The sequence below is a fragment of the Cornus florida genome, unplaced genomic scaffold, assembly GCF_030987335.1.
Source record: "Cornus florida cultivar Cherokee Brave unplaced genomic scaffold, ASM3098733v1 CherokeeBrave_3.0.0_Hap2_Chr08, whole genome shotgun sequence".
Classification (NCBI taxonomy): Eukaryota; Viridiplantae; Streptophyta; class Magnoliopsida; order Cornales; family Cornaceae; genus Cornus; species Cornus florida.
The window spans coordinates 4421704-4489527 of NW_026775578.1; the positions used below are offsets into that span (position 1 = coordinate 4421704).

General features: G+C 33.3%; 3 protein-coding genes and 1 pseudogene across 3 annotated transcripts; 2 read left to right on the forward strand and 2 right to left on the reverse strand.

Moving 5' to 3' along the window:
- Nucleotides 1-9284: 9284 nt before the first annotated feature.
- On the forward strand, nt 9285-12048 carry LOC132268999 (auxin-responsive protein IAA14-like). Its single transcript, XM_059769969.1, has 5 exons — nt 9285-9718; nt 10675-10898; nt 11054-11189; nt 11295-11356; nt 11715-12048. The coding sequence occupies exons 1-5, from the start codon at nt 9414-9416 to the stop codon at nt 11750-11752; spliced, it is 765 nt and encodes a 254-aa protein (XP_059625952.1). The 5' UTR covers nt 9285-9413; the 3' UTR covers nt 11753-12048.
- Nucleotides 12049-13389: 1341 nt separating this feature from the next.
- LOC132269000 (probable L-cysteine desulfhydrase, chloroplastic) lies at nt 13390-17707 on the forward strand (annotated as a pseudogene).
- A 2845-nt stretch (nt 17708-20552) lies between these two features.
- On the reverse strand, nt 20553-41142 carry LOC132269001 (putative uridine kinase C227.14). Its single transcript, XM_059769970.1, has 12 exons — nt 41009-41142; nt 40282-40412; nt 40115-40158; nt 37487-37564; nt 36447-36639; nt 35716-35746; nt 35578-35636; nt 35306-35379; nt 32657-32743; nt 21225-21286; nt 21088-21116; nt 20553-20948 (listed from the first exon to the last, which is right to left on the reverse strand). The coding sequence occupies exons 1-12, from the start codon at nt 41061-41063 to the stop codon at nt 20862-20864; spliced, it is 930 nt and encodes a 309-aa protein (XP_059625953.1). The 5' UTR covers nt 41064-41142; the 3' UTR covers nt 20553-20861.
- Nucleotides 41143-46484: 5342 nt separating this feature from the next.
- Nucleotides 46485-51829, reverse strand: LOC132269002 (F-box/LRR-repeat protein 17). Its single transcript, XM_059769971.1, has 11 exons — nt 51081-51829; nt 50468-50569; nt 49576-49720; nt 49283-49467; nt 48931-49035; nt 48604-48701; nt 48233-48453; nt 48079-48145; nt 47886-47971; nt 47350-47448; nt 46485-46792 (listed from the first exon to the last, which is right to left on the reverse strand). The coding sequence occupies exons 1-11, from the start codon at nt 51680-51682 to the stop codon at nt 46727-46729; spliced, it is 1776 nt and encodes a 591-aa protein (XP_059625954.1). The 5' UTR covers nt 51683-51829; the 3' UTR covers nt 46485-46726.
- Between the last annotated feature and the right edge of the window lie 15995 nt (nt 51830-67824).

Genomic DNA, 67824 nt, shown 5'->3' on the forward strand with positions numbered 1-67824 from the left:
TGTGTTAGTTGTGAGTTCATTTCCACATAAATTAACTCACAATGATCGTTACACATATTCGAGTTTCATTCACAAATTGAAGTGTTGGCCGTGACGTTAATTGACTAATGACTCGTCAGGAGCCTCTCAAGTCGGCACCACATGTGTGTGTCACTGTGTTGGCAAGTATATGAACTGTATGATCCCAATATTTGGTTTGGGCTAGTTGGGTTTTTTCGTGGGCTCTTTTGGGTTGCCTTCGGGGCTTGTAAGGTCTCCACAGGGACATCTAGAAATTCATAAGGAGAATTTATATAGATGGTTTTTTTATAATTTTAGTGAGAATAATTTCAAAATTTTATGAATATAAATGTAAAAAAATATAAATTTAGAGATGTAAGATGCAATAATAAAAAATTGTCTGTGCCTGGGTCTCCGCATACCCCCACCTTGTATAGTTTTTCTCCTTTTATATATTTTGATTTATCGAGAAAATATATATATATATATATAATATGATACCAATAGTCTATATATACACATATACTTTTTAGATCAGTGATACTCACACTGAATACTTACAGTAAATTGTCTAATCAAATAATTTTTTTAGTATCCCACTCCCCTGTTGCATAAATGACCAATTAAAAACAATAGATGTAAAAGGCGAAAGAATAGTTCTTTTATATATATGTGTGTGTGTGTGTGTGTGTGTGTGTGTGTGTGTGTATATATGGAACTTTAAAATGCATGAGGCTGCCAGGAGCAGTGCTATGTGATGGCCATGGGCGCGAATTTACTCCTGAGGGTCCCTTCATCCCACCATTTTCTTCAATTCATTTATCATGATTAAGATATCTCACTGTGTTGGATTTGAAGCCGCACGTATATCATCAATGTGATCAATATATATATATATATATATAACCAGTAATTTAACCACGTACGTTGGATGTTTCAGATATTACTTCAATCTAGCTAGACTTGCATGTAACACCTCTTGGACTTGAAATATCATAGTTCATAACTTCATGTACAAACTGCGTTATATACCCTTTAACTCTTGTATGCATACGCGCGTACCAACCCCAAGCAATATAAATATATTATGATTGAACTACATATACATACACACGTACACGATATACATATATATATGTGTATATATATATGCGCCCATGCAATTGATGGGAACTGGAATATTTACGTACACACAGAGACGTACGTATGTGCATGTGTATTTATTTACCTTGAGATGCATACATATTTTTTTTTTTTTGAAAAATAGAGATGCATACATATTGCACGTACATAGCGAGACATGACAAGTTGAGTGAGATTAACTAATATGTGAGACACAAGAAGTTGAGTGAGATCGATCACGTCATAAAATCGTGTCTACTACGTACTTCTACCCTCAGTTCTAGGTTGATTAAAACTTAGATTTAGTAATTCATTGTTGGAAATTAATTTCATGTTAATTGTTTCCAATGGACCTCCCGCAATTATTTCTGCCATGCAGTACCAATGAAGACGGCAGTCATTCCGGTCCACTGAATTTCGCATGCCAACTTGGCGCTAAGGGCGGATCCAGAGGGGGGGGGGGGGGGGGGGCTAAGGGGGCTTCAGCCCCCACCCAAAAAATTAAAAATTAAAAAACCCAAAAAATTAAAAATTAAAAATAATAGTATTAGTGGGATATATTAACCCCCAAAATATTTTTTTTGGAGGGCAGCTTTGTTTGTATATGCTCGTAAATCCAAAGGGGGCTAAGGAAGCCCCCACCCAAAAAATTAAAAATTAAAAATAATAGTATTAGTGGGATATATTAACCCCAAAATATATTTTTTCGAGGGCAGCTTTGTTTGTATATGCTCGTAAATCCAACATATATATATATACACACACAGAGATAGATAGATTAGCTGTGTTATCCCAGAACATGTGTATGACTGTATGTACACACAAGTACATCACGCCAATGAACAACTCATACATTGTGTAAAGCACAAATCAAAGAATTGAAGAGAAGTGGACAAACCAAGAAGTGTCACTTTATACACCATTTTTGTAATTAATAAATCTGCAAGTATTCTTTTGTACGTGATCAATGCATGACAAGTTGACAACTGATCGATCACTTATTTGCAAGGACCACAGACACAAGGGTCCAACCCCATCACCTTCCACGAAAGATTGGATCTGTGCTTTGAATTTTTGTAGTGTTTCTCCTTTCAAACCCCACTCCATAAACGTTGTAGACCCTATATTGTATTTTTCAAGATAATCGTCCATCTTTATCACCACTTTTTTTTTGGCATGCTAGAAATTATTCTTAATTTTTCCTAAAATTGATTTTTTATAAATAAGTTGACAGCCTCAATTTGAAAATAGGTTTAAATTGTTGGTCTAACTTTATTGATTTTGAGTTTTAACTCCAAAGCCTAGGTTAAGGTTTTGAGGACAGATAGAAAAGAAAAAAATGTTTAAATATTTTATATAATTTTATAATTCCCACACTGCAACGAACACGGAAATTAGTGATAAAAATAGAAGAATTGGAATAGATTTGACAACTATTTTTTCTTTTCGAACAGTATAGACTCGACAACTTTGTATGATAGTAAATGGTAGGGCAACTCTAGGGTTGGGGAATATTAGAGCATCATATAAAAGGTTCACACGTGCAACGTATTAATGTTGATGGTGAGATGTGGGCCTCCAGTCACACGTGAGATGAAGCTTAGACTTTGGACTTTGGAATTGCAATTGGGCCAGGACCAGAAGTGATATGTGAAAATTCAAATGCAAACTCCCCTACGTTACTTTCCTTCTTGTTTCCCTGTCTACCAGCCGTGTTGGTTGGCTCGGGCCATGCCATGCCCATAAGTCAGATCATTTCAGATTAACATATATGTATATATATTATACACACACACACACACACACACACACACACACACATACACTTACTATTATTTTGTATTTATCGTCAATTCGTCACTCATAATGTGGGTTGGTGAAATTGGGCCCCAGTGAAATAACGAGTACTGTTCTAGAACCTTATGGGCCCTTGATAGGTCCACCATCGTCCTTATCCCTTTGAAGAAGTTTAACCTTTGAAATTCAAATATTTGACAACATATCGTCAAGTTCACAAGAGCTTTGGGTCCACGGAACCTTTATTGAACGGAGTATAGATCTGGGCCTCAATAGACTAAATTTAGCCCAAGCTATACACTGAAAGGTCATGTATTTTGTGTGGGCCGTATGTGGTAGCCTGGTAGGGTAAGGCCCGAATTGCCTTTTTCCTTTTCTTTTTTTCTTTTTTTTTGGCAAAGACTATACAATACTCTGTTTGGTAGTATAAAATTCATCATATAGAATTGATGTTGTATATCATTTTAGTTCAAAATGTAAATTAATTTTACTCCGATTCTAATTCGAAATTAAGCATGAATTTTGTGCTTTCAAAAACAGCATTGAATATGCTTAAACAGAATGACTTTCTTTTTCATGTTGTGTACAAATAATATTTTAAATAGAAACATCAGATATAAAAATAGAAAAATGTAAAAATATAGAAAGGGATTAAAGCTAGAAAACGGGAATTGACAATTTTGCCCACCAAGCTGATGAGGAAAATGAACCAATTTACTAGGGATGGCAAAATACCCAGCCCGTCGTGTATCCACCCTGTTTAAAATGATTAAGGGAGTTGTTAAATACTTTCTTTTTTTTTTTTGGGGAGGGGGGGGGGGGGGGGGGGAATGTCACCTCGCCCTGTTCCATTTATAGTGCTGCTCCATTTATAGTGTAATTTTATATTTTTATTTTATTTTATATTCAATAATAATATGTATATACATATTAAGCAAATCCTAATTTATTCTATTCCAATCAATAAATATCATTTTGTATTATTCTTATATGACAATTTATATATATTATTTTGATGTTCTTAAATAATATTAAGTCTCAAGTTCTAATTGAGAAATTAAATCTTATTTATATCCGTATAAAAGAAAAGAATTTTTACCATAGTTAAAAATTTGTTTCATTATTTGCCTTTGTTAGATTCGTAATATAGTTACGAAAATATTTTACAAAATTCGTATCAACCTTTTGGACAGAGAAGGGGTAACTATACTAAATAGGGACAGGGATGGCGTTTCCAGCCATAATCACTCCCTTTTGGATCCCGACGTCCCCGTTAGTCACACTTTCGGTTAAGTCGCGCTCTGTTCGGTTAAGTCGCGCTCTGATACCATTCGTAACAACTCTCACCCTACCCAAATACAATATTGTACAACCATCTATAAACAAAATAGTAGTCTATCAACAATTAATTAAATATAATCATTTGTTTAAATCTAAATTATTGTTTATCTATGCATATAAGATATGTTGCACCCTTAGAATGAATAGTTACATATAAAAAGTTGCACTAGTTGATGGAACTAACATATTTCTTCATGTATGAACTGAAACGGTGGTCCAAACCCTCACTATATATATGCGTAAAACGGTAAGAGGCTTGGAGTCCATATATCATCTGGTTTGGCAAAGATATGAGAGGGTTGAAAAATGTTTCCGCTGTTATTCTCTCTAAGCTAACTTTCCATATCTGGATATGTCTTTTATTAGATTTATGCATTGGATCCGTGAATTATTTTTATGTTATAAATTGCTTAGACGCACCCCTTAGCTAGACTAGACACAATATTGTTCATTTTTTACACAATATTGTTTGTTTTTTGCTCTCCAGACCAAAGAATTCTCATGAGGTCACCCATTCTGGTACTACTTCAAAGTAAGCACGCTTAACTTTGAAATCCTGATGGGTTCACAACTATCATGGCTTTAAAACGCGTTATGTCATAGAAGGGTGTTGAACTTTATATATAGCACTTCCTCTTTCCACACCCAGATAATGTGTGATTGTGCACATGTAACTCGCCTAGTGTGGTATCCTGTATTTATAAAATTATCACTACTTTTATTTTTTGATAATAAAACTTTAACTTGTTTGTAAAAATTCTTTCACTGTTACAAAGTTATCACATTATCCTAATTCGGTCAGTGATCTGTTAAAAGCTTGTTTAATGACTAAATTACGCTTCTAATATACCCAAACCTGCAACTCCTACACCCATTAGCGCCTAGTGTAACAACCACCAACCACAGTCGCAAATCCTCCATTACCACCACCTAAAACCCAACACCATCACCCCCACCCAAAACCTTCAATACCACTACCCATACACCACCAACAACCCCACCCAAAACCTCTATTATCACCACCAATTAAACACAATCCAACCTCTGCAACTCATCACAAAGCCAACCTCCTAGCAAAAAAAAAAAAAATCAAATCAATTCAAAAACAAAACCGGAGGGCCATGACAGTCCCAAAACCCCTCACCACCACCCACCCATCAAAAACCTCCATCACCACCACCCACCATCACTGCCTATTATAAAAATAAAAAATAAAAATAAAATCCCAAAACCTCCATCACCACCACCTATTCACCACTATCGGAAATTGCTTATGAATCCGATATAAAAAAAGGCAATTTTTGTTGTCGCCACGGCATTGTTGTTTGTAGCTTTAGCCACCCCTTCCATGAATCTCTCTGGTTTTAATTGGTGAACATCTTTGCCCCTTATTTCAGGGTTATGGTGAAGTGCCATAATCGAAATAAAAATGTTGATATTAGCTGGAAGTTTGAGGTTCCCCAATTTGACTTCTCTCTGAACTTTCCTTGTCATGGTAAGCACTGGAGGATATGGTCTTAGAGAGTGATTTGCTAAATTGGTCAGAGACTGATTTGCTTACAGTTCTTAGTCTTGCGATGCCATCTGAAGTAGGATTCTTTGTTCCCAACAACTCAAGCACCTCCTTCCTTGCTTTCTCTTGCCAATCTGTATGGATTGCTCGAAGAAGAATACTCCAAGCAAGCAAATTTGTTGTCGTTAGATGTCCAGCACCATAAATTGCCTTGATCTCATCAATCATTTGTTCCAGCATAATCCTCTTGTTCATATCGGATTCATGAGCAATTTTTACAAGTTGTTTATATCGGTTCAGCTCTCTTTGATCGTCATTCAGTCCTTCGCACTCGTCGGCGTCGTTCATTGTCGACGTTCTCCAAGCGTACTCCCAAGCTTCACCGTCGATTTGAACCCAGCAGTTGGCACATGTTTTTACAGGGATAATTTTGTCAATGCAAGTGAGAACCACGCGTTAGTTTAACTGCACCAAACTAACAGAATTTGGGCAAAATGATAACTTTGTAATAATATAATATTTAAACATTATGTATATTGAGGGTTTTCAGGAAAATAATCATATTACCTAAGAAAGCTTTCAAAGTGAAAATGCATGTTTTTAGCACATTACTTTAACTTGTACTTTAAAAAATAAGAAATTATGTAAATAGTTAATAAACCTCTAATCTTTATGCCACTAAAATTTGGACAAAATTATATGTGCACAAAAATATTACATTCATAGGAAGGAAAATTTGATTAATTGAGATATTTTTTTATCAAGTGTAACAAAGGCAAAAAAATAAAAAATAAAAACTGCAACAACAAGAGTGAGTAGTTATGTGATTTGCATTGGAAAATAGTGGTCAGCAAAAGGACTAAAAGTACCATTGGCATCTAGTGGTATTAAATCTACCTTCTTAAGTAGATGGTAAGAATTTAGGTCTCCGAAAGGGTCAAGTGGATGTGTGAGTGGTGTGTGAGAAATAATAAATGATAAAAATATAAAATTGAAGTAATTAATTAATGATGGAGAATAACCAAAAAAAATCATTTAAGCAAGTTCAGTAATTAACTAATTAAACATATGTAGTGGGACAAGAAGTAGGCACCAGAATACAATACCACATTTTGTTTTATTTTTTGTGTTTAGAAGGCAACAAGTTAGGAACCATGTTGATGATCAATCGTGTTATGTGTTTAGTAAGATTCTACTGGAAACCACCGTCCAATAAATAAAAAGCAACAATAATTCTGAGCAGTGAATATGATTGGACTATATAGATCAGTAAGATTTTAGTACCTACTATAAAGAGAATATCTCCAACCGACCACTAATGAGGAAAGACATTTTTTTTATTTAGTTTTTAATTAAGTAAAATTTAGGACGAGTATGACGAGTGTCTGCTAGCTTTTAGAGAGAGAGACAGAGACTGGTGGTAATAAATGGAGGAGGAGGAGGAGAAGACGAGTGAGAGTGGGATGCCCTGCAACGGCGCACATGGAATGGGGTTGGATGGTAGACTACACAAACCAGCAACTTCACATGGCCGCTTCTTGGGCCCCCACTTCCCCCCACGAGTTCACATGCTACTACCCTTACTCTTGGGTCCCCCTTCCTCGTTTCTTTAATTTCAACCACCCGCCCACAAATATATATATATATATAATGAAATTAAAAGAAGAGGGAGATATTACAAAAAAATAAAATTTGTACAATGACGACAAGCTCTCAAGCCCATGTGAAATTAGTATTACAATTCAATAATAATAGAGGTAGGAGCTCTCATCAAAAGTGCTCTTAATAATAATATAAAATAAAAAAAAGTATTGTACAAATGTGGAGTGTCAATACAACAACTCTAAGAGGTATATGTGATTTTTATGTCAAATTTAAGATAAATTTATATTAATAATAAAATTTAGCAGAGGGCCTATAACTTGATATTCTATTAATATGGAGAATTAAAAGGTGTGAATGAGTTGGGTACATAACTCAATTTTTATTTATTAATAGCCAATAATTAAATAAACAACATGAATCATGTTTTGTCTTTTTTTTTGGTTCTAAATTTAACATTATAGCACTATATATAGAAAATGGTGGTGACATGTCATTGAAGAGAAAAAGACTAGACAGTGGGTTTTTTCTTACTTAATGGTTAATTAAAGAAAAAGAAAGAAGAAAGAAGAAAGAAGAAAGCGTATAGTATTTAGGGTAAGCAATAAAGGTAGTGGTTGATTGGGAGTAATGGAGAAACAGGGCACATGCAATGTACATTGCATTGAATACAAAGTTTAAGAGTTTGCATGTCAAATGAATGCACAGACAATTTACTCTTTCTGTACCTACAACTTTGGCGATCAAAAAGCACACAAAGAATAAATTAGGAACAAGACAACATACAATTTGGGCATTGTTTCCATGCACTTCGATAAGTCAGAAACTAGGCCCCCTCTCGATTCTCTCTCGATTCTCCCTGTGTGTCATAATTTTTGAGTTCCCCAAATATAAATATAAAATCATTAGCGTCACACACCAAGTCTCTCCACAGTTCACAGTTCACAGTTTACAGTTCACAGTTCTTTCATTCTCACAAGTTTTAGCTTAGAAGTCAGAACGAAACATGGCAAGTATTTATTGAATACTGTTTGGAGTTTAAGATTTTTTTAACAAGATATTTTTTAAAATTTGAGACACAATTCCTAACAATAATAAAAATCATGTGAATAGTGGTAAGATTTATGTTGTAAATATCTAGTAGTACTTTTGTCTAAATCTAATTTTTATTGAGATTGTGAAAATAAAAATAAAAAAATTAATCTACACCCAACTTCAACAAGAATTCTTCATATCCATCCAAAATAGGATTTTGGATCTCTAACATACTGAGTTAAGTTTTAGAGCTAGCTTACATTCAATTGGCATGGCAAGCTAGAAAACTTATGGAGTACTTGGGTACCAATAATATGGTACGGCTAAAAAATTAAATAATAAGACTAATGATTCATATTTTTTGTTAAAAAATTAAATAGTACTCCCTGTTCCAAAAAAATGTTTCTTTTTCAGAATCTTCACATGTTTTATAAATTAAGAATATTTCAAAATTAGTACATTAAATTTTGAATAGAAAAAATTATTTTGGGACAAGTGTATATATATATATATTTTAAGTATATACATTCACCAATGTACTACAATATTGTCTTTTTCTTTTGCCCATTACTTAATGTTTTTCTCATTGTCTGGCCCCCTATGTACTTCAGCGTCATGATAGACGTTAGATTAATGGTTTGGATAAGGGTTTTGTATGAGCCATTTTTTAGGCTATTGAAGACAAATAGGGGCAGTAGAATAACTGCACACACAATCATAGGAAAGCTAACGTCACAATGCCGTCACGGAGCCCGGAAAAAGGTTGGCAAGATCCCGCACAGCAGTGTAGCCACGTGGCAAGACCTGAATTGTGAAAAAAATGAAAGACAAATTCAACCCATCCGTATATTAATACCCCATTTAAGCCCAAACACACCCTTCTTCCATCCCTTTCCTACGTCCTCCATTATTGTTATCTTCGACCACTACCATTTACTGTCACTCTCTCTCACTTTAAAAAAAATAGCACAAACCAAACAACAAGCTCAAGAGAGACAAATTCATGGAACTTGGCCGGAAAATGGCAAACATGATCGGCGGTGAGTTGGGGAATAAGGGTAAGATGAATTTTGAGGAGACGGAGTTACGGCTAGGGTTACCGGGTGGAGGAGGAGGAAGCGAAGGAGATCTGGCAAAGAATAATAGTACTAACACTAATGGGAAGAGAGGCTTTTCGGAAACAATGGATTTGAAGCTCAACCTTTCATCCAAGGAGATTAACAGTGGTGTTGATTCCAATGAGAATCTTTCGCCCAAGGAGAAGAGTCTTCTTCCTTGCTCTAATGATCCAGTGAAGCCTCCAGCCAAGTATATATGTTTCTTGACTTAAAATCTTTTTTCTTTATATATATATATATATATATATATATAGTATTTGTTTTCAGTTGATGAGCGCATGTTTAATTACTTGATAACTAGGGCTATATATATTTCCATGTATAGAGAAAGAGGGAGAGAGAGATTACAGTTTTGTTTTTTTTTTTCATTTGTTTGAACTTGAATCTAGGCTTAGATCTTGAATGAAAGAGAATCGGATTATTATTATTATTTATTTTTTTTTTTAAAAAAAAAAAGGTCAGCTATTTCATGCATGTGGCCTGTCAAAGCTAGCTGAAGGCATGCATATAATTTAACAGAGAATATATATATATATTAACCATATATGTTGCTTAAGTCTTGATAATACAGATCATAGAAGTTCATAATATATAACAATTTCAAATGACCACTTTTCTCATACATTAATTACTCTTTTTAGTTTTTACAGGGAAAAAAAAGCATCAAATTATTATTATGAATTAAGAACTATTCAACAATAATTAGTCTTTTGGTTCAGAATGATGAACTGAAATAAGGTACTTGCATCAAGTAATTAATTTATTTCATATAAAATTGTGCTTATGAAGCTTAAAATTTTCATCACAATGTTCTGTTTGGTTCCCCAGAAAATGGCGGCCGGCCAAAACATTAATAAAGAAAAGACAAGGTTCAATATATATATATATATAGATATATATATATATATCTCACAACCACCACTTACCACTAAATCCCCATCAATTAAATAGATAACAATTCAAACATGAATTATGATCTCCATATTCTTTCATGCTTTGTTTATGTTCAATTCATAAAAGTTGGTTCCTCACTACTTTTTGAGGAAGAAAAAGAAAAAGATCCTCAATCTTGGTAGACCATTGATCAAATGATGAAGATCTATATATAATAGTATATTTATTCTACATATCCAAATGGAATTTTAGGGCACAGGTTGTGGGTTGGCCACCGGTGCGATCATTCCGAAAGAATATCCTGGATGTCCAAAAGAGCAACAATAAGGAGAAGGAGAAGGTTAGCAGCATTGCAGCCTACATCAAGGTCAGCATGGATGGTGCACCTTACCTACGTAAAGTGGACTTAAAAATGTACAAAACTTACAAGGAGCTCTCTGAGGCCTTAGGCAAGATGTTCAGTTCATTCACCATTGGTAGGTATACATTATATTTAAAATATAGTATAATCAATATATATATATATATATAGATGATGAATTGATGAATTAACCATATTGTTAATTTACAAAAACAGTTTTTTTCTTAGTGGAGTTACAATATTAATTATATGGTTCATATATAATTGAAGGTAACTGTGGATCTCAAGGGATGAAAGATTTCATGAATGAGAGCAAGCTGATGGATCTATTGAATGGCTCCGATTACGTCCCAACCTATGAAGACAAGGATGGCGATTGGATGCTCGTGGGCGACGTACCATGGGAGTAAGTTCTTATTCATTAATTCCTCACTCAAATTAAACATGTTTTTTCTTTTTTAATCTTTGAAATTAAACATTTTTTTACTTATACCTTCTTCATTTCAACCAGGATGTTCGTTGATTCTTGCAAGCGATTGTGTTTAATGAAAGGGAAGGACGCAAAAGGACTTGGTAAGTATATACATATATTACAGCCAAACTATTGCTTTACCACCGTAACTATTCTTAATATCTACTGCCTCTGTCCCTTATTAGTTGTCCATCTTTGATTTTATAACTTTTTAAGGAGACATGCAATTAATGTATTGTCCCTTTTTAAAATTGTTAAATTATCCTTTTTAATTTAAATATATATAGTTACAAAGTTTGAAATTTTTTAAAAAAATAAAGGACAATGTAAAAAGAGAAAAATGAACTACTAATACGAGACAGAAAAAGTATATAGACTATATATGTATATGGACACACACACATATATAAGTTGTCTTATATATATATATATTAATGAAATGCTAATTTGAATATTCAGCACCAAGAGCCATGGAGAAACGCAAAAACAGAAGCTGAAGTAGTAATCACCACAACCTGCTCCTTTGATCTTTGTGGCCACTGCGAAATAAAAATAAACCAAAGAAGGACAAACCCACGAGATGGATTGAGCAGAGTGTTTGGTTGTTTCCGTATTAATTATGGTTTGGTGTATTATTATTAGTCAATGTGTGATATGTATTTGGATAATAATTAAATGTTAAAGAGAGAAACAATAATAACTCTTATGCTCTAAGACGTGGTTTTGTCTAGCTTGTTTAGTAGTATATTAATGGTTTGTTTCATAAGTATCACAATAATATTGTACTTTTTAAGAGCTGTTATGTGTCTATTCTTTCATTTATTTTACTATGGAGTATTTATTTTTTGTTAGAAGATTCTTTTAAGTTATACATTTGTTCTATTACGATGACTTTAATTTTGTGCGGTGACAACTCATTAATGAATTGTTCCATGACTCTGTAAGAGGAGGAGCAAGATCATGTGCATGTCAATAACTAGGCAATAGGGCATTTATGCATGCCCTATTTGTTTGGTTTTGTTAATTTATTGCTGTAGGCTTATAAGCATTGCTATTTACATGTAATTGTTTTCCATTTTTTATTTATATAGGATTGTTTTTGGGATCGATAATGGTGGTGTTGAGTATTTTAGAATACATCATAATACCGTCGAGTATTTTAAAATACATTATAATTTATCGTCAAATATTTTAAAATACATTATAATTTATTATCGAAAACATACGGTTCCCATCTCATATGCACCGAGCATTCAATGAAAAAAATTCCTGAGGATGAACAAATACATTCAATCTTCCAAGCTCCAAATTCTTAAACAATTGACCGCGATCCTAGCATTCATGTTTCATTTGAACCTAAATAATCTCCTCTCACATACATATACACATATATATACATGCACACACACACATGCATGCATGCCCGAAATTGCTGAATTTGATGATTTCCCATAAATGGAATAATCTTCTTTTTATGGACAACCTGCAAAAGTTAATGTTATCATAAAGGGAAGACGGAAACAAGATCCAATGAACTTTGTCACAATCCGAGAGAAGCAGGATATCGAGAAATGATGCATGCCCATCTTCTTACGTCACTAATTGAGAGACAGGAACTATCTAGTAGTAATTTTTTAACCATGAATATGATATGCTTTTTAAAAAGATTAATTTACGTGGGAATTTTCTTCCATGCTCTATTCATATATAAGATAAAACAAATAATTACGATAATATTAATAATAATAAATTCAATAACTAAAAAAAAAAACTAAAAGAATTTGTTTTGTAAAAGCAATTGAATGAATCATTTATTTTAACAGCAATTGAGCTCCTTTGTATTAATGGCGATCACTAGTTGCTGCTGGAGTTTATGCATTTCCTAAATAATGGGTAAAATGCAAAAAAAAAATCTGAATTATTAATAAACTTGCAAGAAACTCCCTAAACTATCAAAACTGCAGAAAACTCCTTAAATTATACACATTTATTGCAGATCACTCCCTCGGGCCACTGACCTGTTGAAATTACTGTTCATGACCAACAATTTTAAATTAAAGGACCATAATGCCCTTATTTTAACCTCTTTACCCAAACACATTAATAACTCTAATTAACCTTACACCCAAACACTACCTATCTCCACTGTTTATCTTCTTCATCAAACCTAATCGTAGGATTTCACTGCTCCATCTACGACAGCGTAAGCAGCAGCTCTCTCTCTCACTCTATGTGTGTGTGTGTGTGTCTATATATATATATATATATATATCTGTGCTTGTCCGAAGAATTAAAGATATCCAGAGGAATCATTTGCGGGAGAAATAGTTGAATATGAAACAGAGGGATTGAAATCCAAACAAACCCTCACCACTCCTCTCCGGCGACACACCTCCCTCTCACTCGTCGCTGAATTGATGGTTCAAATTAGAACTAATTGTTTGTTTCGGCGAACCCAAATCGAGGGCATGGTCTCGTCGCCGAATTGATATTCATATTGAAACCCAATTGCTTGTTTCGGCAAACCCAAGCCGACTAGATTGCAGAGGGTTCAACCTAATTTTTTAAGTTTTATGCGATGAAGAGAATTCCCATATTGATTTCGATTCTTTGTGACGGCGGTGGGTTTGTCAGGGTTGTGGCAGTGAATTTGTGAGGGAGCAATGATGGTGGTGGAAGTGAGGGAAGTGGTGACCAGTGACCACGGGTGATTTGGTCTGTGCCGATGTACAATAATTTTCCCCCAAAATTGTGTCAATGAAGAAGATGTACAGTAATTTTCCCCCAAAATAACATACGGAATTTGCGAAGAAGTTAATTTGAAGAAATGACAATGGTAGAAGCGCCCAGAAGATAAGAAGAAGAAGCGAGGGTCTGCCACTGGGGTTCTGTTGTGATGTAATTTGACTACGCAGCTCGCCGCTACTATCACGCCGCCGTGATGCTCCATTATGCATACGGCGCCGTCAAGAAGTCCGTCCAGGCCTATATATCACGCGCCAACAGTCAGGTAATCGAAGTTCAATTACCATTTCCTGTTAATTCCAAGACTAAAATAGCCAACGAGTTTCGAAAAGCCCTAGAAAAGGGCAAATCGAACAATCGTAGGATTAGGTTAGCGGTGATCGATCATATCACATCGATGCCGAGTGTTGTGATTCCGGTGAAGGAATTGGTTAAGATCTGTAGAGACGAAGGTGTTGACCAAGTCTTCGTCAACGCAGCACACGTAATTAGGTGTATTGATCTTGATATAAAGGAAATTGGGGTTAATTTTTATACTAGTAATCTGCATAAATGGTTTTTCTGCCACCCTTTGTTGCATTTTTGCACTGTAGGAAAATCAAAAGCTCATCAGATTTGCATCATCCAGTGGTATCACATGAATATGGAAATGGATTAGCAATAGAGAGATGTTGGGTCTCCACCGGAGATGTGTTCGAGTATGGTCATGCTTAGGTTGCCGGCATGTTGGTGGTGGTGGTGGGTTGCCGACATGTTGGGTTACTGGCTCGTTGCTTTTGAAACGACGTCCAAAAAGTCCATACTGGTGGCTCCGCCGGAGGAAGATGTACAATAACTTTATTTGGAGCTGCGTGGTTTTATAATAAGGGCAAAACTGTCTTTTTTCTTTTCTGATGACTTGAGGGGGCAAATTGCAACAAAATCATAGTTCAAGTAGTTTTTTTTGTAGTTCAGGGGACTTTTTGCAAAACTCCAATAGTTTAGGCGTTTTTTTTGCATTTTATCCTAAATAAAATAAAAAATTCTTTTATTGCTTACTACTGAAATCCTACGGATCTCTACTGATACTTGAACACTTGACCTCCCTTTAAAAAGTAAGAACTTGATACTGCTAAGCCACCGACCCATTAGTGACACTTACGATGTTATTACAACTATTTTACCACATGTAAAATTATATCACCACTCCAGCTTAACTTAAGAGATGAGTTATTAGCAACTATTCCCCGCTACCACAACCAAAGCCCATCCTTCTTGTCTGTTAATAACTTTCCTTCATCTTCTTTTTCTTTTTCTTTTTCTTTGTTTAAGAATAATTTTTATTCTGCATCCAAGTTGTGAATTAATGACGGTCTAAAATTAAGCAAAATTTTTATGGGCCTGTTTGGAGGCCCATATCTGTTATTATTTTCATGTTTTGATTTCATTTTTGGGCCAATATCATGTTTGGAGTGGGTTGATGTGGTATTGAACAGGGTAAAAACATTATGAGATTTGAGCCAAAACCCATATCAAAGAATTGGTGATATTGGGTGATATGGTTTGCTGTAGCGGCCATACCAACCCAAACCAAAACCATATCAACCCTCATTTAACTGTAGCGGTAATATCAAGTATAAAAAATCGCATATTAGAACCGGACCATTTTTCATCGTCATTTTCTCTCTCATCGCGCAGCTCCTTTGGAGGCGATTTCATGGGCGATTGTTCTTCGTTTTCGTTACACCTTCGTTCCTAGGCTACAGATCAATCAATCCTCCCATACTTGGTTTTTAGCTCAATCGTCTCTCTGTTATGTATTTATGTGACCCGAATCTGAAACCCTAGATTGTTCTTCATCATCATTTTCTCTCTCATCGCGCAGCTCCTTTGGAGGCGATTTTTGAAGCCGATTGTTCTTCGTTTTCATTACATCTTCGTTGCTAGGCTACAGATCGATCAATCCTCCCGTACTTGGTTTTCAGCTCAATCGTCTCTCTGTTAAATGGAGTGTGACCCGAATCTGAAACCCTAGAGTTCTTCGCAACCACAGATCGACGCTTCTTCTCTGGAAATTTCTGTTGGTCATACATTCTGTGTATCGATTTCGTTAAGGGCGATTCTTTCAGGTGCTCTTTCTCTTTCTCTCTCTCTCTCTCTCTCTCTCTATATATATATATATATATATACAGTAACAAAATTCCAGATTTAGTTCCATAACTATAGTTCCACAATTCCATATTCTTTCAGTAGCAAATACAGTAACATAATCCAGATTTAGATATAGTTTTATTCTCTGCAGAGTGATGAATAATTCTGTGTATATAGAAATGGGAGTGCATAATTTTATAACTCAATTTTAATTTTATAGCTAAAAAGTAAAGCCTATTTCAGCAACTTATGAAAATTTATAAAGTATCATTCAAACCAATTATTTGGAAATTTAGCCTTCGTTAGTAACTGAGATCATATGACATGTTTAGAAATATAAATTGTCTGATTCAATTAAATTAATAAATTAGAAATAAGCATGAGATTAAAAATAAAATACCTAACTTTATGTCATACAATCCCTATTCGGCCTTATTATATTGTAATTAGATGTGAGATTTTTGTATCCTCATATTTTATGCAATTACCAGGCACAATAAAATGTGAGATTATAAGTTGCATTACCTTAAATAAGTTGCATTACCTTGAATCTGATACGTTGAGAGAGTCTTAAGATTTGAAATCTGACAGATGTAATATACTAGTTCTCGTCTGTGTAATTTGAAGGTAGAAAATTTAAGAACAATGTAGGTTTGGATCGTGATTACTGTATGTTGTTCACGTGTTTGGTTTTGCATGAGGTCATTTACACTCTAAATTTGCAACATAGCCTAAAAAAAGATTAGATATATCTTGCTTACTACTGTTAAATTACTTCATTTCTACCATGTGTTATTTTGTTTATCTCTAATGTTGTTCATGTGTTTGGTTTTGCATGAGGTTATTTACACTCCAAATTTGCAACTTAGCCTGAAAAAATGTTAGATATATCTTGTGGTTGTTGGAATAGTTTAGGAGGAAAATAGGCAATTTTACTTGGATTTGTGGATTAATTTTGTGGGCGGTGTCCCTTATTAAATTGATTGAATGAATTTTGTGGGCGGTGTTCCTTGTTGAAATAATTTTGTAGGCATTGTCCTTTGTGTTTATTGTGATAGGTTCAATTTTGAAAATGTCTATTTTTAAGGGGAAACCATGCCAGATTTTCGAAAAAAAAAAAAAAAAAAAAAAAGGAATTTAAACTTTGATTCCAAAAAGGCATGTGGTTGATTTTTTAAACTTGAAATGAATTTTTGAAATATATATGTGAAATATATAACTGTGAAACATATAACAATTTTTCAAGCTTAGTAGAATGCAGCTGTTTCGTGGTGGAGTTGAAGGACATGGTTGTAAGTTGTGGGTAGTGGCACCAGTGGGATTTATAGGAAGCATTCTCCAGTTGTTGCAACTCCAGGAAGATGGTGATCTCTAACTTAAGCAAATGGAGGCTTATGCAAGTATAAAGAAGTGTGTGTACATTTTACGGAATGAATTTTAGTGATTTCTAGATGTAGGTGTGTACATTTTATGTGAGTATAATGAAGTGTGTATGTACACACATACTAATTTTAAGCAATGTCTAGCTCCCTATATGTGCAAGTATATATGTGAATTGTGCAACAACAATTTATTAAGTTTGTGATGTACCAAAAAAACTTGTCATTTCATGTCTAGCTTGTGATGTCTAGTTTCCTTGATTGCTTGCTTCTAATAATATTCCTATTTATTATTTCTAATTATGGTTGGAGATTGTATGAAATATTCAGAACTTGGTTATCAAAATAAATATTCAGAAAAAGGAGAAATGGTCTCAGGAGTTAATAATAAAAATATTAACACTTTGAAGGATCTCTAGCACAAAATTTCAAACTAATCTCAGTGAAATAAACCCATTCACAAGCTTCAATGTCCACTAAGCCTCAACTCTGACCAATTCAAGAAGATCAACGTTTTGGCTTTACTTCTTGTTAGTTTCAACTACAAGGATCTCTCTCTATCATTCATAATGAATTTATATATATATATATATGAAATAAAACAAAGTTAAATGGAGCGCAAACCAAAAGAAAAAGATAAATAGAGTGCAAAGATCTGCTCTCATTGAAAGATTATTACAAAGTTAGATTTGTACTTTGGTTGCCACTAATCATGTCTATGCCTCATAAACATCCCACATGATCTTATTTATACATGTAAACTTATTCATAATTTTTTTTCCCAGCTCTTTAATGCAAAATATTTTTATTTTTTTATTTTAATAAATTATCTCAAATCATAAAGAAAATGGACTATTACATGTAAACTTATAATTGTATTCATATATATAATTATTCAAAACAAAAACAAAATAGTCTTTACCAAACATGTATTCTGTTATTGATTCAGAATTTTTGAAAACAAAACAAACTTCCCAAACATGTTTTGTTTTCGAATTCTTTAAAACGCATAACATTACCAAACGCGTTTTCATATTTTTGATATACAATTAACAAAAACAAAACACTCGTTACCAAACATGAATCTGATTTCTACTAAAAACATACCAATACCAAAACGATTGTTTTCATATCATACCAAACCATAACATATAACATTATCACGATCCAAACGGGCCCTACGGATCTCTACTGATACTTGAACACTTGACCTCCCCTTAAAAAGTAAGAACTTGATACTGCTAAGTCACCGACCTATTAGTGACACTTACGATGTTATTACAACTATTTTACCACATGTAAAATTATATCACCACTCCAACTTAACTTAGGAGATGAGTTATTAGCAACTATTCCCCGCTTTCATTCGTACGAACCACAACCAAAGCCCATCCTTCTTGTCTGTTAATAACTTTCCTTCATCTCCCTTTTCTTTTTCTTTTTCTTTGTTTAAGAATGAATTAATGACTGTCCAAAATTAAGCAAAAAAAAAAAAAAAATCAACACTACCTTTTATCTCCGGAGATGGCTTTTACAGCACAAATTCATTTAACATTTCTTTTTCAATTTGTTTAGAACATTTACACTTAACATTAGAATTCCTTAGCAACTACAGTAATTAATTTTTGTCACCGACAATATATTTGGGTGGAGGGGGAGTGGATGGATGAGAGAGGGAGGGGGGACATTTAAGAGGGCAAGCTCCTTAATGTTTGGTAAATTATAGAAGGAAGTGGAAGAGGTAAAGGGAGGAAAGAGGAGCTTTCCCTCGTCGTATAGATTTTCCTTCCATCCAAAGGTGGACGGGAAGGGGAGGGAAAACATCTTTAAAAATACTTCTTCTATTTCTCCTACCAATCCAATTTTTGCCATACCAGACACAGCTTTTGGAGCATAAAATCACTTCAAATTCTCCAATGCTAATATTCTACCACGAAGGATTCTTGTAAATGAGAGAATAAAATTCAAAAGGGAAGTACAGGAAGAAGAATTCTATCCATCTAAAAGTTTTGGTTTGGGGTCGAAACAGTAAATTCAGTACCGTGAGACAATCATTAGCTCCCCCATGCCAGGTCTGGAACATCGAAGGCAAATCAGACATAGCATCAGAACAATGAAATACAATATATAAAATAGTGAAATGACAATATATCGATTTGTGGCAGCACCTGCTGCAGTGGAAAGCTAACTTACTACTAACATGTACACAAAATAAATGGAGATACTCTGATGTAGGAGAATCTAATAAATATGTGACATTGGCAAGGTTGGTTCTGATCAGAATGAACTGAAACAAAAACTGATCGAGGCCAGAGAGCAAAAAGCTGAAATTCAGAATCTTCCGGGTAAGGTAAAATTTCTTGACTGTGAGGGTAAGTCAAGCTATTACTGCCAGAGATTCTCTTCTTGCTAAAATTAATTTTCTTGAGCCTGAATTGAAAAAATCACAAGACATTAATTGCTTTTACTTCTGAGTTAATAAAGCTTGATGAAAGGATTAGTGCTGCTAACCCTATAGGAGATAGGACTGGGCTAGGTTGCAAAGGGTATTCATCTAAATAGAAGGTTCAAACTGTGGTGATTGAACCAACCAAGCCAGTACCCAAGCCTAAGCCAAAGTCTCTGAGTCTATGCCTAGCATGAGTGTGCCTACTATTCTTTATTGCACTTAATGTGGTAGGAACTATAATTTATAAAGAACAGCAGTTGACATGATAGAAACAATTGTTTGGTACTGAAGATAAATGCAATCACACCAAAAAATGAGGGCAGAGCCAATCCTCCGAGAACATTTTGTTGCAAAACTTGTTCAACAAACTTGAGCTACTATATATTCCCCTACTCTTATAATCAAGTCAGACCACGTCTCCGTTTATAAAAATTAAGTACAATTTTCTTATGCTAGTAGATACGGAGTACAAATTAGGAATTAAGCTCCCATTGTTTTTTCTTGGCTCCTTTTATCCTTTAAGAGCTAAAGAGAGAACAAATACGTAATACCTAGTTCAAGTTTTCCTCAGAAAGATCAAATATCCAAAGCCAGTTTTGCAATAAGAAAGAAATGCTGTCTAAAATTCTCCATAAATAAATATTCATATATGCATTGACATTACTTAAAGGACGAAGGAATCAACTTCCCTAAGTTCCCTTATTTACTTTATTTTTTATCAACTAAATGAAAAACAGGTAGTACTGACCTTGTGACATTTCCTATTTTTTCCCTTCTAATCAACTTCAAATAACTGGATCTGCATTTTCTTCTTTCAGCTTATTTGAGAATTTGCGATGAATTCACAAACGGAAACTATCTCCTAGTTACAAACAGATAGCATTCAACTTCACCACCGGTGAGTCACCAGTCAACGGACTTGATTACCAGATCTGCATTTTTCTTCGACTTGTTTATGAGCTCTGCATTGGGCCGGTCATTGTACTCTATCTGCAGTACGAATTTAGTGATAGAAGCAACATACTATCCAAAAACTTGAAGGATCAATTAAGTTGGGAGGACCCAATAACATACACAGTCAGGAAAGCATTGATGGAAGTCATAAGAAACACAACAAAGTCAAGCTTACCCGCCACTTAGCATTATCCGGTGTCTTTCCTACAATAAAAAAAGAGAAGAAGGAAAGAATCAGTATATATCTCTATTTTCGTACTGCTTTTCTCCTTTCGAGACGAAGTGATTGGTTGACAACCAAGGAGCACGTACCAGTTGATATATGTCTCTTTAAAACTCGTTGCATTGCTGTATTAATGTCTACCTCAATGAACCTTTGAATAAAATAAAAAATTAAAATGTTATAGTTCCCCAAAAAATCAAAATTTAGCTTTGCCAAGAAGAAGGAAAACCTGGCAAAATCTAAATTAAAATGATAATAGTTCTGCCTGGCACGTATCCAAGTGAAGATATAATATACCAGCAGCACATTCTTTTGACATATCAAAACCCCTTTGAAAGGCACAGGTGCTGATGCAACCTTGTGTAGCCATAAGCCTTAAGCCGCAATCCCTCATTTTAAAAAATGGTAATTAAATATTTAAAAAAGTTTCAGATATTAGCTGCATAAATAAATTCTGCAACAATATCTGGTGATGTGATTCCTAATAATATTAGGAAAAATCACACTGACTTTACTGAAAAAAAAATAGTTTTAAATTGAAAATCACAGTTTAAGACGGAGAGAGAGAATTTGTCTGACTTTGTCTTGTAACATGAAAGGGCAGATAGCTGATCAACGATTTGGCTAAGCATATCTAGCAATATATGGACCCAGGTGGGCATTAAAGAAGAGAAAGTCAGAGAATCCACTTCAGCCAGCAGCGGAAAAGGTTTTTATTTTTTATTTTTACACTTCTCAAAAAAAAAAAAATAATAAAAAAATGGAAGGTATGCTTAGAATGCAAAGGATGCGATGGAATGCATTTGATGATTTATTTGAGGAGGGAGCAATCACTGCTGTCAAAATGGTGGAGCAACTATTGGCATAATAAAATGTTAAATGTGGCCACCATATAGAAATTACGGAAGAAATAATGGATTCATATACAGTAGGTCAATGCCTTCTTAAGGATATTTTAGAATTCCCGACTGCTTTTAATCAGACATGTGAGTCAGACCGAGTTGCTTTCGAATGTAAAAAAATTCAATTCAACTCAAGAAAGTCTTGAGTCAACAAACTTTTCTGTAGTGAAAGTATGACATGTGGGTTAGTTTTAGAAAGGGGAGAATTTGAGAGAGATGGAGAGTTGTAGAGAGAGTGTGTGTATTTTACAGAGAGAGAGTTCTAAAATAACAAGTTAGTATGAAGGAAAATTTGTCTTCACATGTATTATAAGGGCAAAATTGTCTTTTAGAAACACCCCTAATTTTAAAACGATAGACTCGGTATTTATTTATTTGTTTTAATTGTATTTTTAATTATTAATAATAATTTTGATTATTTGACTAATTGCTTATGTGTTTAATTGAATTAGATATGATTTGATTATGTGTCTATGTATTATTTGTATTTGTCTATGTGTTAATTGTTTAATTAGATTATATGCTTAAATGGTGTTTTGATTAATTGTAAATTAAATGTTTTCTTTTCTTTTATTATTTTATTTTATTTTTCTTTTATGGTTATGGTTAGTAGTAATGGGTCAACCAATTGGGTCCCATGGACTACTTGGATAGGAGGTTGGATGTGTATGAATTATTACCCTTGGATAGTTGTGCATAGATATATATTATATACATATATAAAAGGGAAAATAATTTATTAATTACCTTTATGGTAACTTGGGTAGTAATATTTAATCTGATATATATGTTTTATATTTAAATAATAAAAATACACATAGATTTGATACGTGTTATGTAATAAGTTACTTTATAATATTATGTTAACTTAAGTATTACTGGATAATCCATTAATAAATAATGGAATGTGTATAATTTATTTATTTAATAAAGATTTACATAAATCATATACGTAACATATTTTACTTACCTTTTTAATATATATAAAATGGAAAGTAATTTATTAATTACTTTTATAGTAACTTGGGTAGTAATATTTAATCTGATGTATATGTTTTATATTTAAATAATAAAAATATACATAGATTTGATACGTGTTATGTTTTAAGTTACTTTATAATATTATGGTAACTTAAGTATTATTGGATAATCCATTAATAGATAATGGAATGTGTATAATTTATTTATTTAATAAAGATTTACATAAATTATATACGTAACATATTTTACTTACCTTTTTAATATATATAAAATGGAAAGTAATTTATTAATTACTTTTATAGTAACTTGGGTAGTAATATTTAATCTGATGTATATGTTTTATATTTAAATAATAAAAATATACATAGATTTGATACGTGTTATGTTTTAAGTTACTTTATAATATTATGGTAACTTAAGTATTATTGGATAATTCATTAATAGATAATGGGATGTGTATAATTTATTTATTTAATAAAGATATACATAAATTATATACGTAACATATTTTACTTATCTTTTTAATATTTTAATATTTATTTTTTTAAGTTGACTTGGATTGGGAAAAGGGTTAGGGTTATTTTATTTAGCCTATAAATATATAGCTATAGGTTGCAAAAGGGGGTTAGAAATATTCACGTGATATATTCTAGAGAGAGAGAGAGTTAGATAGGGAAGGAGGAAAAGGAAGGAAGGAGGAGAAAAATCCTATAAAGAGAAGATCAAGGAAGAAGAAATTTAACTTTCGATCCGAAAGGTTAAGGCAAGTTCTTCTTCTATCTCTTTCCCTTTGATTCGTATTTCTATGCATGCCTAGGAAATTCCAGGATTTATTAACCACATAAAATTAAATAATTATGCATGTTTAATTGGATTAGAACATAGATTTTATGAAATTGGTTCATATCTGTTCTTGTGTTATGAATTGATAAATGCATGATTTTGATTTGATTTCCGGTGTGAATTTTTATATGTTTACATTATATATTTTTCATATCTGTGGAATGATGGAACATAGAAACATGCCTAGGATTCCTGAACATTAAATAGAAACTAGGTTTGGGTTTAAATAAATTTAAATAGACTCAATCAAAATGATACTTTCTATTTGAATGTTTTAAACAAACGAATGTATTTAATCTTTTAAAAATGTTTTAGCAATTGAGATTAAATGCGTAGGATGAATTGGATATGGAGAATGCTTATTTAACGGTATAATAAAATATCATCATATATAAGCATTCCTATTATGATAACTTGATATCATATTATCATAGTTATTTCTGAAATGTTTGATGTATTTCCTTAATTGTTACATCAATTGTTGGATTGTGTGGTTTAATGCACCGGTATGGGACGGTGGTATTCTAGGGACGGATTAACTTATCAGTTAAGTCCTACCTATTTTATATAAGGGAATGGATTAACTAAAATGTTAAGTCCTACTTATATTCAAGTCAGGTCAGCTGAATAAGTTGAATGACTTATGGAGGATTAATTTATTATATAAGGGAATAGATTAACTAAAATGTTAAGTCCTACTTATATTCAAGTCAGGTCAGCTGAATAAGTTGAATGACTTACGGAGGATTAATTTATACTGGATAGGATGGTTACTAAATTATATATATATAAGTATGGTACCATGATATGAGTTTGAGTCTCAGGATCAGTGGTTAGGGGGCGTATATCGCCAGGGATGTGTAGCTAGATATAGTATAGCTGTGTACCCTGGTAGGTCTAGGTACTCATGCCCACTATATGTGCGTTTTGCATGTTGCCTACTATTCAGGTTGAGACAACCCTATAGTCTAGTGAGGTTCCTTTAGTGTGTGTGTGTATATATATATATATATATATACGGATTACTAGTTACTGTTGGATTGACTAGGATGTATACGTGTATCGGATCTCTGCTTGGACTGTAGTAGAGTAGAACTTGTTTGTGGGCCTGACCCACCATTATTTTTCAGGTGTTCGTCAAGAGTAGAGGTTGTTCGTGCTGAGCAGGGATCAGTCTACTTCATTCTTCCGATGCTACATAGGAGTTCCTTTATGATTCAGTTTCCTGATTTAGATAGTTATTGCTGTCATTTGTTTAGTTTGAATTTTCTAGGGGTCCACGCAGTATGGATTCCCGAATTGTATTTTGGAAGATCAGTTGTATCAAAAGAGTTTATTAATTAATGGAAATATATTATGAGGTTTATTATTAGATTATCATTTTAGTTTCTTATCAGCATTTTATTTATTCTTCTTTATTCTTTTGTACTCTGTGTTCCTTTATTGCCGATTTGTTTTTGATATCCTCGGGTATTCGGGCGTGGGCCTGGCCAACCCGCATTCGGAAATCCGGGGGTATTACAGTTGGTATCAGAGCACTCCAGGTTCAAGTGTCCTTATGAATGTCTTTCGTTATGTGACTTCCGCGTTGCGTCTCTTAAAACTTAGAGCCCGTATTAGGATTCGTTGTACTCTATTTACGGTTTGTTAGGAGGAGCTGATGTCAATTATATTCTGTAGTCATATAATGGTTGGCACTAGGTAAAGGATGGGTTCAAGGCGAAAACGATAAAGACCCAAAGAAGTAAAGGAGTACGTTATCGATTTCGTTGCCAAAGGCAGAGTTAGGGGTCGATGGTTTAGGTTTGTTTGGCGGAGATTTTTGTTTATCCAATAGAGAGGGTACTAAATCTTGAAGATGGATGATCGCGCGAGGTGATCTGAATTACTAGTAGTATAGCGAATGTTATTAGTAGAATTGGGGTTGATCAATCTATAAATAATTAAGCTTTCTTATCATCTCTAAAAGAGGTATATAAAAAGTACTATTCAGGAGTTTGGGGATCGGATGTGTTATTATCAGAATGAAATATATAATATTTAAATCACATACAAGAGGGCATTGGTATTATGTTGTGTCGTTCTAATTTGCTTTATAAAGCCAAGTTAGACAATTTACATTCTGCATATAAAAAGGATAAGGGTTAAGCCCTTGGTATTTGCTTAGGCAAACATTTATGTTTTTAAGCTATATTTTAAAGGATATGTTTCGAGATTGGATAATTATTTACAAAACTATAAAAGGAAATTTTGAAACAATCTAGTAAGATTGATTTCAAAGGAGACTTTCTTTTCTAGAAAGAACGATGTCCTAAGTAAGAGTATATTTTGTTTTATTGTGTTTATCATACGTGTTTTATTTTTATTTTTTTTGTTAATTACTCGGGATTTGGTATGTGGTTTAGTTAGGGACACGAGTGTGTGATCAGCCAACTATTATTTTAATAACATGGAGTAATAGCACTATTTACGCTAGATTTGTGAGCGTACGGTCGTAAGATTTGGTAGATACACATAAATCTAGCCAATCTATTGGACCTGGACATGTGTCATTATGGTGTGTTTTGGGATGGGATAATTAAACCATCACTACGAGTCAAACAATCTAGAACGATTAGCTTGATATACTTTACGTTAGGTATGGATTCATATTATATTACAACGCCATGATATTGGTGGTTGTTAATGTTTCGGTATGTGTGAGGTAGTGGTAAATAAAGATCACTGTAACGCCATGATGATTTATCAGAGGTGCTGGATTTACTGAACATCTTTTTGAAAATTTTAGAAATTGTTACCAAGTCGGAAGGAGGATTTAGTACTAGATTAAGTACTTATTGGAATGACACCGAGTGAGGATAGGAGACTGAACAAATATTCATCAGTAAATTCTTAATTAAGAATTTATTCACGAGGGTGTGTCAAAGACAAGATGGTGAGACCAAACACCTATATAAAAATGAGGTGCATGGTATGTATGGAAAGGTCGTTGTTGACTTTTGTTGAGTTAAAGTCATAGTTGACTATTAATAAATGGAATTACCGATTGATTTTCAATATCGGCAAGTTTATCACGGATTAGTGGTGGATAGATTTAGTTTTTGAAGATGCTCAAATTTAAACGTTGGGTACAGACGAAAGCTGGTGGTACCGGACTAACGGTACTTTCTATAGACAAATTGGATGGAGGATGCACGATCTGAGTTTCACAACTTTTAGTTCTTCATCCTGGTAGAAACATGATGCTTCATGATAGGCAGGATAAGGGACATAGTGATTTCTCTCCAAGTCTAATATTTATTAGATAGTAGAGATGTACCATCAAAGATCACTAAATCCTTTGCAGCCACTTCTTATACTAAAGTGAAAATGAGAGAGCATTTTACAGATTTAGTTGCGGGATTTCTGATTTTACACAAGGGTCAGGATTTTGGATGGGATATTGGTTGACTGATATATTAGGTCAGCTTGATTCTTGTCTATTTCGAACTGGTAGGACTTCAGTTCATATGAATATAATGTATCACGAGACGGTTTAGATAGATTACAGTGGTGATTCACACTTTATATCAAGTTCCGTCTGGTGGAAGCAATGATGTAAATGGATGCTCTCAACAAATGATAGAATATTTAAATCTTTCGGTTAGTTGTTGAGTTATCAGATGCATTTATAGCAAGTGTAATAATAACACTTGTTATTACTACGGTAGTTGAGAATGTCAACTTTGAATATTGGAGTTGACCTTGGAGACGGTATTACCTTACTCAGATGGAGTTTAAGGTACTCGAGGAGGATTTAGTAGTTCTGTAAATAGTGATATGACGATCGGGCGACTGAGCTGGAAAGTTTATAATTTTTCTCGGTGTGCTCAGACGGTTAGAAGGTACATCATAACATCAAATGTCGATTTTGGTGAACAGATACGGATAAGGATGCATATATAATTGCCCTAAGTGTAAAACCTGTTACAGAGGTGGAAAGTTGATCATCGGATATCATAGGAATCTTTAACCACTTCCTATAACAAATATGGAAGTTGAATTAAATAGGAGTGACGATCAGTGGGAAGGATCGACATTGATTTGGAATTTCAATTTTCCATATGGAATCCGAGTGGTGGATTGAGAAAGATTGCTTGAGGACATAAATTTAAGTGATGCTTATTTTAGAACTTCATAATAGTTCTATAGTTCAGTGATAGTGGTATTATAGCATGTGGATGTCTATATTAGTGGATGCAAAGTGCTATTTCGAAGGAGCTTTATGAAGATTTTGGAGCAGCAGCTCTACTTCATATCTATAGACAGAGGAATTAATCAAGAGATTAAATTAGACCATAAAGGATATGTTTGAGGCGTATATCCTAGATTTTCATGGACAGTTGGAAGTGTTTACTTCACTTGTCGGAATTTTATCTGTGATATTGTTGGCATAAGGAGGTTAGTGTGACAACTTTGGAGGTTTTGTATCATTCACAATGCATACCTCTCATTTGTTGGTTGGAAATGGAAGTATGGGTTGTACAATCAGACATTGACTTCATTTAAAAATATGTCGGAAAGAGATACTTCCCTTTGTATTGAACTGCGCGCGGTTGGGAAGCGACAGTGGGATGTTGTAAATAGTTGAACTCGTATACTAGAGTTTTTCTATCAGGGAGTAGTTTGCTCGTTCTGTTTTCCATGTAGGAAGAAAGACGATTTTTGGAGAAAAGTCAATTTTATTTATTACATTGACTTTTAGAGGATTGTGTTTTGCAATTGAGGCAATCGCCTCTAAATTAGCGTTACCAAATTATTAGCGCTGGGGGCATAGGATTTTGTGCGTATATTCTATGGCACTTGGAGGCATGTAGATCATTCCCTTGTCGACATGGGAGGATTACGTTGTTGTTTGATACAACCTATGCATTGTATGATTATTGTGTTTTTTAAAATATAGGAACCTTGTATACCATTTGGTATATTGGAGTTAAATGGAGCCCTCATAGCGAGGTTGCATCTACTTAGGACTAGGAGGATATTTTTTGCTCACAGTTTCCAAACATAATGGAAGAAAGTAAGGGCGAATTCCGAGGACAGAATTCCTTTTGTTAGGGGGGAAGAATGTAATACCCCTAATTTTAAAAGGATAGACTCGGTATTTATTTATTTGTTTTAATTGTATTTTTAATTATTAATAATAATTTTGATTATTTGACTAATTGTTTATGTGTTTAATTGAATTAGATATTATTTGATTATGTGTCTATGTATTATTTGTATTTGTCTATGTGTTAATTGTTTAATTAGATTATATGCTTAAATGGTGTTTTGATTAATTGTAAATTAAATGTTTTCTTTTCTTTTATTATTTTATTTTATTTTTCTTTTATGGTTATGGTTAGTAGTAATGGGTCAACCAATTGGGTCCCATGGACTGCTTGGATAGGAGGTTGGATGCGTATGAATTATTACCCGTGGATAGTTGTGCATAGATATATATTATATACATATATAAAAGGGAAGGTAATTTATTAATTACTTTTATGGTAACTTGGATAGTAATATTTAATCTGATATATATGTTTTATATTTAAATAATAAAAATACACATAGATTTGATACGTGTTATGTTATAAGTTACTTTATAATATTATGTTAACTTAAGTATTACTGGATAATCCATTAATAAATAATGGAATGTGTATAATTTATTTATTTAATAAAGATTTACATAAATTATATACGTAACATATTTTACTTACCTTTTTAATATATATAAAATGGAAAGTAATTTATTAATTACTTTTATAGTAACTTGGGTAGTAATATTTAATCTGATGTATATGTTTTATATTTAAATAATAAAAATATACATAGATTTGATACGTGTTATGTTTTAAGTTACTTTATAATATTATGGTAACTTAAGTATTATTGGATAATCCATTAATAGATAATGGGATGTGTATAATTTATTTATTTAATAAAGATATACATAAATTATATACGTAACATATTTTACTTATCTTTTTAATATTTTAATATTTATTTTTTTAAGTTGACTTGGATTGGGAAAAGGGTTAGGGTTATTTTATTTAGCCTATAAATATATAGCTATAGGTTGCAAAAGGGGGTTAGAAATATTCACGTGATATATTCTAGAGAGAGAGAGAGTTAGATAGGGAAGGAGGAAAAGGAAGGAAAGAGGAGAAAAATCCTATAAAGAGAAGATCAAGGAAGAAGAAGTTTAACTTTCGATCCGAAAGGTTAAGGCAAGTTCTTCTTCTATCTCTTTCCCTTTGATTCGTATTTCTATGCATGCCTAGGAAATTTCAGGATTTATTAAACACATAAAATTAAATAATTATGCATGTTTAATTGGATTAGAACATAGATTTTATGAAATTGGTTCATATCTGTTCTTGTGTTATGAATTAATAAATGCATGATTTTGATTTGATTTCCGGTGTGAATTTTTATATGTTTACATTATGTATTTTTCATATCTGTGGAATGATGGAACATAGAAACATGCCTAGGATTCCTGAACATTAAATAGAAACTAGGTTTGGGTTTAAATAAATTTAAATAGACTCAATTATAATGATACTTTCTATTTGAATGTTTTAAACAAACGAAGGTATTTAATCTTTTAAAAATGTTTTAGCAATTGAGATTAAATGTGTAGGATGAATTGGATATGGAGAATGCTTATTTAATGGTATAATAAAATATCATCATGTATAAGATTCAGTTTATGTAGGACATATGATATAGGAAGCTTAAATAAATAATAAGTCATTCCTATTATGTGATAACTTGATATCATATTATCATGGTTATTTCTGAAATATTTGATGTATTTCAATTGTTACATCAATTGTTGGATTGTGTAGTTTAATGCACCGGTATGGGACGGTGGTATTCTAGGGACGAATTAACTTATCAGTTAAGTCCTACCTATTTTATATAAGAGAATGGATAAACTAAAATGTTAAGTCCTACCTACATTCAAGTCAGGTCAGCTGAATAAGTTGAATGACTTATGGAGGATTAATTTATTATATAAGGGAATAGATTAACTAAAATGTTAAGTCCTACTTATATTCAAGTCAGGTCAGCTGAATAAGTTGAATGACTTACGGAGGATTAATTTATACTGGATAGGATGGTTACTAAATTATATATATATAAGTATGGTACCATGTTATGAGCTTGAGTCTCAGGATCAGTGGTTAAGGGGCGTATATCGCCAGGGATGTGTAGCTAGATATAATATAGCTGTGTACCCTGGTAGGTCTAGGTACTCATGCCCACTATATGTGCGCTTTGCATGTTGCCTACTATTCAGGTTGAGACAACCCTATAGTCTAGTGAGGTTCCTTTAGTGTGTGTGTGTATATATATATATACGGATTACTAGTTACTGTTGGATTGACTAGGATGTATACGTGTATCGGATCTCTGCTTGGACTGTAGTAGAGTAGAACTTGTTTGTGGGCCTGACCCACCATTATTTTTCAGGTGTTCGTCAAGAGTAGAGATTGTTCGTGCTGAGCAGGGATCAGTCTACTTCATTTTTCTAATGCTACATAGGAGTTCCTTTATGATTCAGTTTCCTGATTTAGATAGTTATTGCTGTCATTTGTTTAGTTTGAATTTTCTAGGGGTCCACGCAGTATGGATTCCCGAGTTGTATTTTGGAAGATCAGTTGTATCAGAAGAGTTTATTAATTAATGGAAATAAATTATGAGGTTTATTATTAGATTATCATTTTAATTTCTTATCAGCATTTTATTTATTCTTCTTTATTCTTTTGTACTCTGTGTTCCTTTATTGCCGATTTGTTTTTGATATCCTCGGGTATTCGGGCGTGGGCCTGGCCAACCCGCATTCGGAAATCCGAGGGTATCACAATCGTTAACCAACTTTGACCGTTACTGAGACTGGTGGCAGGGGGCAATGTTTTACAAATGTATTAACTAGAAGGGATGTAATTGATATTATCCAACCGAGGGAGGAGCAGTGTGTATTTTTACCTAACTAAAGGGGAGATTGGTGTAATTTTCTCGTTATACCTAACTAAAGGGGAGATTTAGTGTAATTTTCTCGTTATATTATACGAGGCAACAATTAACACTGACCTGAAAACTACTTTGCATTTCTAACGTAAAATGGTTGTTGGGTTGCCAAGTATTAGAATGACGATTTGGATACAAGCAGTCAAGCACCACTTTGTACAATTATTGCTATATAAACACCCCACCTCTCCCAGCACCCCCATATTGCAGTAATCAACACTAGTCACTAGGTAAAAGCCAAATAAGGTGCTACATATATCCCTTAAACGTCTATTAAAGGATCTTAGATGTAAAGTAAACCTGAAAAAGTTTACAAAAATAATAATTGTGCCTTTTCTATTCTTATTTTTTGGAATATCCAAGAACTTAAGCGAAAAGACTACTAAAAGACCCTGAAGTCAACCTCACCAGGCATGTACAGACAGAGCATTAAGTTGTTATCAGGAAGGGGGGGGGGGGGGGGGGGGGGGGGGGATGACTCATCCCATGAAAAATAAAAAATGCGAAGACTTTAGCATCACATGCATTTTAAAACACTGTGAAAAAAAAAATACGAACTAATTGTGGAGACCATCTAACATAACAGACATCATAGAGAACTTTAAAGAGTAACATATAGCAATATGTGCAGCCCCTGAAGCATAATAAGTAACATCATACTAATATATTAATTAAAAATAGCTATTTAAGGGAAAAAGTAGAAAAGAATGGAAGAACCTAATATTTACCACTTCTCATCAAACATAGATGATATCTCCTTCCAGACCCCTTCTTCCAATAGCAAATAGTTACCTTCTACTATCACCACTTTGTGCCTGCAAAGAGGGGGGAAAAAGGGTTGAACATTGTCAATAATTCCTCAACACTGCAACTACTTTTACAGTATCTGGCCCTACAACATGATTAGAAACACAACAATTGCCAGATAACTCGACAAACAAGGCTACAAAGCCTCACTCACTACAAATACTCTAGGGACTAGTTTTAGGGAGATTAATCATCAAATATAAGGATGCAAAGACAATAACTGGGCCAGCCACAAGTCACAGCTAATTCTGCATTTTCAAAAAATATGCATGGAGTTCAAGGAACTGAAATACTACTAACAAGACCAATCATTCAGAGTATAAAGTTCTTGGGGGGTTTCAGGTTTTTAGAGAAACCTCCTGCCATCATCCCTAACCTTCCAACATGGCAATTTGTAGTAATCAACCTCCAATACTGGTCCCAGGACCACCATGTACCTAAATCTTGGAATAATCATCCCCTCTTTAAAGATGTCATAAATTAATATATTTGGCTTCATTACAACCCATAACCCAACTGTTTTCCCTCCTTTCAGAAATTTTGTCATAATAGCAGTAGAATTTGTCCAATAAGAATGATTGTCAGACCATTAGGTGTGCATTAGATTGAAAAATGCAAGTGACATTCAAGTGGAAAAATTCTTTATTTCTCTAATTGACAGTGATAAGGATCAAACCTCTAACACTCTCCCCCTCCTTTAGGTATCATACCAACCCTTTTAACAATGAGTTTAGCATATATATATATATATATATATATATATATATATATTTAAAAAGTGTTGACTTCATTCCAACCCATAACCCAAAAGGTCCATTCCTTTTTTTAATTTTTTTGGCCTAAATTTTAAAGATCTATTGGCCTTCAGCCAGCCAGTCCAAAAGAATCCACAAAGGGTACAGCTGCCCTTGCATTGTTAATTTCTTAGATCTTCCCATTAATCACAATCCAGAAATCCCCATATCAACAACTTCGAATCCCAATTTTCTGTCGTCTTTTGGATTTTCTGTCACCCTTAATATAATTGAAACTAACAGTAAACTGCTAAACTCTGTCATGCTAAAGTCAAAAGAAACCTATATATACTTGTATTCATCAAATTGCTCACATATTTTCCGATGTCCATACGTGGAAAAGACAAAACTCTACATCCTTAATTACTTGATAAACTACAAGTTCAAAACCATCAGAGATCAGCAATGTGAATCCTGTTCTATTGTTCCAATTCATAGAATCAATTCCCGCTTTCAGTAGAGAGTACCAATGGTACAAAGTTCATCTCTCAGAAAAAACTAAATACATTTGAACCAATCACAAAAAGACTATTTCTGTTGGGCCACCAGCAGTTAGCTTAAGTAGTATGTCCCACCTCTCCCAAAGAGGGAGGAGCAGGTTTGTTGAAAAAGGTACTCTTGCATAAATCTATATTTGCTTCTGATGGGAAAATGATTCTCAACAGTCCTTATCATAGCAGGGCATTATGGTTGAATATTATTTACCATTGTCATAACTCATAACTGTTAAAAATCAGCAACAAGAATCCTGGTTGAACCACTCAGTCCACCAAAATGCTAAGGCATTTTGGAAGGTTGAACAACAACATTGAACACTAGAATATGGCAATGGCTGTCAACTTTCCCTTCCCTGAAGAGATGTGAGAAATCACAATATTCTATATTCTTCCAATTAAAACAAAGACTTAAAAGAAATATGAAAGCCTTACCAGCAATATGAAATTCAGACAACCCAATTGCTTAGCTCTCATTACAGAATTCATAGTAGTACCATAAATATAACAACATTGAACCAAACAACAGTAATATACTGCTACATTCTAAACATTTAATATTCACTACACCAGGAATCGAATTGATGATATTATGTCAAAGAGTTACAAAGAGATAAGGGTAGAGTTATTTGTATCCTACAAACATCTAGCAAGTTTCGAAGGTTGCATGATCAGTGTTATCCAATTCTGACCATATGAATAAAGATTCAGGCATCTCTATTTGATATCCAAACTTCGATTTCATTTTAAGCATGACAATATTATGATGAACTTTTGACTGAATCTGTTCAAAAGCTTGTTCAATTAAATTAATGATGAAACGTTCTTATTCCAAACAAGTTACACATTTCAACTTCTGAGACAATTTAACCCATCTACAAAGGCTCCTTTTTTCTTTTCTTTTCTTTTCTTTTTAAAATTTGTCTTTTCTTTATTCTTGTTATTTTGCAATACGCTAGGGGTTTGCAGTCTGTATCCAGTGGTCCATCCCAACAACCCCGCCTAGGTGGGACCACCAAAAGATAATGAATTAGCTCATCCATTCTGTGCTACATGATGATACCACATCACAGTTATTTACAGGTTGGTTGCCATTTCATACACCCATATGCATTGCAAATTGAGATCTGCAACGATGCCCATTCTATTAAATAGACAAATGCATGATAACCATTAGATTTATGGAAAGGAGTCACAGGAAATGCAACAAATTATCCAATGCCTTAAGATATCAGCAGATATTAACAAAAGATTATTGATGCAAAAGAAACAAAATACTTACTGAAGATTCACATAGATATCATCTTCTATTGGATCTCCAACACCATGGTCAAACGATGGAGCATAAACCGATCCCTGAAGGAGTCAATACTCATCAGAATGAAATACAAAGAAAGAAATTTATAATATATGCCCCGATCTGTCTAATGCTTCTCTCTTTCTTGCTGACAGGCAACATACTTCAAGGTAGTATGGTAGAGAACCCCAAAAAAGGTGTGCCGTTTCTATCTCTCAAGATATGTTTAAATACTTTCTGCCTCAATAACTACTCACCTGATTCCTCAAAGTCTCCAGACATGTTAGCAGAAGTTTAGGATCAAACGTCCACGGAGCTGATTCACCAATGAAAAGAGCAATACTTTTAATTGTACAAAGTTTCAAAAGAGTGATTACAAGATAAATGAACCTTACCTCCCCTTCTTGCATGGGCTTCCTCTGGATTCTAAAACACAAGAACATAGCTTAAATAATTAGACATGCCTAGAAAGTTCAACAACAAAACCTGCTGACTTGTGCATATGTTTGTGTGTGCTTTCACATGTATCCACACACGCACACACATATATCACAGCATACTACTGATTACTTCATTCATGATTAAAAATAAATGCATCATTATATATTGTTAGTTTTGTCTACTATCAAAAAAAATATCCACTTAACTAATAAAAATATAACTAAATAAATAAATTAAAATTTAGACATACAACCTTGTGGTATATATTTTCCTCACAAACCACCATCAACCAACATAAAAGGCTTAAGAATGTCATGATCGGAATCAAACTCATTCTTTGTTGTTTTTGAATAAATTTGGGCCTCGGTCATTACTTACCATATATATTTTATTTAATAAAATATTACCACAATTTTAGAATTTGTGAATCAACATCTAACTTTACCAGGTAGTTGATCAAAAGCCAATTAGAAAGAGGGAGAGAAGATTCCTAAAGTTTGTACCCAAAAACTTGATGTGTTGATACTTGCATGATGATTTGGTACTTAAATGCATCAAATTTATTTCTAACACACCAGCAAGTTTTGATTCGACTCTTCTTTTAACCAAACACCCCATAACTAAATAAATGCAAAAGAACAGAACCACTGGTAAAATTTACAACTGTTAATAAAGGAGGGACAACCTGCATTGCATCCAGCTGGTGACGATAGAGGTGAAATCCATCCATGGGAAGAACTGTAGTGACATCTGGAGGCTCAACTTGAGAATCGAAGGAACAAGATTTTTGGGGCCATAACTTGTTAACACGGTGAGCTACTTCAGATGCAAGGGTACTCTTTCCAGCACCAGGAGGGCCAGCCAGACCCACAATATACCTACATGATATTTCAGTCAGAAGACTGATTAGCAAGCTCTGCTTAAATTAAATACAGAAACGAAGGAAAAAAGTCGTCTTTACAGCAATGCTAGTGAATAGAAACACTAGCACACATTTAGGCATTAGTTATATTGCAGTTTCTGGTCCCTGCAGTGCAAAGAGTACCACACAGAAGCATATGGGACAACAATTACAAATTGAATTTGAGAACTACGGGGAAAAAACAAGGCCACGAGCATGTAAGGTTTCACTTGAGTAGGAGCACCAAGTATTGCATAAACTCCCAGAATTTAATGTCACCGTGTACCATCTAATCAAATTAATGCTCTTGCGCTTTCAGTTATAAGAAAAGTGAATATTATACAGCATCATACATTATCAATGAAACAATATTATACAGCATCATACATTATCAATATTATACAGCATCATACATTTTGAGGTGGTATTTTTAGCAACTTTTTAAGTTCCTTGCCATGAGCAATGTTTTTCATCAGGGAAATTTATATTAAACTTCAAGTAAGGTATTCTAACTAAAGTTAAAAGGTTGATATTCATGATCATCACTCTCCAGCAAGATGCCAAAAAGGAAATGGGAAGGAGGTGGAAAACGAAGGGATGATTACATGCCTTACAAGTTGTAACAAGAGTACATGGCATGGAAGTTTTCTTTATTATGAACATTAAACCATGCCTCTAGATAGAGCAAAATTGCAGGAAATCAAAATATGTTTGAGCTCCATGGTTTAGAAAGAAACTTTTGATTACTTGAGTGCATGTGTGCCAAACAGCAACATCAAGTCGAAAGTACCAAAAATGCATTATTTCCTAATTCAATAACTTACTTTAAATGGGGATTTGATGCAGCTGCTGCTGTTGGAACAAGACGATCAGCCAAGGCATCATATATCTCATCCATACACCTTGGAAGGAAAAAGAACCAACAATTACTCATAAAATACTGAAGCTAAACACACCAGAGAGACGCACACATGCATGTGTGTGCCACGTGCATGTCTAATTCTCTAGATCTAACCAGGAAAGAAGCGGTCAATAAATCCACTAATCACTGCTCCAGCAAGACTCCATAATTTGTATTTATAAAATAATGTGCAGAAGATATTTTCCAGTGACTAAAGATAGGACAAATTCACATGCAATAATAATAATAATAATAATAGAGCAGTTTCGAATGCAGAATTACTTAATCCAGTAAACTAAAAGCTAAAGGTTCGTGTAGATATATTGCCCAGATGAAATGCTAATATTTCATTGTGCATCTCTTCCCCTCACAGAAAGCGAAGGAAATTAACTTTACAATCCTTGTTCGTCAGGAAAAGGATTATTAGTGATGTGTGAGGCTGGTTCTTTGTCACAGATGTACAAAGGAGATTCAACTCCCAATTCCTTGAAGCAAAAACCCTAAACAATCAATTTGCATGCAGTGCCACGTGTCAAGCTCCAACTTGACCTTTCAAGTCCATATTCCCTCACTCTTGGAGATGACAAGTTAATCCGACAAAGAGAAAACCCAGTAGCAAAACTGACCTAGACCCATCTACCTTGACCCAAACAAAACCCCAAATAAACAGGTTTAGGCTAGAATTTTTCAGAACCTACAAGGGTTGGTTTGGTTCTCTGTTTTACGCCACAATTGTTCGATATTGCCTGATATCTTCTTTGTGAATCCCAACATTGCCAAAAGCATCCTTGTTCAATTCCTATAAAACAGCTTTCAGCAACATATATGTCAAGATATTCAAGCCTTTAAATCAAGTGATATCACCTCCTCCTTTCCGATGGAGGTTGAGGGGTCTTCAAGTCCCCTTAGGGATGCAATAGTGGGTGGGTGGGTGGGTGGGTGGGTGGCTTGGTGAGAGAGAATTGGACGTGTAAGTAACTTACCTACAAAAAGACAAACACACACCTCAAATCCCTGACTCCACAGTCCACCAACTCTGTGGAGCTCGATGGGTGGGAGCAGGCCTATGAGAGGCAAGGCTCTGGTGCGAGCTACATGTGCTCACAATTTTCACATCGCCTGGTGTGGAAGAGTGAAGTACTATATGTAGGTTCATCGCCCCTTTATGACACAAAGCATTTTAAAACCGTGATGGATGTAATCATGTAAACTTATCAGAACTCCGGAATTAAGTGTGCTTAACTTGGAGTAGTACCAAGATGGGTGACCTCCTGGGAAGGAGGTCTCTGGTCCGGGGAAGCCAAAAGTGGACAATATTGTGTCAGGTAGGATGAGGGCTGTTACAAATGGTATTAGAGCTTGACCCAACCGGAAGTGTACCAACAGGGACATTGGGCTCCCAAGGGGGGTGGAATTGTAAGGCTTGGTGGGCGGGAGCATGCTTGTGAAAGGCAAAACTCTAGTGCGAGCTACGTATGCTCACAATTTCCACATTGCCTAGGTGTGGAATAGTGAAGTGCTATGTGTAGGTTTATCACCCTTCTATGACACAACGCGTTTAAAACCGTGATGGCCACAAACCTATCAAAACTCTGGAGTTAAGCGTGCTTAACTTGGAGTAGTACCAAGATGGGTGACGTCTTGTGAAGTCTCTAGTCCAGGAGAGTCAAAACCCTACAATGTTGCGTCGAATAGGGTGAGGGCCGTTACAAACTCGATACCAAAAGCCGACTAAGAAGTCTCTGGTCCAGGGAAGTCAATGTTGCGTCGGGTAGGGTGAGGGCCGTTACAAACTCGATACCAAAAGCCGACGCGTTTTAAAACCATGATAGCCGTGAACCTATCAGAACTCTGGAGTTAAGCGTGCTTAACTTGAAGTAGCACCAGCCACCAGGATGGGTGATCCCCTTGGAAGTCTCTAGTCCAAGGGAGCCAAAAGCCGACAATGTTGTGTCGGGTAGGGTGAGGGCCGTTACAAACTCGGTACTCTCTCTAAAATTGTCCCTTTTAAGCCACATATTCAAAATCTAGAAGACACTTTTCCCATGCAACCACCACAATCCAACACAACTGGGATCAAGCAATGTCTTATTTCTAGTCTCAAAGGCATCGATGGCTCTTCCTGATTATTAGTCCATGTGAACCAGCCACCCTATAAGTCAAGGAAATCAAGAACATCCTAAAACCCCCTTAAGACAAAAGAAATTCAAGGACATCCCCAATCAGTTGTGATTGACTGCACCACATTGAACTCTAACCCAATACACCACTAAATATAACCAATTCGAAGTAGTAACCACCAAATTAAACCAACATTCTTCCCTATCTGAGTCCAACAGCAAGCCATACACTCCAGAGAACACCTAATAAAAACCATCCTCCTGAGAGTAGTTGTGTTAGCATGCAGCTATGAGTTGAAAAAAACAGAAGCTACCTACAGTGTGATATTAACCCCCATTTAAGAAAAAGAAAAAAAAGTTTGATTACAATCAAACATTGGAAGTGAAACAAGTTCAAGTTTTCCCTCTTTCATCCTGAAAAGATGGCATACCTGGTCTGGATCACAGGAATGTCCTTCTTTTGGATGCATGAAACCTGTAAACAATTCCAAAGGAACAGAACAAAAAATGAACTTATCAAGAAACTAAAAATTATATATCAAAACTAAACAGAAAAAATAAAGAAGAAGAAATTATATTTTAGAAATTGAAATTGAACCTGCACACGATTTTCCTTTCGAACCAGAAATCCTGTTTGACTCAAAGGTCCGTTAGTTCCTTTAATTGGTGACATGCGGAGAGAACCTCCATACCATATAGGCAGCATCAACCTCTTGAGCAACAATCTCTCTGCATATTTTAAAGCATACATAATCAATATATATAGCAATAAGCAAAGCATCACATATGTATAAAAATGTACATGTATTATTCATATATATATATATATATATAGACATATCATCATCATTCATCATCATCCTTGCCTTAATCCCATATGAATGGGATTATACACATAAATAATTTCAAAATTAAAGGCGGCACAACCTAGGCAATGAATCAAGAAAATCACATAAAAACTCATCCAAAAGGAAATGGAGAAAAAGAAATCACATGTACACGCATTTGTGTTGGATATCAAGAAATGTTGGCGAACAAAGAATGGCTATAGAAAAGATTGTACCGCGTCAACATCCTAAACTGGTGAATACCGATGAAACGACCATTTAAAGGCTCCAAGGTCGATGTTCCGACAATGAACCAAATCAAATACAAAAAGAAAGTTCATATATTGAGAATTACTTCAATTCGGATTCATATTAGATCAAATCCTTGTACCATGCCCTTAATTATGATCATAAAATTTAAAAGAAAATTGCACATAGCACACTCCAAACTTATATATTTATATATTATAATATATATATATAATTAGAGAAAGAAACCTGATGAAGAATTGAAAAATCCTTTTGGAGTTGTTGAAATTGAAGAAAGCTCCATTTTGCAGAGTTTTGAGCGAAGGAGTTACAGTAGCGAGAGCGAAGGGTTCAACTGGCGTTATATATATAGGCGTAAGGTACAAAGTGTGTTAAAAAAAAATTTACCCATCTATACAAAATATTATAAAAAGGACCCCATTGAATCACAAATGTTTTTAGTCCGTTGGTTCACGCGCATATGCATTCATGCCCAAAATAATCCTTTTTAAATGACTATTATACTGGACAAAAAAATCTTGAATTATTTCGAATTGCAAATCAAATCTCGAGTTATATAATTTATTTTTGTTATTACTTTAAATTATTATTACTATTAGTACAATTATTGTTATTATTTGAACTGTTTTTTGTTTATAGTTTATTAGCTTTCGTAAACTATTTATAGGTATATAAATCCGTCAAACAACTAATTAAACAATTTATTTTTGTTACTATTATTATTATTAGTTTTTTTATATATATAGTTTATGAACTTGCAAAATTTGTTTATAGGCATATGGATCCATTAAGCGACTAATCAAGCAGTTTATTTTTATTATTATTACTCATGCCACTACTAGTACTATTACTTTTATTATTATTATTAGTTATTATTATTATTCTTATTGTTAATTAGCATGGATTATAAAAGTGATTCACATGTCTTACAACTAAGTAATTTATTTTTGTTACTCCATATTTTACTACTACTACTACTAGTATTATTATTGATATTGTTTATTATTATTAGTTGCAAGATGATTCTGAAGAGTATTATGGGTATTGTACATTTATGTTATTTTATAATTTTTATATAAATTATTAAGTGAAAGTATTTTGGTAATTTTAGTCCTCCCTCGAAAAATATAGTCCAATGATCAAGAGCGTTCATTTTGCAATGCTTTATATAGATGAAGAGTTGATTTACAATCCAGGATAATCCATTGAGTTATTTTGCACTTTTGTAACAGTAAGACTTTTGCTTAAATTATAAGCAATTTTCGCGGTGTCGTAAAAAGTGTATTTTTTTTTCTACGTTAACCCAACAACAACTTAAAACCTCCACTTTCTTCATAGCTTTATTTTTTTAGTTGAGAGTTTACTCGTGGACCTCCCTTTGTTATTTTTATTAAAAAAATTGTTGATTAATTTTAATTTCAATGTCGTTTGCGTAGAAGCACTCAACCAAATGTGATGGACGTAGAAGCACTCAACCAAATGTGATGGACGAATATAAGTGCTTATTTAATTAAGGGCAAAGGGCAAAGGGCAAAGTACAAAAAAAAAAAAAAAAAAAAAAAAAAAAAAAAAAAAAAAAGACCTTCAACTTGTAATTTTTTATAGCAAATTTTCTTGTCTATTTTTTTCCTTTTTTATCAAAAAAACCCTCTTGGACTTGTAACATTTTTCTAATAAATTATTTTTATTTAATTTTTTATCAAAGAACCCCCCTCAACCATTTGAAGGGATAAACAAATTGATATTTGGACCAAAATATTATTTTATTTAAATATTAATTCTCCCGAACTTCAAAAATTCGTACTCCATATTTCACAAATCGTACATTTTAAAATAGTAAATAACATATGCACGAAAAACTAATTTTTTACCAAATAACCCTCCTCAACTATCTAAAGGGGGTAAAAAAGTTGATATTTAGACCAAAATGCCCTTTATTTAAATTTTAATTTTCCCGAATTTCAAAATTTCATACTCCATATCTCACAAACCGTAGATTTAAAATTTGTAAATAATATATGTACAAAAAGCTTATAAAATAAAGATTTCAGAAATATAAAATTTATATAATAAACTTTCATAACCAGGGAGAAATAGGCAATCTAAAAATCTACTCCAACAACCTTATTTTATTTTTAAAAATTAAAATATTCCATATATTTGAAAAAAAAAAAAATAAGAATTATTCATTTACATATGGAGCCAAATATATAAAAAAATTTAGCCCCAACAGAAATCGATTTCATAAGATATCATATTTTGCGTTAAAATATTTCCATTATTTTATAGACTCACCATTTAAAAAATAAAATTAAAAACAAAAATAAAAATAAACTAAATATTCAGTCTCTATTGAGGCTAATTTTTTTAATGTTAGGCTGCATATGAAAATGAATAATTGTAAAAATTTTCTTGCTTTAAATTGTCTATTTCTCTCTGGTTATAAAGTTTTATTAAACAAATCTTATATTTATGGAATCCTTATTTTATAAGCTTTCTGTGTATATATTATTTGTAATATTTGGATGTACTATTTGTGAGATATGAATTTTTAAAGTTAGTAAAAGTTAAGATTTAAATAAAAGGGTATTTTAATCCAAATATTAACTCTTTTACTCCCTTAAATAGTTGAGGAGGATTATTTAGTAAAAATTAAATGAGAAAAATTTATTGAAAAAATGTTAGGGAGTTTTCGTACTTTGCCCTTAATTAGTTACATTTGATCATGTAATTTGTTTTTTTTGTTGATATAAAAACTCACTTCACCACCTTATTCATGAAGAAGTACCTCCAGATTCGATCCAATAGTATGAACTTATGAGTTTATTAAGAACTATTTTAAAAGTCAAAATAATAATCCTGTCTAGTTCCTTTTAAATGATATTCTTGGATGAGATTCAAGAATTAAAACTCATGGTTGAGTGCCATGTTCCGGCTCTTTTGCATAAAGCCCTCCTTTTCTGTTAAAGGCAATGAATGATACAAATCCATCAATTGGTCAGATTTAATATTGACGAGTGGACAAAACAAAACCAACCGTTATATTCAACAACTGTGAACCGTCCGTAATTTTTCTAAACTAAGATATTTTTTTAAACCAGAAGAAAATTGTAGTTTGAAGTGGTTCTTGTTTTCAACACTCTAAATTGTAGTCAACACTCTCAAGGGATCAGACCACCCAGTGATTTCGTTCACCATAAAGGCCCTCTATAATCAGAATCAATTATTGCCTTTGTATTCCAAACATGATCATCCAAACTTTAATGTGTGCAGGTTGACCTTCAAACCAACCCAACCACCACCCCCCCCCACACCCCCCCCCCCCCCCCCCCCCCCCCCCCTTTTTTCTCCTGCTGGAGGCCATTCAGTGATAATTTCTTTATTCACAAACCATTTTGTCAAAAAAATAATGGCTTGGGTTTGAAGCCCTGAATTTAATGAATCAATTCTTTTTTTTTTTTCTTTTTTCTATTTAATGAATCAATTATTTTCCTGTTTTTTTCCTATTTAAAATTCACACCTACTTTGTGTCTATGGACTTCAACCCCCAACCTTAACAGGTACTTTTGAAAACCCAATTTTGTTAGCATAAAAAAATAAAATCTTAACAGGTAAACAAGAAAATGAGACCTGTAACAATTTCTTGGTACATGATCTTTTAGGTTACATCATTCTTCATTCCTAAAGACGGTAGAATGCAATGAATCTGCCTACCAGGCCGTGGACTCGAGCAACTCCGAGGTGTACCCGCCCAAGCAGACACTTGGCATGACACCCAGGGCGGAGCTAGGATTTTAAAATAGGAGGGCTAAAGAAAAAATTCAAGCAAAAGATTTACTGGAGAAAAAAATTCAAACAGAGAAGATAATTTACTGAGAAAAAAATTTATTAGTTCTTCTGATAAATCCAAATATGAAGAAACCCAAATCCAACAACATGATTGAACACAAAACAATCAAAAACCGTTATCCAAAATTTTCAGACAATAATTATAAAAAAAAAAAAAAAAAAAAAAAAAAAAAAAAAAAACCAATTACCAAATATCATTATAATCATAATATTGAAGTTATTTATTTATTTTTTTAAAAAAAAAATCTCCACTAAGATTAAAAAAAGTGAAAAAAAAAAAAACATTGTTGAAGAAAAAAGAAAAGGATTAAAAGCTGAAAAGGGGTTTTTATTTTGCTTGAAATTACACTGAATAGTTTGGTCTTGTTCATGGATTAGCTTTGGTTTGCTGGGCTATTGGGCTGAGCCATTTATCATGGATTGGAAACTTGGGCTAGGCTATAGCTGATAGGACATAGTAGTAGTAAATTTTTATGTTTTTTTTGAACTTGCGCTAATTTTTTTTTTTTTTAGACTTGGGCTGCAACCCAGGTTAGCCCACGAAAGACTCCGCCCTTGATGACACCTGAAACATTTTGACAATGCTTATGACCATTTCGCGCCGGATAAGAGCCCTAGCTTTGAGACAATGCCGAACTTGCCGAGGGTCGCTCCCCAAACGACTTTACAATTGCCTTACCTCTCGCGCCCGAGCTTTAGTCATCTGCTCCCGTCTAGACAAAGGCAAAATCTGACCCTTAACCAGTGAGCTAACGTGATCACATTGAATGGGCTCCTCAATATGCACAGATGCCATATGACTCTGGGATGAGGAACCATGAACCATTTTGCCATCCTGCCCACCCAAAGCAACATCAAGCGGAATAAAATCCCCATCTAACGCCTTTCCTTGGAACTCGTGGGCAGCAAACCCATGAAGAACCACATCACTCGTAGAACAATCCCCTCGACCATCACCCGAAATCAACAAAGTTTGACCACCCACTGTAGATAAAGCCACCACCTCGTTATCTAATTTAACCAGAGTAGAACCATGACCCACAGTAGTAGGCCCATACAGGTGGCAAAATTCCTTCATCCACTCCGACACAAAACGATTAGAAGACAGGGACTTTGAGTTCCCAGTCTCTTCACCACCATCTGAGTCCATTCCTCCACATACAGCCAACTTTTGCCATGACTAGCAGCTGCATATTCACCTCAGTCACTATTCGGATTCCAAAGATCCCTCCCAATGAACCCATCCACCCCTAACCACAAGCCATACTCAGTCAACTCCGCAGACGAGCGAGTCGAACCTAATAGGCACTTCTTCCAATTGTGACCAATAAATCAATTCTTTTTTCTATTTAATGTATCAATTCTTTTCCTTTTTTTTCCTATTTAAAACTCACCTACTTTGTCTCTATAAACTTCAACCCCCAACTTAACAGGTACTTTTGAAGACCCAATTTTGTTAACATAAAAAAACAAAATCTTAAAACGTAAACAAGAAAATGAGACCTGTAAGGATTTCTTGATACATGGTCTTATAGGTTACATCATTCCTCATTCCTAAAGGTGTAGAATGCAATAAATCTACCTACCCGGCCCTAGACCCGAGCAACTCCGAGATGTACCCGCCCAAGTGAGCACTTGGCATGATACCAGATCAAGGATCGAATCAAGCTCTGATACCAACTATAACGGGTCGGGCGCTTACCTTTTGACTCTAAAGTTTAAACTATTAAATAGTGCTACATATCCATCCATATACTCAATCTTTCCCATCCAGATCCGATGTGGGACAAGACCCCTCTAATATCTGCCATCTTTAGCATCGACTCAAGGAGTATTTTAGGTGGAGAAAAAAATGTCAACAAAATGAAAGAATCTTTATTTTCAAGATGAGCAGATTTAATAAACTATAGCAATGAATCCAATGTTTCTGTTCCCCAAGTATTAGTTTAGAGGACTACAAGAACCCTGGGGTTGTGATAAAGAAAAGGGCATCATCTGTCAGGCAACAAGCCCTATACACCATTTTCACAGTTGCAGACCGTTTAGATCAAACAAGTGCACCATGTGTACAGTAACGTCATAAGGGCATGTGTTTGATCAATCCACTAGCACAGTACACCGCCGTTTTAAAGTCCTCCTTTCCTTCTTATCATCATCGGATGCCTTCATAAGAAAACCGAAATCTCATATAAGCTTGAATTTCAAAAGAGGCAACAATTCACACAATATCTAATTATCTATACATTTCAATGAAAAAAGGAATTAAGCAAATAAGACTGATCTATCAGGCCTGGCATGCTCTATTAATGTTTACTTATCAAGTCGATAATATTAAGTTGTATTATAATTGTGATTGTATTGTTATTTGTTAATATACAATATACATAGTAAAATTTGATTATACACATAGGACATGTACATACCAATTTGAAAAAAAGAAAGACTTATATATATATATGGATGGATGTATGTATGTATGTATGCCATATCACAAATTTATAATCCTGTATGGTACTAACCATAGCCATGTTATTTAGTTGTAACATGAGCCGAATGCAGTGGCCAAATTTCATTCCATGAAATTAGCATCTTGTATAATTATATGAGGACAAAATATAGAACATAGTATATCAACAGATCAGCAATCTCAGATACCCTCTGCCAGTCTTATTTCCTTAATAAAGCAACAGCTTGTAGCTGAAAAGGTGTTTCAGTATTACCTGTTCAGTGAAAGAAAATGGGACACGGACTCTCTTGGAGCCATCAGCTGAACGCTTACAAGGAAAATGGTTGTCTACAGCCACAAACTGGCTACAAGCCTGCAAGAAAATACAAGGCAGATGCAATAGTTAAAACTCTTGATAACTGGTTTGGCAGTACATTTCAAGCCTCTAAAGGCAAAGGAAATAAATTTTATATTTCTTGATTACACTAAAAATTTTACATTACAGCTGCAAAGTCAAACTTCAAACACAAATCTAAGTGAGAAAAAATACCACTAACAGGTATATATATATTGAAACTAGACTAACAGGAGATGTTGGACAGGTCTATATATTAGATAAGTGAGATGGTAGTAAATTGGAAAACAAAATCACTTTTCAACATTGCAGACAAAACATCAAATCTTTTATCAGAGTACAATCCCCCCCTTCTACCCAAATGTCCAACAGTAGACTTATGTTATCAGCCCCCTAGATATGAACAGCATATATAAATCCTAGTGATAATGAACATGAAAGGGTGTAGTTTTTACCTGGTTTTGAATGATTTCAACCAGCATATCTTGGCAACCTGATGCATGGACACTTTCTAAACCGGGACACTGAAGTAACAATCTCTCTGGGACCAAAGCAACAAAAAGCTCAGTAAAATAAAATAAAACTTACAAACCACTTCAGATCTTAGACAAGTAATCAGCTAGAAAGACTAAAAATCTGAAAACACACCTGGATGCAAATTTTTACAGGAGTTCAGATTTAAATCACTGAGTTCTGGGCAGTTTAAATACAAAGCCTGCATTCAAATTCATGTGTTCAGAACTTAAGAGAGAAACCGTGTCAACAAGAGACTTCGTACTACTAAGAATAGAGAGATTCTCACATCTAAGCCAGAACAACCCCACAAGCTTAGTTTTTTCAACCGGCTATGTTTGATAATCAGCTTCTGGTAAATAAGGTGCAGTTTGCTGTTGGGTGTTGTCTGTAAATCATAGTCACTGCCTTCTTCAAAGTTTGGGCTTGAGGAATTGGGATCACATATAGTCATCCCACAGTCCATAAGTTCAAGAAGAGGCAATTGAGCTGTGGCAAACTGAATGCCACCTAAAAGATACATGAAGCATTAAAAAAAAAAAAGGTCAAAAGGTAGCCAAAAAGTTGAAATTTCATTTTCTTTTTGTCCTTTTTGGGACAGCTCCTCATTACCCAAAAAAAAAAAATTGCATTTGATTCAGAGTGGAACTTGAAGATTACTTGAAGTGATATTCGGGCAGAGAGCAAGGAGAAGCCTTGATAGTGTTTCAGGGAACACATTGCAAATCATCCCAATGCCACTGTCACTGATGCTAGACCTGAAACCAGAGGTAGAATGAGAACAGCAATCCTGAAGATTGACAAAAACAAAAGGTAAACTACTTAAAATATATGTTGAACCAATTCCTGTAAATATCACAGTCATGCAGAAACGAGTACAGAAAATAGAGAAAACTTATGTATCACCTAATCCCCGGCTTTAATTCCCCAACATTTATACTAAATGCTCAATGTCATTAGAACTAGGGATTGGAAGTTGAAACGCACCCACTTAGGTCAAGCAATTCTAGGTTTGAGTAGCTTGAAGTAATTGCTGCAACAGATGCATCAGTGATTTCTGATCCAAGCACAAGAGAAAGCATTCGCAACCCCCTGAGCATTGGAGCAATAACACACATTTCATCAAAAAAATTATCATGATTTATCTATTACCTGAGTAAAAACATGCAGATCTTCCAAAAAAAGTATAATGTAAAGATGAGAATAGGGGTAAATAGCAAAACAAAGTCAATAAGCTTATATTGCTCCATAAGTTCCATTAATAAGTTATGAACATTAATACCTTTATTGATCAATAAAATGAAATATCAACCGTGTAACAAAAGCATCTAACCTATACCTCAAATCTGCAGCAGTAAGAGCTAGCACAACAGCATTAGAAAGACGAACTGAAGCAATGTGGATGTTTTGTAACCTCGGACAGCTCCTTCCCAGACCATCCACCATGCTAGCAAGATCAGTACTATCATTTTCTTGGCGAGAAAAATCTAGGGAAATCTCCTTCAGATTGGGGCAATTGAAAACCTATGCACATAAGGCAATGTACAAAAGAAATGAATTTAATGCACTGACATTAACAAGATTACAGCATTTAAACCTTAAGAAAGGAAGTTAAAATAGAACAACAATCACCATCTTAGAGAGGGAATGGAGATCCGAAAGCCAAATGGTAGAAAGACTTGATGAACAAAGCATGAAACCCCCAAGGTTTGAACCGCCTTCCATTTTAATGCTTGAAAGATGTCGTTTATCAGCAACAAAACGTCCTAACTCATCCCTGCAACAAGAATCATCCAATTCATTTCTCTAGATAAATTCCAGTAAAGACCCCAATTAATTGCTCTCGGTGGAAAGACTTGTCATTTTTTTACACCAGATAACAGGGTTTAAACAACAATATAAGTGAAACACTAGCAGTGGACTGTCAAAATTCCATGTAAAGTGTTCAAGTATCCAATTAGAAGGTTAACATGCTAAAGTTTGAATGTCAAATCAATTGAGCAAGCAAAAGGTGCCCAGCATAGCATGTATTACAACAAATAGAAGATTGTATGAATTGCTCTCACCCATGGATGCTTCTAATTGAGAAAACAATTTGATCAACAGGAAATAAAGATCCAAATGCAGATCTATAACCACAAAGAAAGAAAAAAAAAAAAAAAAGATGAAAAAAATTCAAGGACTGCGCTTTTGTGGCCTTGTGAACATCACACAAACTTTCCTCAACTAAACAATCACTAGTTTATCATGCAACAAAAACAGATCCATACCAGTTCAAACCCAATCTGAAATCACAGATAAAGATATATGCTTTAATGACCAAGTTTGGCATTCACAAGCATAGATCTAAATCAAACAGAATATACAGAATAGTGGTTGCACAGATTATGTTCTGCCAATCAGCTCTCTTCAAACTTGATGAATCGCATCAATGCAAAAAATGACAAGGGATTGCTTCTGCATGCCAGCCCATTTTTCACCATAAGGAAAATCAATAATAAAGGACAGGAAACTAAAAACATACCCAGTAATCCAATTGACCGATTTATCAGATGAAAAGATCTCCATGGACTCCAGGTTAGGGCAGGAGAAAGCTATGCAGGCCAGCATTGTTGCATCCACATCACTGCAACACCCAAATAGCGAATGAGAAGAACAGATCAAATTCTGATATCTCAATTCCTTAACAATAGTCTTCTTATTTATCTTTAAAAAAAGTAATTTAAAAAAATCATCCAAAACAAATACCATTAGAATTCCACATTCTTAATACCATATCAATCAGACCCAAAAAAAAAAAAAAAAAAAAACTACTTCACAACAATCAATTAAAGCACAATCCGTTTGTGATTTCTTCCATATTATATCACGGATAACCACTGCAAATAAAATCTATTGAATCTCACAGATGCACTCTGACTTCAAATTCCTCACTTGTGCTCCATTTTTAATTTATCTGTATCATATTTATTCCATTTTTATTTGCTTTTTATATACTTTTGTTCAATTAATTTTGGATCCATCTTCTTTGTTTTTTTTATGTTGTGACTCACGGACTCTAGTCCTATCCGCTTCCATATCAATTGATCCATCCAACGAAACCATAGATCTGATAAATAGTCAACGAAAACCCTAACCTTTCCATTCTAAGAGAGAGTCTAACTAGCCCTGGACACTTTTGCAACACCGATCCAGCGAATCCAATCGGAGCCTTGGCCGGAACCCTCAGTCTCAGTTCCTCCGCCGCCCGCCAAAGTCTCCTTGCCGTATCCCTCCACCCTTTACACACCCTTGCCGCCGCCAACAGCGCCGGCGGAGGCAACCTCCTCAGCACCTCCCACATACAACTCGCCGGCAGCTTGCCAGAATCAACACCCGATTCCAACTCCAACAAAATGCAATCATCGTCATTGTCAGATTCCGGATATTCCCTGACATCAATGTCATCGAAAGAGAGCGCTCGCCGGAGGTGGGAATACTGCCGGCGTGGAGGCGGCGGGGGTCGAACGACAGAGAGAGGAGAAGGTGGGGCGGCGGCGGATGAGTTGGAGGTTGTTGGAGTGGCGGTGGTGGTGGCGGGAATGTGACAGGAGTGGCCTTTCTTGGGGAGACCGCATCTGCCACAGTTGTAGCTGCCACGCTTTTTGCCAAACTTGGTTTGACAGCCGTCGGAAATGGGGGAACCGACGTCTGGGGAGGAGGGAACGGCGGTGGCTGGGTGGTGTTGGCGATGGTGCATTTTGATGGTTCTGGTGGATTTGCACTTTGTGCAGACAGTAGAAGATAAGTGATTGGTGTTTGGTGTGGGTTGATGAGAGAGAGAAAGAAAGAAAGAAAGAATGAGAGAGAGGGGGGTTGTGTTGAAATGAGATGGCGAAAAAATAAAGGGAGGGGTCTGGTCTGAAAGGCGCGGGAGATCCAGACATCTTCGCGCCTTAACTTTCGAAAAATAAATGAGAGGAGCGTGGGTGATCTGTTCTACCCTATTTTGCCCTTGATAATAATTCCTAATTACAAAACATTGTTTAATTTAGAGTAAATTGCAAAAATCTTTGTACTTTTCGAATTTGGCAACTAACCCTCCCAAATAATCCCTAATTTATATAAAAGTTACCCAAAAAAAAAAAACATTATATCAGCATTTTTAATAAAATAAATAAATAAAATTATTTTATTAATTTCAAATTGTTATTTTTTTTAATAACAAACACCTTCAATTTATCTAAATTGTAACTACCCTTCAATTTGAAGTGGTCACATGCAATAATATGTGAATTTAATTGTTTTAACAAAAATATTATTGTGCATATAAAAAAAACACCTTCAACTTTCCATTTGTAAATTATAAATAATAAAATGAGCATTACCATCAACTTCTCATTTGTAAAATTAATCATAAAGAATTTTTATCAAATTAATCAACCATGTCAGCTACTTTAATTACTTCCAGTTGTGGGGTAATTTACAATTTTTGGTAATTTGAGGGTACCTATTGTCAAAAATACAAATTATAATAATACTAGAGGGAATATTTTACAATTTTGACAGTGCGATAGATTTAATGCAATTTTGCCTAATTTAGCATAACATGTAATCACTTAATCACGTTCTTATCAATTTAATAGGTACATTAACTCACTTTTAATACCTAGTATTCAGTGTTTATTAGTGTTCGGTGAGCTCTTTCTCACTTTAATTTTTATGTCATTTTAAGTAATACTTAATTACTTATATTACGTACCAAATATACTTAATTAAAAAAATGCTTTAATTTGTTCAAATAAGTTCTAAATTAAGCTATGTGATCCATAAATGTGAAGGTAAATAGTTGGTGTTAAAACTTTTCATTTTAAAATTATAATGGAAAATATAAATTGAATATGCTGATGCACGTTTCTTGAATTGCTGTTTGAGGTGTCTCCTGTAATAAAGAAAATACACAATTTAATTTTTTTGCATATTAAACTTTTAGACAAATTATTAAATAGTCCAGATTCATAGACACTTAGTGGACCGATTCAATTCAGATTATTCGATTAAGAAAAATGATCTCCCAATTGAGTATTAATATATTACAAAAAAATTTCAACAACAGTGTGAATTTACTTACTTAGTTATCCCATCTAATAATTTCTCAAAATTTTAACAAAATTCTAAAAAAAATAATGGTACAACCCTATCTTCAAAAGGAAAGGTTAAGGGTTCATGCCTAGGTGAAAACATGGGTACGTAAGTTTGTTTAACATCAAAAAAATAAAAAATAAAAATAAAATTAAATTCTAAAAAAGGAGTGTTAGGTTAATTACAGTTGTCAATATGGAAATTAACAGTATATCCCTTCTCCAATAACATCGTTCATTTAAGTGATAATTAAAAATCAAAATTTATTTTTATAACTCTTTGAATTTTGAGTAATTAACATTAGTGAAAGTTCAATAAGAAACAACAACCGAAAAAAAAAAAAAAAAAAAAAAAAAATCCTCTCAAGTTACTCTCACTAGATTGGTCCAGTGAAGGGTAAAAAAGTTGACTTGGCGGTTGAGGGAGTTAAATTCATATTTACCACACTTCTAATATATACATGCAACTTCAGTATATAACATATCTATTATTTAATGAATTAATGAAGTTCATTGGTCCCAGTTGGTTGAAATTTGAACATTAAAAAAGATAACAAAACCCTAAAAAATAATAAGAACCCAAGAAAATAACCCATAACAGAAGAAGAAATATATGAAACAATGCAGATATATATAGAGAAATATATGCGCGTGTGTGTGTGCGCGCGCGCGTGTGTGTGTGCTAATTTTGTTTGCCTTGATTTATTTGACGCGTATTTGTGTATATATAAGGAGAGAAGTGGAAACGGAACAACAAAAAAAAAAAAAAAAAGGAATAAAAAAGGGGGAAGAACACGGAATCTTAAAAATAAAATAAATAAATAAGAAGAAGTTGTTCATTCTTTCTCTTTTAGAATGTAAGGTTAGGGGTAAGATTTAGTTTGTGGTGCTATAATTAAAGTTGTTTAATTCGACTAAATCCTACGTAACTATGGTTCAAAATTTTCGATTTGGAGCGAAAATTTGAAAATCGAGTGATTTGGATCTATTTTTTATGTAAGGGTATGTATATTAACCTTAATAACCCATAATTATATGATTTGTTATTCCTTGTAATTTTGTTTGAGTAGCATGTTATGTATACATATTTTAATTTTTTTTAATTGTTTTAAAGTCAGATTATTTTGCATTTTGATTTTATTTTAATTCCAATCAAAAGCTAAAGTTAAATTGTATAATATTATACTCTTTATAATATATATATTGTATGTATAACATATAGAGTGGTATTCGTATATATGGTAAAATAAAGTAAATTTATTTTTTGACTTGCTGACTTAGTGATGGCAAGGTTATGTTGGGGAGGTGGCGTTAATCACCACCGTTAGATGCTTACTTGACCTCATCCGGTGAGAGAGTAACTGGAGATGATTTTTTTCCATATCCACCTACTTTATATATTATGGTTCCACCAAGTTCAAATATTAAATCTTCCCAATCAGGAGAGGAGAGCTATACGAGACTTGAACATTTAAATATTGTTTGATAAATTTGAAAATTAAGTATTTAAAAATTTAATAGTTAAATTTTAAGTACTGTAATTTTTAAGTGGTAATTTTATATTAATTTTTTAAAAATATTTTTTCGAATTTTCAGTGTTCGTTATTCAATTTTAAGTGATGTCCCTATCACTTTACACTTTTGTTTCTGGTGACACTCACCATTTTCAACGATATTCAAATTATGTTATGAAACACACTTATAATCTACTCAAAATTAAACGTTGAGTTGAGTAATAAAATAACATATTAGTGATAAGTACAATTATTATCACTTATACTTGTCTATTTACCGGTGAGTAGTAAATTCATACTTACATGATGTGGCGCAAAATTAATGGTACACGTGTTCCCACGATATAAAATAATAAAAATAAAAAATTTGAGAGATTATTTGGATTAAACCAAATATGATCAAAATCTAACTAAAACAATAACATTTTATCCTGTAATCAACAAATTATCTATCAAACCATGCGAATCAAAATTTATGTAATTGGGTGTACTTTAGATAAAAATAATTGATTATATAAGAATTACACATTAAATCATGAAAGATAAAAGTCAAAACTTTCAGTATTACCAGATTAGGGTTTCAACGGAGTAGTTTGAAAGAGATGAAAAGAGGGAGATAGTTAAATTATGATTTGATTTGCATCATTTTGGTTTAACTCGGTAAGTATTAAAAAATAAATAAATAAAAAATTAATTATTTTCTATTTTAGGAGCACTTTTACGCCACATCAGTAGTAAGCATGAACTTACTACTCACCGGTGAATAAGTAAGTATTGTCCTTAGTTTAATTAATTTTAAGTTAAGCTTAACTTTTAAATGGGGGTGGTAATTAGGTCGATCAGAAACCCATTACACAACCCATTTACATAAAGTCATAAAAAAGATTGGGTAGTATTATGGAATATGGAGGGGCTGTCACAAAATCCGTTACCTAGCCTCCTTTTTTCTTTTCTTTTCTTTTTTATTTTTTCTCTAATTTTGCGTGGTGGTGTGTGTGGTTAAGAGTTTTTGCCCTTCAAAATAGTGCTATATCAACAAGAACTTGTAAATGAAAATTTGATCCTACATATTAAAATACATAATAACAATTTAAATTTAAATCTTGTGGACATGTGACGAGATTGTTACGGCCATTGTGTATATATACCCATTACCCATTATATATATATTCACATGTTTTAATATGAGAAAATTCTTAATAAGTCTTGCTTTTAAGTTGTGTAGGGGATTCGTTTTAGTAACACAATAAAATACATATAAATGGTGATATCGTACACAAATTTGAGTGATCCAAACTACATAATAGAATTTGAGGTGGACTGAGAGAGGTTGAAGCACAGGCAAACTCGAGAGAGAGGGTGAATGTAATAGCCTAGCTTTTTATTTAGGCTTTAAGTGTGATTATTTGTTAGTTTTGTGTTACTGGAGACTATATTATATTAATTTAGGAGTTCTATTCATTTTGGAGATGGGTTATAAATTGAATTTGATATAAATGGTTGGAGTTTTATTTGAGATATTATGACAATATTTACTTAGTAGTGATGGGAAATAGAATTTTATCAAAGTTCTTGTAGTGGATTCCACGTGGCAATTACAAGAGGAGCCTCATTGACGCATATACCTCTTCATGCAACCATATATACACATCTTAATGTCCAGTCTTACACCTATTATTTCCCTTGTTTGATATAAAACTATAAAGACATGTTTGTCCAAGCCATATACTTGCTGGGATTGTCTTCTTTGTTATATGCTGCTAAAGGAAAGGACAAAGGTAAAATAGAGGAAATTAAAGAGATAGAAGCTATGGTCGTGAGAAGAAAATAAATGAAAGCAAGAAAGGGCTGGACTTGGACTTTAGGACTTTAATCTTCTCATGTTCTTCATCCATGAGGTAGGGTTCCTCTAATTTAATTGCTATGTGTTATTTTATTTCATACTTTCCATACTTTACTCTTTCAAGTCCTTTATTGGATTTTCCATAAATTGGAATTGATTCTCTTGTTGTCATGTAATACCCGCTAATTTCGGAACACGGGTTGATCAAGTCTGCGCACAAAACCAGAGGATATCAAAACAATTAAAGTATTTAACAAGCACAGAATACAAAGATGAATGGTAAAGAATAAATAAACCGCTGAAGAAAACTAATAAATAAATATTACTTAATGATTCTCCAACAATTACAATTCGGAAATCCCATAACTCAAGGACCCCTTAAAACATTATCCAATAATCCAATACTATTTAAAAGTACACAAGATGAATAGACGAATGACAGTCTCCCAGCTGCGTATCCTCAACCTCGAGACTGGAACCTCTAATAACCTGAAAAATAAATCGTGGGTTAAACCCTACGAGCAAGTTCACTCTACCAGGCCTCTGAAAACCAATAAGCAGATCATCTCTGATCAAAACCAAACCTAATAAAGTTTTAACTTTAATAAAGCACGATATACATGTCTATATATAATTATATATACTATACTAATCACATCCATTAATAGGTTTATTAAATTTCCATACCTATTAAATAATTATTAAAATAATATTCATACCTAGACAAATCTACCATTTCATTTGATAAAAACTCCTTTGACCTTAATCCCATCTTAGTCAGTTGTCTAATCATTTAAACAACAAATTATAATAAAAGAAATACTCTATTTAATCCCAACCCGATAATGATTTTAATTGTTTAAATCACATATCCAAAATCCAAGTTTTGACAAATCATCCACGTCTTCCCCAATATTATTTTATTAATGGAAAATAATACACTAACCAGTAAGTACTAAACTATTCTCATTTAAGAATATCTAACCCTAATCCAATCCATACATACAACAACCATAGATGATATTTTAATCATCTAACACATAACAACGTAATTATGCTTTGGCAAATCAACCATGCCATTGTAAATATTTTTATTTATATATTGGCAATTCAACCATGCCTCCATAAGTATATTTATTTATACATTGGCAATTCAACCATGCCTCCGTGTATGTATATTTATACATTGGCAATTCAACCATGCCTCCACAGGTATATTTATTCATACATTTAATTAGCAATTCATCCATACTTTCCATATATGTATTATATTCATACAAATATTTAGGTAATATATTTAATCATTTGACAATTCATCCATGCCCACACTTTAACCATGAATTAACTTTAAAATTAACAATACGCTAAATCATACATAGCCATCACATGCATATTATACGCATATCATTAATTTAACAACCAGCCTATTAAGATATGCCAAATAAGAATGATAATATTAATCATCTTAAATGATTTATATATATATATACCTACACATATGTTATTTAATGTATATATGTGTTTAACACCTTCTTTAATAATCCTTGATTATTTAAAATCAATATACATACATACATACATACATATATATATATATATATATATTCATCATTCCATACAACTCATAGACAAATTAAACTATATGTGTATATATAGTTTAATTTGTCTATGAGTTGTATGGAAGGATGAATATATATATATATATATATATATATATATATATACACACTTCCTTCCATAACAAATTATTAATTTATTATATTTACACAAATTAGTGCAACTAAATATGTCAGAAATAGTTTCCTTTAAATACTCCATATTGGTTTAAATAGTTTTCCGACACTTTCTCACTAAAACATAAATATCTCCTAGTAGGATGGGAATCTGATAATGAAATTGGTACCATTGGAAAGAAGACGAAAAATCCTTGAATTTGAGCTCAAGAATGACCCAATTTCGATTTAAAATGACTAAGTTATGACCGTTTTAATTTCTAGTGTCGAATTAGGCCAACATAGTTTCCCACGCGCGCCCACGTGCTTACTATGCACTTGCACGCGCTGGATTCAAGCCTCCTTGTGTGCTGGTATTGGCTAAGCTCTTTCAGCTACCGTGAGCTCACCACACTGAATCCATCACTTCCTTTATGCCGCATCCAATGGTCATAAATGAGTGCGCAAATGAACACGCTCACACTAGATTATTTTCTATTAACTATAATAGATCTAAGGTCCAGATCAGCGAGTGCACCATCTTCTCATGGTCTGCAATACACCAAAAAATCCATAGTTGACCAGACCACTTCTATGGTCCAGATACACCTGCGCACCAAACTTTTATGCGCCGCGATGCACCATATCAATTCACATAAGTTTAATTAATCAAATGGCCCTAATTGGCGTATACACCCTATTATCCTACACCGCGCTGCACTGGATCAATTATTTATTGTGCCGCCGCTCCACATGCGCCAGTTACCTAGTATATATATATATATATATATATATAATTATTTTCCTAACAAATAATAGGAAAATAAATCCTAATAAATTCCTAAAAATATCAGAAAAATTCCAGAAAATTACAGAACAATTCTAGAAAATAAAGAAACCATAATTAACTCTCTTGGGTCACAAATCCACCTATAGATTGATTTTAAAATATACATAACACCTATATATATCAATTGAAATCCAATAATCTTAAAATCAAATATAATAGTTTATACTTTTTAATTATTCCGATCTAACCATAATTTTTAAACAAATAAATTTAATTAAAGCCTTGATACTCAAGGTGAAATCCTTATGAGTTCTAAGAGGAAAGTTAGAGAAAACTCGCCTGAAGGTTTCGAAACGAAATCGACGCTTTAAGCTTTAATTATCTCTTCCAATTCCGACGTCCTCCTTTTCAGACCCGACCTCCTCCTTGTCAGCCCTTCTTCTTTCTCTCTCTCTGTCTATTTTATTTTTCTAATGTGTAAAACCTTTAACTCTAAAGCTTTATGTGTATTTTTATACACCTTAAATTTCAAATCCTATTCCAACTAATATTATGAATTAAAATAATAACCTTTAAATAATTTATATCTATAAACATATATTATATATAAATATATATTCCTTCCATAATTAACTCATTAGTTAATTAAATCATATATACTTATAAATATCAATAAATATATATCTATATATATATCTTTCCATAACAATTATTAATTAATTATATTTATATATAATTATATATATATATATATATATAATTGATACAAAAGTGATCATTTAAATAATTAAATAACCACGGACCTTCATTAATTAACCCAATAAGGTTTCATACAAGCCCAATATCACATCTTTTGGTCCAACTTTCCTTAAGCCCAATCCAATTAATTTAAATAAATAAGATAATTAATTAAATACAGAAATTAAAATAACTAATTACATGAAGCACATAAACAAACAAGAATTTACAACTAAGTCATATAATACCAATAAAATCAATACACCAATAATTCAATCAATAATCAACCACACAAACAATCAATCATCATACATAATCACGAAATATAACTTAATTAAAATAAGATAATTAATCTAGCACTCAATAAAATAAAATAAATTATTGAAAAATAAAATAAAATAATTAATCCTAATTAATAAATCTTTTAAAATTATCGAGGTATTACATGTCATGTGCTGAGATTTGGATTCCTTGTCGAAAGTCATGGGTTGTTCCTTGTTTCAATTATCATATTCATACATGATTGTTCTAAGCTCCGTGATCTATTTATTTGAAGCATTCTCTCTTACATGGAAATTCATATGATTAAATTATATGAAGCCTGGCCTCTTGTGTATGAAATCCCATAGCAACATATATTAGATTTTTCTTACTGGGACTTCTAGTCTCGCCCTACAATTTTACAGGTTTCAATGATCCTTTAGGTTTGAAGTCGCTAATTATGTTTCATTGGAGATCATCCTGTTTCTGTAGTTTAGGTGATTGATTAAATGTTTAATTCAATTATACTTGAGGAACCTTCTGTATATTATGGATTTGATATGATACCTATTGTGTATGTATCATTTATGGATATTGTGGAGGATATAGTATATGTTTCATGTGGTTATTGTATGAATTTGGTGGTTTGGGACAAGCAGGAAATTTACATTTCTTCCAATTTTGTTGAAATTCAAAAAATTATCCAAGGTGCTGTAGTGTTCGAAAACTTACCAAATTTTTATCACAGTTCCCCTACATGTCTAAAACCTCTCCAATTAATTTCGTAATTTTTAGACCAGCATATATTTTATAAAAAAACTGACAGTGCAGGCTATCCATCTTTATATCGCTACTAGAAAACAGATTTTAAATTAATTATTCCACCAACTTCTTGACACCAGATCCTTATCAAAATTTTCAGTTTTATACTTCACCAAGTCTACTTTCTAAAAACGAATTTATTAGAATTTTCTTAGCTCCGGATATTTTTCAATTGAACAAAGTTTGTCGAAAACTTTATTTTCAGCTCATTTTTTTATTGCCATTTTCCTTCCAAAAACTGATTTTATTAGCAAGCTTAAGTTGCTGGGAATTACAGTTTCAAATTACCATTTGAGTCTAGTTTTCAAATCATTTTTGTTTGATCCGTTTCGATTTAAAATGAATTTTGTACGAATTTTTAATTAGTTACAGCGCAAATTTTGTTTTGAATATGAATGTGACGTGTTTAAGTTAGTAATTATCGACGTAGCGCAGCAGGATTTTGTTTATGGTTATTTGGGTTGAAGTGGGACCAAGAATGGTTTGATTTTATTTAGATAGTTTTCGAAACTTGTTTTGTCATGGCCCCTAATTTCGGGTCATTACAGAATGGTATCAAAGCTAGTACCCAACCGAAAGTGTGGTGATAAAAACGATGTAGATAGTGTGTATGGGCGAGTGACGTGTACCGACTAACTACCACATGTAAACGGGCGTGAGTGGGTGGATGATTTTCACCGGCTAGTTACCATGACGAGCTACAGTGTGAGTGGACGAGATTTGGACATTGGCTAGCTACCACGTGTAAACGGGTGTGTATGGGCGGGTGATGGACATTGGCTAACTACCATGATGCCTTACAGTGTGGGTGGGTAACGGGCACTGGCGAGCTACCACAATCGAGTTACAGGTTGCGGTATCTCACATCGCCTAGGGGAAAAAGGGTAAATGACTTGTGTGGTTTATGCTTTTCAAATGATACGGAAACGAGTTGAGATTTGAATTTCGAGGACAAATTCCTTAAAGAGGTAGAGAATGTAATAATCCAAATTTTTATTTAGGCTTTAAGTGTGATTATTTGTTAGTTTTGTGTTATTGAAGACTATATTATATTAATTTAAGAGTTCTATTCATTTTGGAGATGGGTTATAAATTGAATTTGATATAAATGATTGGAGTTTTATTTGAGATGTTATGACAATATTTAGTTAGTGGTGGTGGGAAATAGAATTTTATCAAAGTTTTTGTAGTGGATTCCATGTGGCAATCACAAGAGGAGCCTCATTGACACATGTACCTCTTCATGCAACCATATACACACATCTTAATGCCTAGCCTTACACATGTTATTTCCCTTGTTTGATATAAAACTATAAAGACACATTTGTCCAAGCCATATATTTGTTGGGGTTGTCTTTAGTTATATGTTGCTAAAGTTAAGGACAAAGATAAAATAGAGGAAATTAAAGAGATATATGCTATGGCTGTGAGAGGAAAAGAAAGGAAAGCAAGAAAGGGCTGGACTTGGACTTTAGGACTTAAATCTTCTCATGTTCTTCATCCATGAGGTAGGGTTCCTCTAATTTATGTTGCCATGTGCTATTTTATTTCATACTCTCCATGCTTTACTCTTTTAAGTCCTCTGCCAGATTTCCCATAAATTGGAATTGATTCTCTTGTTGTCATGTACTAAGATTTGGATTCTTTGTTGAAAGTCATGGGTTGTTCTTTGTTTCAATTATCACATTCATACATGATTGTTCTAAGCTCCGTGATCTATTTATTTGAAGCATTATCTCTTACATGGAAATCCAAATGATTAAATTATGTGAAACATGTCCCTCTTGTGTATGAAATCCTACAGCAACACATATTAGATCTTTCCTACTAGGACTTCTAGTCTCACAGACTCACCCTACCATTTTTGCAGGTTTCAATGATCATTTGGGTCTGAAGTCGCTAATTTATTTCATTGGACACCATTCTGTTTATGTAATTTAGGTGATTGATTAAATGTTTAATTCAATTGTACTTGAGGAATTTTCTGTATATTATGGATTTGATACGACACCTATTGTGTATATCATTTATGGACATTGTGGATGCTACAGTACATGTTGCATGCGGTTATTGTATGAATTTGGTGGTTGGGGACAAGTAGGAAATTCACGTTTCTTCCAATTTTGTTAAAATTCGAAAATTTATCCAAGGTGCTGTAGTATTCCAAAACTTACCAAATTTTTATCTGAGGTTCTCCTGTATGTCTAGAACCTTTCCAATTAATTTTGTAATTTTTAGACCAATGTATATTTTAAAAAAAAATCTGACAGTGCAGGCTGTCCATCCTTATATCGCTGTTGGAAAACAAATTTTAAATAAATTATTTCACTAACTTCTTGACATCGGATCTTTATCAAAATCTCCAATTTTATACTTCACCAAGTCTACTTTCTAAAAACGAATTTATTGGAATTTTTTAGCTCCAGATATTTTTCAATTGAACGAAGTTTGCCGAAAACTTTATTTTTAACTCATTATTTGACTGCCATTTTCCTTCCAAAAACTTATTTTATTGGCAAGCTTAAGTTGCTGGGAATTACAGTTTCAAATTACCCTTTGAGTCTAGTTTTCAAGTCATTTTCATTTGGTCCGTTTTGATTTAAAATGAATTTTTTACGAATTTTTAATTAGTTACAGCGCAGATTTTGTTTTGAGGAGGATTGTGACGTGTTTAAGTTAGTAATAATCGAAGTAGCGTAGTTGGATTTTGTTTGTGGTTATTTGGGTTGAAGTAGGACCAATAATGGTTTGATTTTATTTGGATGGTTTTTCAAAATTTGTTTTGTCATAACCCCTAATTTCGGGTCGTTACAATGAAGATAACAGTGTAATGGTATACTATTGACTCCTTGATGAAGGTGAATGGAGAAAGCATGAGAGGTTATTTCCTCCACCCTTTTTGCTTTATCTTCCACTTGGCCTTGGAGCACCTCCTTATATAGGGCAAATGAGAGGTTGGGTGATGTTACATGACACCACATGTGAGCCCATTAGCATTATAAAATAATGTTAATTAAGATGGGTCAAAATTGTACAAGAGTTAAGATAATATATATCTCTTTGCTAGTTAAGTCAAGGGTTGACTCGACGAGTCCTAAACTTTATCCACTAAACCAATAACCTTCTCGGATCCTAAGTAATCACGAGTCGTGCTCTCAACTCAGGTCTTCAAGTTTTTTATCTTCCGTACAAGGTATACTAATGATGTTGTAAGTGCCACGTAACCTTGACCGTTAAGTGTTTGGCCAAACTATGTGGGCCATTGTTGATAATTTGGCGTTGCTACATGGACTATTCAACACCTACAAGTTCTAAAGACAAATAAGTCCCATGATATGTTTTCAATGACAAAGAAATACTACTTTTCAAAAATATTTTCAAATAAATCCAGTTTCTATGAATAATGACAGGGGGACCGAAAAATTAACCCTGAATAGGCACAAAATCTGACGTGTTTTTGGCCACCTCATCTATTTAAACAGTTTTCAAAAAATAATTGTTTAACAAATGACAAGTATATCCTTAATGTTTATCCATTACTTTATCTCTCTAAGTTTCTATCATCTCACTTCTCTCACTGAGATTCTATTCATTTTTTCTTTCTTAGATTTGGGTTATGAATTTCTTTTATAGTTCTCTGCAATCCTTTTTTTCCCTCTCCCTCTGAAAATTAACGCATCTCTTTCCCTTTGTGAAATTCTCTCTTAGATTTTATATGAATTTCTATCTTATCCATCTACTTGTTCTTCCTATCACCGCCACCATCCATTTGTTTAATATCTCAAATACCTTCAAATTTGTTCATACTCTACCATAGGTCTATTCATCTGTCATGATGGCTTATTAATTTGGTCTTCTTGAAAGAAACAAAACAACAGAAAAAGAATAAGGAGATGAAAGATTTACAGGTGTAATAAGAACTTATGAACTGATGTATGGTGACAATAGAAGACACAAGAGAGATTATTTTGAGAGTGAGATTGATAAATTTTAGAAAGAGAAAATGAAGGGTACGTAAAAAGTATAAGGACAAAAACAAGAAAAATATGTTAGAATGTAAGCAATAGAAGTTGATGTAGCCAACCACGTCAAATTCATTGTTAATTCGGGGATTCTTTTTCAATTCCCCTATCATTACTCATAATGAATATTTTTCCAATATTGTCTTTATTGCTACGTTACTATTACTGTTTTTTTTTTTTTTTTTTTTTTAAGCAAAATACAAATTGTCTCTCAACTTCCAGTAGTTTGTAACTAATAATTTTTGTAAAAAAAAAACTATTGTTACAAAAATAAATAATCATAAAAAATTTAATAAAGTATGTCAAATACACTTTTCGTAAACAGTCAAAGCAACTTCAATGGGCTATTATTTTGGTTGCTATTTTCAAAATATAACATGTGGGTTTAAAATTGGTTCTCCAATGACATGTCAAATGGGTTACAAAAATATAATTTTACCAAATATTGTGCCAAATATAGCACAACATATAGGTATTGCCAAATCTGCTATCACTCTCTTCCTTCCCTCTTCTCTCTCGCATGGTATTCGGTGTTAAGCTGTCAATTTGATGTTGTGCTTGTGTGTGTGTGTATATATATACGTGTGTCAGTGTTGTGTGTATATTTATGTATATGTATGTCGTGTGTGTATATATATGTCTATTGTGCTTGTATATATACATAAATGTCAGTGTTTTTATTTACTTATTTTTAATAAGGCAAATAAGCTAAATAAAATACAAACACTCAAAAAAAATAAAAAATATATGGTTATTAAAAAACGTAGTTGGGAATGGTAGTTGAAAAATAATGGTTGTCGTGCCAAAAAATAGTATCTTGGATGAACTGCACCATTATACCAGAATTGCTAAAATATAGCATTTTGGCACTGTAACTCATCTCAAAATATAAATTTGGCATGCAAAAATGGTATTTTGTATTGGAGATGGTCTCACATGTTAAAATATGAAGTAGAAAATAAAAAAATAATTGGAATAATTCGAAAAGTATTAAACGAAAATATTTTCATTGTATTTTAACATGTGAGTATTTAGGAAAGTGTATTTTAAAAACTTTATTAATTTTTTTAGGATTATTTATTTTGATAACAAATATATATATTTTTATAAAAGTTTTTAGTTTCAAAATATTGAAAGTAGAGAGAAAATTTGTCTTTTGGTAAAAAAAAATAAATATAGTAATAGTAACTTAACAATAAAGGACAATATTGAAAAAATATTCATCATTCATAGAACATGGACCGACTTCTTTGTCTTTGAGAAGATTTTATAAGATTTATTTGTCTTTAGAGTTTAAAAGTAGGACTTATTAGAATTTTTTTTCAGTTTTAATACTGCCTCAGAGGGGAAAAAAATATTAATAAAGAGAACCATGTTTTTAAAATTTTTTTTTTTTAAACTTATTGTTTTTAACACCAAGACAAGAATTAATATGATTTTTTAGTCCAACAGAATTAATTTGATTTTGTAGTCATACATATTTGCTCATTTTAACTATATTGGTAAATACTGATATCATTGAATACTCGCAGGTGCGTATTCAATATTTCAATTTTAAAATATTATTTTATTTTATTTTTAACACATATGTGATACTTTCATATACTTCATAACACAATTTTAACAAGTTTTGAATATTGTAATGTAACTTTTTCAACAATAATATTATAGTATAAATTTTAAGAAAAATTTAAATTTTTTTAAGTGATAACTAAGGATACTTATTTTATTTGATGTGAAACAAACTCAAATATTATGTCAATATTGCATTTAGATTCATAGTATTTAAAAAAGTTGACAAAAAAATAAAAATCGTATTTACTAATTATAATAATTTTTTATTAATTGACTCGTTAATAATCCATTTAATTAAATCACTCATCTAATAATTTATTATTAGAGAGATTTGGGTAATTTTTCTTTTTTGTCATCCCCACTTTTGATTAATATTCAAATTTTATTATTTTCAAGTGTGGTAATTGTATTCACGAATTATCAAATAATGACTAATTAATAAAATAGTGAATAAAAAATCATAAAAATAAAAAATAAACAAGAAAGGTTTTGGATCCTCCAGTCAAAGACATCGTAGCGTGAATGTCGCTTATGCACAACTAAAGCAGTGGTCTTTCGTAATTTAAAGAGTCTGCCAAGGGCATTTAGCCTACGCAGTAAGACTAGGAGGGTCCCGAGTTGACTAGATGACAGACCCTAGTCGTGGCTTCACGGAACAGTCCTTCCAAGGCCTAATCCAAATTCTCTAGGTTTCATTCGTTTGACTATGGGCTGGGTTAGAGAATCAGCACGAGTTGCTCCCTGTCGGCAAACTCAGGCCCAGTCAGTTTGTGGGCTTAGCGGGGGGTTTGGAGTCAATCTCAACTCATACAAACCACATGCCGGAAAAATAGGATAATGTTTAGTTAGTAGGGTGAAACTACTCACTCTTATATGGTCAATAATAAAATAGCACATCACATCTAATAATAAAATAATTCACGCCTAAAAACACTATATATGGTTATTTAGGTGTGAATTATTTTATTATTAAAGGTAATGTATTATTTTGTTATTCGATCGCATAGGGGTGCGTAACTTCACCCTACTCACCAGTGAGTAACTAAGTATTGTCCAGAAAAATATATACTCGGTCCTACTTCGGATAGTATTGTATACCCCTAACCAATAACCTTCACCTCCCAGTGTTCCATAACTTCTCGTGCCTCAATTGGTCTATTCGATGTGCTTGGTGCATTGTACACAGATAACAACAAACGCAAAAGCAAACGACTTTGATAACTCCATCATCGGACCCACCGAATATATTTTTTCCTATCATAAACCTATTCGATTTATGTAAAAAATAAATACAGTAATAGTAACTTAACAATAAAGGACAATATTGAAAAAATATTCATCATTCGTGTAAAATGAACCGACTTATTTGTCTTTGGAAAGATTTTATAGGATCTATTTGTCATTATAGTTTAAAAATAGTTTAACAAGAGTGTTTAAATAATGACAACTAAGTTTTCCTACCAATTCAATCAAACAAGAGTGTA

What these genes read in the sequence shown, in the direction of transcription:
- LOC132269001 (XM_059769970.1), bottom strand. Translation starts at nt 41,063, where the DNA reads ATGGAGCTTTCTTCAATTTCAACAACTCCAAAAGGATTTTTCAATTCT. An exon ending in GCATCAAATCCCCATTTAAA is followed by an intron (nt 36,640 to 37,486) that starts GTAAGTTATTGA and finishes AATATCATGTAG; the next exon opens with GTATATTGTGGGTCTGGCTG. An exon ending in CGGATAATGCTAAGTGGCGG is followed by an intron (nt 20,949 to 21,087) that starts GTAAGCTTGACT and finishes TTCGTACTGCAG; the next exon opens with ATAGAGTACAATGACCGGCC.
- LOC132269002 (XM_059769971.1), bottom strand. Translation starts at nt 51,682, where the DNA reads ATGCACCATCGCCAACACCACCCAGCCACCGCCGTTCCCTCCTCCCCA. An exon ending in CTGCCCGAATATCACTTCAA is followed by an intron (nt 48,454 to 48,603) that starts GTAATCTTCAAG and finishes TGTATCTTTTAG; the next exon opens with GTGGCATTCAGTTTGCCACA. An exon ending in TTGAAATCATTCAAAACCAG is followed by an intron (nt 47,449 to 47,885) that starts GTAAAAACTACA and finishes ATTTTCTTGCAG; the next exon opens with GCTTGTAGCCAGTTTGTGGC.
- LOC132268999 (XM_059769969.1), top strand. Translation starts at nt 9,414, where the DNA reads ATGGAACTTGGCCGGAAAATGGCAAACATGATCGGCGGTGAGTTGGGG. An exon ending in CCAGTGAAGCCTCCAGCCAA is followed by an intron (nt 9,719 to 10,674) that starts GTATATATGTTT and finishes ATGGAATTTTAG; the next exon opens with GGCACAGGTTGTGGGTTGGC. An exon ending in GTGGGCGACGTACCATGGGA is followed by an intron (nt 11,190 to 11,294) that starts GTAAGTTCTTAT and finishes CATTTCAACCAG; the next exon opens with GATGTTCGTTGATTCTTGCA.